The sequence below is a fragment of the Pectinophora gossypiella genome, unplaced genomic scaffold (genome assembly GCF_024362695.1).
Source record: "Pectinophora gossypiella unplaced genomic scaffold, ilPecGoss1.1 Pgos_39, whole genome shotgun sequence".
NCBI lineage: Eukaryota > Metazoa > Arthropoda > Insecta > Lepidoptera > Gelechiidae > Pectinophora > Pectinophora gossypiella.
Window position 1 is genome coordinate 707,899 of NW_026063249.1, and position 62,103 is coordinate 770,001.

At 38.9% G+C, this 62,103-nt stretch overlaps 2 protein-coding genes across 3 annotated transcripts; both read right to left on the reverse strand.

Moving 5' to 3' along the window:
• Positions 1 to 10,843: 10,843 nt before the first annotated feature.
• LOC126381200 (uncharacterized) lies at positions 10,844 to 14,787 on the reverse strand. Of its 2 annotated transcripts, XM_050030717.1 has the most exons (3): positions 13,647 to 14,787; positions 13,481 to 13,512; positions 10,844 to 12,923 (listed from the first exon to the last, which is right to left on the reverse strand). In XM_050030717.1, the coding sequence occupies exon 3, from the start codon at positions 12,836 to 12,838 to the stop codon at positions 11,192 to 11,194; it is 1,647 nt and encodes a 548-aa protein (XP_049886674.1). In that variant the 5' UTR covers positions 12,839 to 12,923; positions 13,481 to 13,512; positions 13,647 to 14,787; the 3' UTR covers positions 10,844 to 11,191. The 2 variants fall into 2 exon arrangements, with proteins under 2 accessions (XP_049886674.1, XP_049886673.1); XM_050030716.1 differs by having other exon boundaries at positions 10,844 to 13,512.
• A 9,405-nt stretch (positions 14,788 to 24,192) lies between these two features.
• Positions 24,193 to 27,930, reverse strand: LOC126381196 (KRAB-A domain-containing protein 2-like). The gene is made up of 2 exons (XM_050030713.1): positions 24,672 to 27,930; positions 24,193 to 24,523 (listed from the first exon to the last, which is right to left on the reverse strand). The coding sequence occupies exon 1, from the start codon at positions 25,999 to 26,001 to the stop codon at positions 24,979 to 24,981; it is 1,023 nt and encodes a 340-aa protein (XP_049886670.1). The 5' UTR covers positions 26,002 to 27,930; the 3' UTR covers positions 24,193 to 24,523; positions 24,672 to 24,978.
• Between the last annotated feature and the right edge of the window lie 34,173 nt (positions 27,931 to 62,103).

Below are 62,103 nucleotides of genomic sequence, written 5' to 3' on the forward strand. Positions count from 1 at the left end.
CAAGATAGATTTCTTATTCATTGACATGTTTTCTTTATCTGATGTCGAGAACATCGGTTTTAACTTTTTTCTTGTTTTTATTTCCGTTTGTTTCTTCTGTTTCCTTATTAATCAATTTGGTTTTTTTTTACGACACTGGTTTTAACTTTTCTTCTTCTGTTAATAATTTTTCTTCTAATATAATTATTTTCTTGTCTTTACTTTCGTTTATTCCTTCTGTCTTCCTTTTTAGATCTTTTAAACAACTACGTGACGGTAAAAGTATATCCATAATCCTTTTGGTGCATAATATAGACAGCGTACCTATTACGCGTTTGTGGAAATCAGTTGGAGACAGAGAAACATTCTGAGAAATGGACTTTACCTTTGCTGGTATTTGGTCACCAGGTTCGTCTCTATATGACTTTGATTGATAGCTGGTTAGTGACAGATTTGTCCTCATCACTGCAACTCTGAAGACTAGGCTTCGACATTATTAGTTGATCATCGATAATGTTCTTATCTTAGGTGCAGTTATTTGCCCTTGAAGTAAACAGAGCCCAAGTCGAGTGAAACTTAACTCCTAATATTTACCTTAACATTAGGTAGGTATATCAGTCTCACAGTATTCAGAGAAGGAACATTTATTTAATATTTTGATATATATAAGACCTGGAATTTAACGCTACAGTTTTACATAAAATAAAGTCACGTAGGTCCTACTCAGAACTTATTCTATTGTGAACTTTTTTAAAGGTTTCTTAAATTCAAGTACAATTACACGTCTGCTATTAGACTGGATAACAGGTGGGTTAACTTTTTTCACAATTTGGTATCTAGCTACTTCATTTTTAATTGGCCACTTAAAGGAGGACCGGCAAAATTACATGGACCCTGGCCTATGGACCAATAACGTTAAGCGATATGTTGTTGGAAAGGTTTTTTTATTTTCTACAACTTTTACTATGGCGGCAAGTCTCGAATCGCTGTGGGAAAAACGTTATGAGCAAATAAAATGAAACTTCATCTCAATATCTTTACAGCTTTTATTGATTATAATAAGTTTTAACGTGTTATTTATAATTATATTAATGCATAGTATTGTCCATAATGATATCCATTAAGTGTGCAGCTGGAGGATTGAACGGTTCATGCCTTCCTATACCAAGGTACCAAACTATAGAAGATATATGAGCACAGCTTCCCACTGTGCGCCTTCCTGTTAGGCAGGTGCAATAGTATTGCGATATTGTATTAAGTCCGACTTCATCCAGGTTAATTAAATATAACAGAAATAACAAACGTTTGGAGGCATATTATTATGTTTGCATTTCTCCGAGTACGTTATCTCTGGCTACTTCAATAGTGTACAGACCATTTTGTAAATGTTCTGCACAGTATGATTTTGCTAATTTTAATTGATACGATCCTAATGAAAATGTCACCAAATCATTTTCTGTAATACGCGGAAAAAAAATCGAGTTCTTGAACATTTGCATTTATAGGCAGGAATGCAATTCTTTGTCTATTTAGATTATTATCATTATCATTAGGCACATTTATCCGTTGGTCAATAGTGTTTAAAATGACGTCAGAGTTAACGTTATCAGCTATCGGTTCACTAAGGGCCAGGCCACACGGCGCGGCACCGCACCGCACCGCATTACTCCGCACCGCACTACCGGCCACACGAGCAGTGCGGCGTCGCATTATTCTTACGTCGCCGCTGCGGCACCGCAACAGGCTTGGCTTGGCTTGCCCAGTTGACGACAGTCTACAATAAACAATGTATCGAAAAAGACGTGTGTTGCTGCTATTATTACTTCGCCATCGACGAAATCGACGTAGAAGCACACGAAGATACTGGATCAGTCCATTTATTACCTTAAGAAATAGTGACGGCCTTTTTTTTCTTAAAGAATATCGAGAGTTGGTCTTAGACGAAAAGAGGTTTTATATTTTTTTTCGAATGAGTGTGCCCACTTTCGAAAGTTTATTGGTAGCCTTAGAGCCACATATACGGAAACAGTATACTAATATGAGAAATCCTGTGGAGCCAATAGAAATGCTAGGAATCACTTTAAGGTAAGTAATAAAAAAAACTTTTATTATTTGCACTTCTTTATTATTAATTTTCAAATCAATGCCAGGGAAACATTATTACTTATAAACTTGTAAAATCAAACTCCGTCTGATCGCTTTCTTGAGACACTTGACTTGGAGATGGAATATAGTTAGAGTTTGATTGTACTGTATTAAACGAACTTGTACTTTGATAATTTTTGGTTTGATACCCATGCGACGATGCTTCTTCATGCTGATAGGACGAAGATTGTGGATAAATTTGTCCATAACGCATATCTGTGATTATTTGCAATACTTTACTCTGAAACGTGAGAGTCTGAAGATCGGTAAAATCCTCTATAGATGGCAAAATACCTTTAAAAAGTTCATATGGCGATTCTCTGGCTCTTTGAGAGCTTTTAGTGTTTCTTTTTCAAAATCATCCAATTGTTCTGCTTTTCGCTTCCGGTTGACAGGAACATAGAGAGACGATTCAGGTATTATATCATCATTAGTAGAAGTCATGCTCGCGATAGATTCTTCGTGTACGTCTAAACTACCGTCCGTGGCGTTCTGTGACACTTTGGTTAGAAATAATAGTTGATCATAGTAATGATATTTTGAAAGGTTTAAAAATGCAGAGCCGGATCTGGAAGCATCTTTCTTTTTTTTTTAAATATTTATAAAAGGAGTCTTTCACATTTCTCCACTTTTTCACTACTGAATTACCTGAAAATACAAATATTTTATCTTAATACATAAGTATAGTTTATTTTATTGTGTTATTTTTAAGGGGTTAACGCCGAAGGAAATTAAAGAAGAGATGGACTCAACACTGGGGACATCCTCCCCGTCATATTCAACCGTTAAGCAGTGGGTTTCCGAGTTTAAAAAGGGTCGTGTGAGCACCTCTGATGAGCCTCGCTCAGGACGCCCCATTGAGGTCACAACTCCAGATATGATCGAAAAAATCCATCAAATAGTGCTGAAAGACCGCAGATTAAAAAAGCGTGAGATAGCTGAGACCTGTAAGATGTCATATGAACGTGTACAAAATATTTTGCACCACCATTTGTATATGGAAAAGCTCTGTGCAAGATGGGTGCCGCGTTTGCTAACAGTCGACCAAAAATTGATTCGAAAGAACATTTCTACCGCCAATTTGGCGTTGTATAAGCGTAATCCAAGAGAATTTTTGCGTCGATTCGTAACCGTTGACGAAACTTGGGTCCACCATTACACTCCTGAAACCAAAGAACAGTCTAAACAAATTCAAATTCAAATTCAAAAATATCTTTATTCAGTAGGTAACATAGTTACACTTTGAATCGTCAATTTTACATAACGAACGTCTCATCCGCCTAAAACTACTGCAGCTTCTCACAACCTGTATAGCCGGGGAAAAGAAGCTGCAAGAAAAACCTCGGCACAGGGCCCTAGACGTTCTTTAAAAAAATAAAAATAAACATAAAATATTGGTATACAATTGAGTAATTTAGCTGCCTAATATCAGTTCTCAGACAGTTAATCCCATGCATTCATATCTTCTAAATAATCACTAACTTTATAATAACCTTTTTTGTAAAGTTTTTGTTTAACTACTGTCTTAAAACAGTTGAAAGGCAAATTCTGAATGTCAATGGGAATCTTATTGTAAAAACGTATACATTGCCCCTTAAAAGATTTAGTAATCTTATGTAATCGACTGACTTGTAAAGCAAGTTTATTTTTATTCCTGGTATTAACAATGTGCCGATCGCTATTTTTTGCAAATAATCCTATATGTTTTTTTACATATATTAGGTTTTCAAAGATATATTGTGATGCCAAAGTTAAAATATTAATTTCTTTAAATTTATTTCTAAGTGACATCTTGGGTCCCAATTTGTAAATCGCCCGAATGGCTCGCTTTTGCAGAACAAAAATGCTGTTCATATCTGCAGCATGACCCCACAGCAAGATGCCGTACGACATTAGACTGTGGAAGTAGGCAAAATAAACTAATCGCGCGGTTTCTACATCGGTTATTAAACGAATTTTTTTGACCGCGAATGCTGCTGAGCTGAGCCTTTTGGACAACTTATCAATATGAGGACTCCATTGCAACTTAGCGTCCAAAGTAATTCCCAAAAATACAGCAGTATCCGTGAGGTCCAATTCCTTATTTTTTACAATAATAGAATCGAGGGGCCTACTAACATTCGATAACGTAAAATAAACATATTTTGTTTTATTTTCATTAAGTAGCAGGTTGTTTACAGTAAACCAATCCACTACCTCTGAAATGGCGTTGTTTACATCGTCAAAGGAATCTTGTCGTCTCTTTACTTTAAAAAGTAAGGAGGTATCATCTGCAAACAGCACCACCTCATGTTTTACAAGACTAGGTAGGTCGTTTATGTAAACTAGGAATAGAAATGGACCTAGAATTGAGCCCTGCGGGACGCCTATAGTGACGTTAGATCCACACGATCTGCAGCCATGCACATCAACCCTCTGAACGCGGCCACTAAGGTATGACTCCAAAAGAGCGATGGCATTATCAGTTATTCCATAGTGACGAAGTTTCGCGATCAAGATATCATGACAAACGCAATCGAAGGCTTTGGAAAGGTCGCAAAAGACACCAATAGCATCTTTGGACTCCTCCCAAGCCTGAAAAACATGATTTATTAACTCAACACCAGCATCGGTTGTTGAGCGACCCTTTGTGAAACCAAATTGTTTATTAGACATTAAATTGTTTAAATTGAAATGTTGAAGTAATTGCAGTAATAAAATTTTTTCAAATATTTTACTAAGCGTGGGTAGTATAGATATTGGTCTAAAATTAGTAGGGTCAGAAGTACTACCAGCTTTAAACAATGGAATGACTTTACTGTGCTTCATTAAATCTGGAAACACACCATTGTCTACACATTTATTAAATATACATGATAGATAGGGAGCTATGTGGTAACAGTGGATTGGATCAGGGGAACCAACTCCAAAGAAGGCAAAAACAATTTTTTCGGCGAACAAGGTTATGGCTACTGTTTTTTTGGGATGCAAGAGGTATTATATACATTGATTACCTTGAAAAGGGTAAAACTATCACTGGTCAATACTACGCAGACTTATTGCAACGTTTGAGCCACGAAGTGAAAATTAAACGATCTCATCTGGCGAAGAAAAAAATCTTGTTTCATCACGATAACGCACCAGCGCACACATCAATCGTTGCGATGGCTAAAATCAACGATCTGAAGTTTGAATTGATGCCGCACCCTCCCTACTCTCCAGACCTAGCCCCAAGTGATTATTTTCTGTTTCCTAACCTCAAAAAATGGCTTGGCGGTAAGAGATTTGCGGACAATGAAGAAGTAATCGAAGCTGTAAATGGGTATTTTGAGGAGCTTGACAAATCAGTCTATAGAGATGGCATTACTAGACTAGAACACCGCTATGAGAAATGTATCAGCCTTGGAGGAGATTATGTTGAGAAATAAATAAAAAAAAATCTTAAAAACGTTGTTTTTCTTGGTCAGGCCGGAAACTTATCAATCCACCCTCGTATGGTTAGAGCTCGCACCGAACTACATGAAAATGCCTTCTGAAGAAGAGTGGCTTCAAATAGCTCAAGATTTTGAAAATGACGCTAATTTCCCGCACTGCCTTGGCGCTGTAGACGGAAAACATATCAGACTCATAAAGCCACATAAAAGTGGATCAATGTATCTAAATTACAAGCACTTCTTTTCTATCGTCCTTATGGCTGTAGTTGACACAAATTATAATTTTATATTCATTGACGTCGGAGCTTATGGCAAAGACTGTGATTCAAGGATTTTTAAAGAAACAGCATTTTGGCGAGGTCTAATAAATAACACACTTAATTTACCACGACCTCAGACTTTGCCCAATACTAATTTGGATTTACCCTATATATTTGTGGGCGATGAAGCATTCGCCTTACATTGCAATTTACTACGACCATTTAGTGGTCAACAACTTGATGCAACTAAATCAGTTCTTAATTACCGGTTAACCAGAGCTCGAAGATATGTACGTAGAATGTGCATTTGGAATAATGTCCAAAAAGTGGCAAATTTTTAATCGCCCTTTAGATGTGTCACTCAATTTGGCCATAGTATAGTAAAATCATGTTGCGTATTACAAAATTTTATTCATAAATACGAGAATATCAACGACATAATAGATACGACTAAATCGCTGTCCATTTTGCGGTAAGGGAGTAATGAAGCTGTATATTTGGAACGAATTTCTCGGTATTCATGCTCAGGAATGAAGAAATCCTTATTATTTCGTTAAATACGTATTACAGACGGCGTCATAGAGGGCCGAACCTTCCCAGAGCCGACTTATTGTGGAACTCGTAAGGAGTTCATACAGGATTTACCGACCCAAGATATGACTAGTGATAAGTATTTCACACGTAAACTACGTTAAATGAAAGGTAACCTATGTACATTATCTGCGCAAAATGAGGCTTATTGTTATAGAAGTCAAATCTCTGAAATTTTCCTGCTTTTTTTCGTCTTATTCCAGAAGACTGGATAAGTTAATGAAGGAGCGCCTCTCGTTACGGGACGAGCAACTCAAACAACTTTGTGCTGCAGCGACCGACATCACGAACCGTGCGCAGACAGAAGGCGTGTCCTTAGAAGAACTTACAACAGTAAAGGTTAAACTTATAACAGCAACCAAAAAGTTTGAAGAAGATTTCTTCAAGTTGATAAAATGCTCCACGACATATGTCATCCAGGGAAGTGAACTTAGCTGCGTTTTGATCGCAAAAGTATTGCCAGGAATAAATATTTTTTTTGTAATTGGTAGTTTTTCGTTTAGGTTAGTGTTACAAATTTTCGGTAAAATTTGATTTTCTTTAAAATAGGCGATGTTATGGTTCAGAGGCGAAATTAGGCAAATTGACGGTAAGCATTTAGAATGCTGGTATTGAGGAGCTGTCTAAAGAATTTTATGTACCACTTTATTCCCCGTTTTAGCTCTAATAAATACATGGACAGCTTCTGATCTTTGAGATATTTATTATAGTCGACAACGGAGATCGGCTTGTCTCGTTCTTGCCCCGCTCTAATTCCCGCCCCCATTTCGTCTGAATGGTAAGTTGATATTACAGTCACCAGCTTCACATCCTTCCAGGTTGTAATTGCTATGACACCTGAATGACAACTCACTCTCTGCCCAACACGCATTTGACGATCATTGACATCTTTTATGATAGCAGGTACATATTGTCTCCGCCTGTTTAGTGTACCAATGACGTCAGTGTGTCGTTGTTTGAGGTATCTAGTTAGGAGTATCTGGTTATACCAGTTATCCATCACTAACAGATGGCCAACATCCAGAAAACCAGCCATGAGCTTTAGCACAACTTTGGCAGTAGCCGACGAAAACCCATGGATGGGCACGAAAACACATGCATGGTTGAGTCAGAAATCAGAATCATTTATTCATCTTAATTATCATGGATAAACTTGTTGAAGGTAAATGTAACATTTTTGAATTTACGTCATTTCGCAAGGTGTTATGGCTGAGGAGAAGAAATGACAAGAATCTGCAACAGAAACACATCTTTCAAAAACCAATGAGGGTATACATTACAATTATTTAATAACTAGAGGAACACATTCAATACCAGACATTTATATCATTTAGGTAGTCATTAGTCTTATAATAAGCTATTTTACATAAAGTAAGCTTCACATGAGCTTTAAATTTATTTTCTGATAAATTCAAAATATTATCTGGTATTTTATTGTAAAAACGTATACATAACCCCAAAAAAGATGAATTTAATTTACTTAATCTAGAATTTTGTGTGTGATGGGACGTCGTGTGTAACGTATTTATTGTTCACAAAATGTAGAAACCGGGATATCATCTGGAACCTATTTCTGGACTTGAGGGATCGAAATTCGGGCATCCCTAAAATTCCCGTCGCCCAATATTCGTTTAAGGAACTCCGAGGATTTATAGCCATAAACATCAAAATAGCAAAGTATCGGTACATCTCCGCTACCGTAGTCTCATACCAGCTATCAAGAGTTTTCGAAATGCGCCCATGCTCGGATAATGCAGCAATAGTCTGCCACGCGCAGTAATTCGTTTCTCTCACTATCAAATCCATTATATTTTCGTCCCAGATTGACATGAAAATATCAACACCGTTTTGTTCAGTGTTTGATGGACCCGGATCTCGTATATACACTTCTGGAAAAGCTCTAAAATTCTCAAAATCAGTGGACCACTCGAAGTTGGTATTTACATCATCGCCTCTGTCTCTACGGTCCTCGCCTGCGACCTCTTGACCTTCTAAGTCTACGTGTTCCTGCAGACTGTGAGCTACTGCTCTTAGTCGCTCAGCGTCGTCATATAAGTCCTTTAGCCTAACATCGTCGTCGTCGTTATCGTCTTCGTCTTCATTTACGTAACCTTCTAGCTCACTCCCCGAATCGGGTTCGTTATAAGTTATAACATACAAGGACATAGAAGGTTGTCTGGAATAGATCGCTCTTAGCGATAAGGCCGCCTTTGCCCACCTTAGAATAAGTTTATCCTGTAAATGTTTTGTGAATTTGTGTGCAATAAAGTGTTTTTATTATTATTATTATTATTAGAACATATTCCGCAATACGGCGACGTGGGTCAATGTGAGTGAAAAGCCGTCCCAAAGGGGTGACCTAGGCAGCCAACCCTAGCTTTCCTATCCACCAAGGATTTTTTAGAATGCTTTGAAGATTTCGGTTTGCTATCGTATCCCACATGATGTCTAGAAATTCTATGCAATTGATTGCCTTTGTTATAGACTTTTCCAGGTTTACAGCCCATCCAAGATGTTGTAGAAACCTTATCGCTGATTGTACGTGATTCTCGAGCACAAGAGGATCCTGATGAGCGAACAAAAAGTCGTCCAGGTAAACTAATACATGGATGCCTCTCGATCTTAAGACTCTCGCAACCCAATTTGTGAGACGAGAGAAGGCCAGAGGTGCGCTCGATAGGCCGAACGGAAGACTTGTCAACTGGAACAGCTGCCCTGCGTACGAGAAGCATAGGTATCTTTTGTGGCTTTCTTTTATCGGGACGTGAAAATACGCCTGAGATAGATCTAATTTCGCTTGGTAATCAGAGTGAAAGAGAAATTTGGGAATATAATTTTGGTTTATCAATCGAAACTTCCGGGGATTTAAATAAGCGTTTAAACGTCTTAAATCTGGGTTCTACCCACGTAACACACACCATAACAAAAAAATCAAGCAAAATAAAACCCACGACGGTAAAAATCTCATCGAAAAAGAATAAAATAACTCAAAACCCCCGACTGCACCCAATTATTATGTAACGAAATATTATAATAGACTTAAAAATACTTTCTAATAAAGAGTTGATATCTCGAGAAATCGGTAATAGATATACTTAAGTACCTGAACAATGAATATGGATGTTTACAGTTTTTTCCTAACGTGTCTGTTTCTCGAAGATATACTTAAATGTAGCGATAATAAGATAATAATTTTACCATAATACATAACCGAGGAATATCCATCGGGGGCTGCATTTTCTATATGAAATTTCAACAAAAATTTAATCATACTCATAAGTGTATGTTATGTCGTCGTTAAACATCTACAATTCTTCAATAATTGTATTCACATCACTAGAAAAACTTTAGCTGGGTTAATAGCAGCCCCCGACGGATATTCCTATTAGTATCATTTTTGGCCTTAAAGATCTTATGCCGATTTTCAATTGTCTCAGCTCTGTGGGCACAAACATACTGCAGCAAGTCATCTGATAATGATTTGAAATTGGACTCCTCCAAAATCCTTTTAACCTCTCCTTCTGTTGCCAGATACGCCTTGGCCATCACTCTAAGTTCTTCCGCAATGGCTTTTCTTTGAAGTAGCAACCCATGACATATAGTTCCTAGCAAACTGTCGTGTTTGCCGAGCCAGCTAAAATCACGAGCTACACTGCTGAGTTCGGTGTTGATCTTAAGAGCGTCGATTACCGGGGATGCGTGTAGCTTCTTTTTCACTTCTTCATATCGGATTCTAGTCCATCCTGCGCTCCCCAATCTTTGGCATCCTATGCCTTCTTCTCTTAGCTCCAAAGAGGGCTCCGGAATAACCGGGTCGGCCTCCTCTAAATCTAGACGAAAATTGAACTCATCTAAGTCATCTAAGAGATGGAGCGTGCCATTCTGATTCCGGTGAATACTCACGTGGAGGACTTAGCTTACTCTCAAATTCAGAATCTTTGTCCGACTCATCCCACTGTTGAGGTGGCTGCCGAGACTCACGGAGAGATTCTTCAATCTTTTCGGCCATTAGCTCGAACATCCTCTGCATCTTTTCCTCCAGCACAAACAACCTTGCTTTTTTTTGTTGGAACAGATTGATCTGAAGCCATTGAGACACTTCTCTTCCTTCCGCAGTCTGTTCCGAGAGCATTATTTATAATGAAGTGGGAGCAAAATAAATCAATATTTGTATGGAATGTACAATCATGTCTGGAAAAAGGTACCTTTTCTAAATCAGTCATAAAAAAATACGATTAATTATGATGCATTGTAATTTTACAGACTATCTTAATAAAAAAAAAAAATATACCTAAAATATACAGTACAAGTGTGGCAGTCCACGCTAAAAGGGTCCAGTTGTGCGGTATTGAGTTAAGACTAGATTTGTGTAGTTAAATATCAAAGTCCGTTAAGTCCACTCTAAGTGAAATGTGGGAAATGGACGAATATGTTTTTAGCTAAAAGATTAAACATTTTTAGTGTTTTCTAGATAATATATTATTCAGTTTGGTGATACATTTGCTATTTCATTTTAAAAACTAACATATTTATAATAAAAAAGGTGGAAAATCGGGTAAAAGTTTGGACATACCGGATATTGATATGTATTAGCGAAACGTACCGGTGTTTGAAAAAAATTGTCGTGGACTTAACGGTTTTTGATAAATAGTTACTAAACTTACCTGGGTTTGATAAACACCAATGTAAACTGGACGTACTCAGGGCATGCTAATTATATTTTATGAATAAATGAGTTTATAATAAAAAATGACAGTTATTGTGACCAAAATATTTATTTTTAAGAAATAAAATCAAAAACACTTATACAAAATCTAAAACTTCTTGCATCTCATATTCTTCCGAATTGTTTATAATTTCCTCTTCTCTCTCTCCAATCATTGGTACAACATTACTTTGCAAAATATTTTTATAAAATTGTAGTTCAGATATTTGATCCCATTGAGGCCCAAAATGTTTTTGCAACAACTTTTCTACGTCCACCAATTTATCAGGGTTTACCGAGGGAGCACTTTCAAGAATACTGGGATCAATATCGTACATTCTTTTACCTCTCTTCAATAGTGAAGCACTTCCACCAAGGTTGTTCCGGTATGATATTTCTCCAGTGACCTCTATTTTGTCCCTGCTCGTACGGGTAATAATGATACGCTTACACTTGCTGACTTGGAAGTGAAATGTAGATTTTAAATTATTTTGTCGTTCGGTCTTCCAATCTAGAATTGGGACATCTATTTTAACCTTGTGAATTGTTGCGTGATTGGCAATCAAATCCATGTATTCTTGAGGCTGAATAATATTCTCTCTACGTCTTATTTGTTTTTCTGTCAACGCGAACACTCTATCTGGGGGTATGAAAGAGTGTCCTGTGACAGGAAAAACTAGTTGTAGTTCAGTAAGATTTGGAAAACGAATTCTAGAATCGTAAAGCCATTTCATAGCCATTGTTATAAGCATGGAATTTTTATTTTGCCCACCACAGCCATCAGCCACCAATCTTACTTTTTCTTTTCCGGTAAAGTCGAGAGAATTCAGACAATCGTACACGCAAGAACATATTTCGTTGGACCCTTTTGCGGCTTGTTCTTCTGTCCAAACATATGCATGCACATTTTCGGGTGTTAAGGATGCCTTGGAAGTACCAACGACTACGGTTAAGTTATAAAGATATAGCTGTCGTGAATAATATACGGACTGATCAGGCACTTTAGGTAACGGCAAATTTTTTTGGCAGTCAAAACTCAGTATTTGTAGATTCGGTGATTCCTCTCTTAAATTTTCAAAATAGCATTTGGCTCTGAGTTTGTGCACTCTATACTGTGTTCGTAACCCTTGCTTTTCTTGTTCATTGCGGGATAATTTTATGCGCTCAAGTAATTGAAGACAATCCGAACAAACATCTTGCCTAGGAGATCCGAATCCAATATTAAAGCTCGTGTTAAATACTTTTCTGAAATATCCAATTTTAACTTCGTAACCGGGCAAAGCTTCGTCATTGTACATTTGCCACATTTTTTTTACATTGAGATCTGGAGACAAATACATACGTATTTTAATTTGACCTCGAGAATGGTGTGTCTCCAGTGGCTTAAACTTTTTAATAAAGTTTTGAATCGCTTCTTTTCTTGACGCAAATTGGAATAATTTTCGGTCCCCCCCTCTATTTTCTTTTGCCATAGTTCCAGATTCAGCGTGTCTTTTCATAACACCTTCTATACGTGATTTATTTATCCGTAAAATACTCATGAAAGCCATTTTGCAAACTTGGACGTATTTATTTTGTTTCTTGCTATATATTTTATAAACCATAGTAAACTGCCTCTGATTTTCTTTAGTCTTACTCCTAGGACGTCGGCGTTTGACTGGAGTGGCAGTCACGTGTTTTATAATGAAATTGTCTTGATAAATTTTATCTAAAACGGAGTAGTAATTTCGATGAAAATGAAACATATCATTTGAGGTAACAGTTGCACACTTTAAATTTTTAGTGTCATGTCCACATGCTGGTCTTTTAGGTAAACCGGGCGCTGAATACCTATAAAAGACAAGCAAACTGTTAGCTCATAGGTTTTTAATAAATAGATGAAAAAAATAGAATTAGGTGCAGCTGTAAAGTAGACATAAAAGCTAAATTTTATTAATAGTCACAGGCAAGTAATAAATCAGGCAAATGTTAGTAGTAATTCTTGCAAGAATTGGCCCCTGAAAATATTAGTAGGTAGGTAGGTACTTAAAAGGCATACCTACACTAATAGGACAGTAAAGAATTTTTAATCTAATCCAGAGACATTAATACAAATTATTCTTAACATCAGAAAACTTAAATGTATAAGCTTATAACGTTTACAAGTCTGCGTATAAGTAGGTAAAGCTTAATTTAAAATAAACAAAAAAATCAAATCTTGTGGTAAATTTTTATGTGCGTTCAACACAGAGCAGTATCTTATTTAACTTCAAGCAAAAGAAAAATAACACACCAAAGCAGTTTAGGTAAGTAAAACACATGAAGCACATTCCTGATTAATATTTTTAGCTTGTGCACTTATTACTATTATACACTCATTATTAACTCCTTTAAACCCTAAAACTCACGTTTTTACTGTAGAATCCTGTCCTCGATTACGCTAAAATAAACGATATTTTATTATAATTTTTAAATTAAATTACCTATGTATGAAACACAAAGTTTGTCCAAGTACGACCCTGTACTTCACAGTTTAAGATGGGAACATAACTACTGTGTTGGTGTTTCACTTACCTTTTCTCTTTTTCCTCAGCTAGTTTAAGCTGAGATTTTGATGTTAGCTTTTTTTTGGCTTTATCAGGATCCAGTACACATAAATTTGGAGTATTTTCACTCATTTTTTACCAAAAAACAACGAATATAAAAGAGGACACGCAGCGTTGCACTCCCGGTAACTCGACGGAATGGCAGCCATCTTTGCGCGACGCTTAACTCTGATTGGCTAATACGGACATGCCTGATATTGATAAACAGTTGTCAGTGGACTTGCCGGGATATGATATAAATCAACAATTTTAACCGTTATTTTCATATAGTTTTAATGCACGTACCGTGTTTTGATAAAAACTAACTTATGAAGATTTTAATTTCAAATTTGGCGGCATTCATAGTTTAGTTTTGAGTAGGGGTGTGACTTACCGGAGTTTGATATTTAACTACACATTTGTTATCTAGAATAGTCAATTGATAGGTAGGGTTAATTTTTTTTTCAAAAACTTGCAATTTTTTTACAGTCATTTGAAGACGAAACGTCGAAAAAAATTATTAATAATAAATATTATATCTCGGAAACTAGATGCCGACATCTGGACCTTTTTAACGTGGACTGCCACATATAAAAAACGTGAAATATACAAAAAAAAAAATTACTACCCGGAGCCATATCGTCGTTGTGGTAAGTCGAGACTGTTGTCACCAGTTTGACATCCTTCCAGGCGACGACGGAAACGTCACCACAGTGTCGACTTACCACATCGCCTCTACCCATTCGTTTCTCGTTGAGATTTTTTATATCCCCAGGACAGTCGACACACCGTCGGTTTAAAGTACCAACTACGTCCGTCTTTTGCGACTTTAAAAATCTGGTCAAGGCAATTGAATTATAAAAATTGTCCATAAAAAAACTATATCCTTTTCCAAGATAATCCTTGAAAAGCTCAAGAACTATCTTGGCCGTTGCTGACGTAAATCCGTATGTAGCTCTACCGACTGACTTTCCCATTCCGTTGTATATAATGATTTTCAAAACGTAGCCGGTTACCGACTCGCAGAATACATAGTTTTTTATGCCGAATCGTGCTGCTTTGGTACGAATGCATTGTATCCAACTTTGGTGATCCTTGACAAGCAGCAACGATTCGTCAATGCTTACTTCTCTGCGAGGCGTGTAAGCGGCTTTGAATTTTCTGTTTAAATAATCAAGTAGGGGCTTTATTTTTGCCAGTTTTCTCTCGGGGCCATAATATAGTTATTATCTACAAAGTGTAGGAATCGTATTAATAAAATAAATCGGTCTTTTCTCATAATTTCCCAGAATCCTGGCATTCCCAGTCGGCGCGAGAAGAGGTATATTTACCCGATAATTACGACTATGCCCGAAAACGATTGGCTGGGATAGAGAGAAAAATAAGTAGAGACTCTTCTTATGCGGAAGCTTACAGACACAAATCCAGCGACTGCTAGATGAAGGGTACGCGAAACCAGTTGATGGCCCGATGGGTGTGAACCCGGTATGGTGGCTGCCACATTTTGGTTGCCAATATTAATAAGCCTGGCAAATTAAGATTGGTATATGATGCGGCCACCACATACCAAGGTACTTGCCTGAACGACAACCTGTTATCAGGCCCAGATATGTTAAACTGGTTATTAGGTATTTTATTCAAGTTTAGATGCGGCCCTGTGGCCTTCACAGCGGACATTGCCGACATGTTTCTGCGAATAAAAATACGGCAGGAAGATCAGGGCGCGCAACTTTTCTTGAGGACAGGGGGTGAGGAGAAGCAGCGCGACCCTGACACGTACGTCATGACTTCAATGATTTTCGGAGCCAAATCGTTCGCAACTACAGCTATATATATTAGGGTGGTCCTTATTCCTACGAAAAAAAATTTTTTTTCTTTGTGCGGGGCACTACATAATTTGATTATATACCATAAGAAAATCTTTCATTATTTTTTTTATTTTTTTTTAAAGACATTTAGGGGTCGCCACCAAGGTTTGAATTTTAAGTAAAATCACAAAATCTGTATTGGTTAGATTCATTTATTTTTATAGCCAAGAAATAAAAATATTACAAAATGATTGTTGTTGCTATGAACTAAGATATTATGTACATATTTGAATCAATTATTTTTAAGATATAAGAGTTGACTTGTTAGTATTAGGGTACTTTTTCCTATACTCTTTTACCAACAAAAGCAAATATTGCTTTTGTTCTTCATTGGATGTAATTAATTTATTATATTCCTCCATTAATGCAACACCGCGCTCGGCTATGTCGTTCACTACTCGCAAAGAATGAACGATATTTTTGGCAGCAATATAATCAGTGTCCTCGTTCCAAGATTCGACATCTATTTTCAAAGAACTTGATGAGATACCTAGGATCTGAAAGAATCTTAAAGAATTACCACTCACGAAGTTTTCTATATTTTTATCGGGGATATGTGAGATATCAAGGTTTATTCTTTTTAAGCAATCTTCTGTGCCTTCAATTTTCAGTGCTTCTACCATTTTTTTCTTCTCTTGAACTGAAAGTTCGTCATCGAAAAATGCAAGCGAAACTAGCTCTTCTGACAAATACCACAGATGATTTACAATCTTTTTCAGCGCAACAGTAGCTATATTTTTGTTAAATTTTCAAAAGCTTTAAGATCTTTTAATAACTGTAAGTCGTTTCTTGGTGCTGACCATGCGGTAGAGGCTTGAAACCAATATTTAACATAAATCATCACTGTGAAAATGCATATTTCTATCACAGCCTTTTCGTCCTTCTTCGTTAGCTTAAACTGATTCTTAAATATATACATTTTCAGACAGTACAAGGCTCTTGCCATTCATCTAGCTCGATGTAGACCAGCAGGTCTTCTAAATAAAATGCCTTTTTCAGGAACACCTCCTAAGAAAATAATAGTGAGATTCAACAGTTCTCTGTAGTCATCTCGAGGTTGATGTACTTGTAGTTGCTTTATGGCAAAAGAAATTCTGTCTGCGGCCACTTCTGCAAGAATTCTTGCCTCAGGGTCATCTGTTATTGTTTTGAATTCGCTTTGGTCAATGCAGTTCCAATTGTTCGTAAATCTTTTAAATAATTGTATATCAGGGCCACTAGATGGGGCAAGCAATTGATCCACTATTACAGCTGACAACAAATTTTCCATTATGTGGTGACGACAAGCAAACCAAAGCATATTTTTATCCATTTTTCGCTCCAAAAGAACGCATACTCCACTTCTTAAGCCGGTATTTACAGCAGTAGTGTCAAAACACAAACATTTTACTTTATCGCTCAAATTCCATGAAATTATAGCTTCGTAAACAGCTGACGCACATGCTTCGCTCGTTCCACGTTCACATTTTGGAACATTTTGATCAACTCCATGTCCTGACACCAAGTTAGGTTAGGTTAGGTAGTTAGGTACAGTTTGGATTGTTAATGACGAATTGGGTTTTTGGGGATGAGCAGCGGTTCGAGCCCGCTGAATCCCTCTTTGCTTTGCAGATTTTTTTTTGCTTTTTTTTCTTGTCACGTTCAGTAGGGTACGTTCCAATACACAACACAAATTTTACGTCCAAAACGTTTAATTATATCTCCCACAGTTCACCATTAATTTTAACTACTAAACTAACCAACCATTCATCCACCATAAATAGCGCACACATTTAGCCAGTTCCTTTTTCCACTTCTTATATCGTACTGTCTAACTTTTCTCCCGTGTGTGTGCGGGAGCGCGGGCGGGGATCGACCGCTGATTGACCGACGGTTTTCACGATTGTCAAGCCGCCACACCACCCCCCTACGGAGTAAAGAAAACCCGGAAAGAAGAAGGTCAGAGATCGAATGGCTTAGGAAAGCGGACTATCCGACCTGTCCTAGTGGTGTAGGGTTTGCGTGAGTCTGAAAAAGAAGTAAGAGTAGTGGCAGAAGGAAGAACAGTGATAGTAGACGGAGCAGAAGGAGCAGCAGGCGGAGTCGCAGGAACAGCTGAAGGTGAGGCTACCGGTACTGGTGGAGCCGGAACAGCTGGTGTAGTAGCGGTGAGGTCAGCATCGATGTGTGCAGGCTTGAGTCAAGTCAACTCGGCCCGAGCCGCCATCTTCACTCACTCGCCGATCGACCATTGCGCGCGATGCGTTACATCGCGTCCACGCGCCACATAAATGTTGTACTATTTCAACTGACGTAATAAACCAGTTAAATTCAGTAATCGTGAAGCATTTTATTCTTGGATCCCTGCACATCAAGAACTAGCTCCAACACAAGAAATGAGAGGATCTAATTTACGTGGTTGTACATTCATTTTTTATTAATTAATTGGGAAACGGGAATTTAATAATTTAACCAAAAATATCACAAACAGACGCTGAATGATGACTTTAATGACAATGATATATCCCCACAGACTATACCAAGCAGCTATTATTTTAAATACGCATGCAAAAGTACCTACATTACATTATACTGCCTTCATTCTATCAATGGCAGAATCTACTTTTCAAAAAATATTTTTTGTAACTTCTGCTGGAAAAATCTTGACAAGCAAAAATACGTGTTTCCTATTTAAATAAGTACTTTTAAAATAGTAAAAAACCACGGCTTAAAGATTTGAAATGTTGTCAATTGTAGACGTTTCCGATATAATTTCATATATCGTTAGGATGTAAAATAACTTCTAACTTAAGTTTTTTTTCTATGATTCCAAATGTTTTATCAGCTGGCATATACGAGTGACCCGTCACTGGAAAGACAATTTCAATCGTTTTGATGGTTGGATTTTTTAATAGCTACTTAGCGCAAGCACCAACCACAATACTGTTTTTATTTGGGCCGCTACAGCCGTCGGCGACCAAACGAATTGTATGTATTCCACTTTTGGCAGTTGCTGTAAGACAATGACATACAGATGATGCTACTAGATTCGAGTCTTCTAGCAAATTGGTTTACTGTGCAAATATAAACAAAAATTATTTCGTTTGCAAGTGGAGGCTGGGAAGAACCCTCCACTAGCACGTAGCTTTGGTAAGGGTAAGTTTCTTGGCAGTCAAATGTAATAATTTTAAGTCCGTCAGATATGTCTCTTAACTTCTCAAAAAAGGCTTTTGCCCTTAACGAGTGAACTCTCTTTTCAGTAATTAATGTAGTTTTCTTTTCAGGGTCTTCTTCATTCTTAATCTTTTCAATCAGTTCTAAGTAGTTATGTGCCGAATAGTAATCGATCAATAATAGACTATTGATCAATTATGGTCGATTACACAGGATTTTTTTTAAATTGTGGTCAAAAAATTAGTCGGTTTAAAATTGATTACAGTTTATAGATACCATAGTTGATAATGAAAATAAAAGTAATAATAACTATTAGACAGTACTTTAATAAATCAACGAATTTAAATATGAGCATAATATAATAATATAGAAGTAATAAGAAAGATAATAAGCGTCGAGAATCTATGTTTATTTATTTACATTTCCAAGCAGTTTCCAATTTGCATTCAAAAATATTATCTGATTCAGATGGCAGAAGCCGGTTTCTTCTCAAATTAGTCATCATACCAGTTTTGGAAAAGATTCTCTCAGAGGGAACCAAGGTAGTTGGTATACACGCGTATTTCAAGTGTAACTGGTATAATTCCGGGTTATTTGTTCTCATGCTTTTTCAATATAATAAAGGATTGCTGGTTCGTTAAGCAGCGGCAATTCTAGGAATTGTCTTAAAGTTATAATATTTTCCGTTGTGCTGGAAGATGTCGCAATATAGCTGGCCTTATTATTTTCAAAGTGATCCCAGATCGATTTTGCTTTTGCTATGTATTGAGCAGGTGCCGGTGTTACTTCTTGTCGACTTGTCGTCGGACTGTCGTGCTTAATTAATGTTAGTTCTTCTAAGCAACGCTGTTGTGCTGTTGTCGCATTAGATTCTGTCCCAAATCCTAAATAATCCAAACCCAAATCCTAATCATATTATATGTTGCTCCTGAATCAGTTACAAATACTATATTTTTATTATTCTGATGTGAGTGCTGTTTCTTCTGTAGCTATAAAACTCAATGAATTCTTATCTCTTGATCCTGTATTTGAATTGACATTCTGACTTTGTCCTGTATTCTGTCCTCGTCCTCTATATTGACCTCTTCCTCTACTTTGACCTCGTCCTTTATCCTTTATTTTTGGCACCGATAATAGTAGAATATGGACCGTATCTTGTTCATCCATTTTTGTATTTCGCTCATACTCTCTAACCAAATTGACAAAATTATTGATATGATCCTGTAAATTGTCATTTTCACTGCACTTTAAATTCAACAGTTTTTTTCTTGTGTATAAAGCTGATAGCGTACTTTTACGTTCAAATACCTTTCTGAGGTTGTTTATCATTTGTGCGGCTGTAGTGGCGTCCCGCACATATTCTAAATATTTGACACTTAGAGTGCACACAATAAGACTCTTGGCCTTCGCATCCTTCTTTTTGAAATTTTCTGTTACATCTTTTTTAGTTAAATCTTCTGTGATTGCTTCGTAACATTCCTTTTCCTGTAGAAATAGATATAACTTGAAATGCCATGTGCTAAAATTGGTCCCTGTAAATTCGGGTAGTATTCTCGGAATTCCTTCCGTCATTTTTTACTAATTTTATTTCTGTATAAAACTTGACTATTTTAGCTAATCTGTGCCGATCTGGCTGAAAAGAGCTTCTGAGCCCATAACCTAACGGAATGTGCGGAATAATACTATCTGTTTTAGTATTAAATATTTATTTTATTCAAATAAGTAAAATATATCAATACGGCATGTCGGCTGTCAGTAGAGGAGAGGGAAGTGTTTTTTTTATACCATAGACAACGTTTTACATCCAACACAAAATACTCGTATCAATTATGTATCCGTCACTACTTCACTTCACTTATCACTATCACTTAATTTGGCTACATCGAGACTTACAGCTAAACGCTCATCTATTAGATTATTCCTTTCTTGTGAAACGACACAAGTCTCATCCTCGCTGCTGCACATTAAAGACGGTGACGTGGATGAGGATGCTAGAAGACATTTTTCCGTTAATCTTTTCAGTCCTTCCTCTTCTCACTCTTGTAAGCTTTTTAATCGGTCTGTTCTGCATTGTTTTTTGAGCACCTTCTTCGTATGGTTTTTATTTAATTTCCCAATCTTTCCAGATCGATTCTGTCTTTGAGCTAGCAAAAACTTTTTATCTTCCTCGATTTTCATTGTTTTCATAGTGTCAAAAAGTTCTTCAAGTGTAATCTGCCATGTTTTTTCTTTATCTTGCATTGATTCGGATCGCTTTTTCTTATTTTCCTTATTTTTTTTGAGAGATTGCCATTGATTAAAGTGTTTCAGTATTTTTTCTTTCACGTGCTGTTTTTTCCGAGTAGGTATGCTTGCTTTTTCCCATACAGACAAGACTTCGAGAGCAGTAAACTCCGCAGAAGCACTGACAGTTTGCTTTCTTCGATTTTATGGTAGAAAAACAATTGTAATACTTCTTTGGTCGAAGGAAGTTTTGTCTCTAACAAAGCAGGCAAAGTTTGTCCTACTAACCACACGTCCGTTTTACTTCTTGTACATATAGAACCACTACTAGTCTATGCCATGATGTAATAGCGAGAAACTCGTAAACAAGGTGCGCACGGTAACAAGCGCCTCCGTCCCCTCTAGAAGTGATTTCGGCACTGTTTGGCGCCGCCAAAGCGGCGAGGCGCCGAGGCGAAGAAAAAATGGACACACATGAGAGACTATTTTCGAAGAGACTTCCAAAAAAATAAAAATGCTCCCACAGACGCATGCCGCTAAAAGGGTTAAAAAATACCAGTCTTTGATAAAAAAAATACCGAAGGAAATTATCAATTTACGAAACGATTTACACGATAATATTTCACACGAATCTGGAACCCAGGAAGAACACAGCGTAGAACAAGTGGATACAAATATATTACAACCTCCATCACCTATATCAACTACACCTGTAAATAGTTTAAAACGAAACAAAAAAAAAGATATTATATCCTCTCCCAAATACTCGGTATCCTACATCAAAACCAACAGATATTGGATCAATAGATGGAAAACATTGCAAAATAAAGTGTCCATCAAATACAGGATCTAGTTTCTACAATTATAAAAAATATTTTTCTGTTATTTTACAAGCGGTCGTCGATGCTCATAAGATATTCATCGCAGTGGAGATAGGTGGCAGGGGTGGACAAAGGGACATTTTATTACTCAGTAATAAATGATTTGATAGAAAGTGGCAGATACAACATACCATCGGACACATATATACCAGAAACATCTTATTGTTTACCCATACTCATTTATTTATATTTTTTTTTAAATTTTGCACGTCAAATGTTAACTTATAAATATCAAAGACTTATAGTTAGTACATACTCATATTAATGATGTCAACATATTATTTATATATTATAGAATTCGTTTATGTCATAAAAAGCACATTCAACAAGCCTTTCTCTTAGTTTATTATAACATCATCTTCATTACATTCAACATACCCACACTGTGAGATACACACTGTTTCCGTATTTTTCTCTTGTACCTTCTTTGGTGTATTTATTTTACTTGAATACTCATTTTCTTTATCGTCTAGCTTTGGTTTTTTTTATGTTTTTTGGGTGTAATGTTTTGCTGCTGTCTTGTCGGGGGCCATCAGTCTTCATCTTCTTCACATTCATCTTCAGAATCTTTGTCTGGAATATAGTCTTCATCTCTGTCATCATCATCATCAGCAAACGGATCTTCTTGAAAATTGGATGCGACGGAAGGAGGGAGGTCTACATAACAATATAAATTGTCAACAAACCCCACATTCACTAATTGTCACCCTGGTTTTCGTTTTTCTACAGGGATATCCGTTGGCGCACAAGCTTTTTTTCTCGTTATTTATCCAGGTGTGTATATTTTGAAAATTGTACATTTGGGTGAACCCACTGAGACATGAGCCGATCTATTGCAGATGTATTCATCGCAAATTCTAGAGCAATATAATTTATAGAAGGTTTGACTACTTTTAAAAGTTTCTTCTACGGAAAATAAAGATACTTTCTCAAGTATCTTAAAATTGATTGGTAATATGGATTGCAACTCATTTACAAGTTTCAGTGTAAATGTCAGGCAACGATGTCGTAAATTATTTTCCAGTTCATGAAGAAGGTTGTATTACCGTAATTTTGTTTCAAAAGCATATCCCAAGTACGGTTTAGGGTCCATATAACTTTCTATATTTTGACTATAAACATCGACTCTCGCAGTCGGATTTAAAATACGCCTACTAGTAGATTGAACTAAGGCATTCAAATCCTTATAAAGTTTTGTTGGATCAACGTTGTTACGTTCAAACAGCTTGTTAACAGCTTGAACTTCTCCCAAGACAGGTTTTAAATATAATAAATACAAATGGTTTACAGGGTCATTGTACATGTTATATAGTGTTTCTGCCATATAGCAATGGTTATCGCGTCTGGCAACTTCAAACAAAGTTTCAACTCTACCCATTGCTCTAAAATACGGTTGACTGCGGGTTCAATTGAAATCCATCTGGTGTTGGACATCTGTGAAATTGATAATGGTCGAGAGCCACAGTTTATTGTTTCATAGATTTTTTTGTAATATAATCGACGGTTCGTAGAATGACTAAATCAATTGTAAGTTTCTCTGATAAGAAATTCAACATTACGTGGTAGAGTTTCTTCTGAGGCATGATATAAAGCCAATTGTAAAGAATGGCACACGCAGCGAACTAAAACCAAATTGTCATTATCAGTTGTATTTTGTAACAAGGCATGTACTCCGTGTTAGTGCCTGTCATCACCGTAGCGTTATCTGTGCCAATACCGATCATTTTTTTGATGTCAATCTTCAAATCTGACAATAATCCTCTAATGCCATTGACTATGCTGTTTGCAGTTCCATCTTCAATCTCGACCAATCCCAAGAAGGTGGATATTATTGCTTTCGTCTGAAATATCTGATTGATATTCCTAACATTTTGACTCATAGAGTAAGATCATTTATAAAATGTGGCGACATTTTTTATTATATTTGTGCATTTTGTACGATGGACTCTCTCAACTCTCCACTTTTGCTATCACCGAATCGGTGTTTACATAGTTCTGACAGATGATTCTGCTCCCTGTGTATTCATATCTTTTTTTTACTTTACCGAGTGATTGCATGTTTTTTTTTTGTCAAGTTTTTTAAGCGTTTAATAAATATATGGCATGCATATGTTACCGGCCAAACCCGATTTTAGGCCAAACTAGTTTTGCCTAGGCTAAACTAGTTCATTCTATATGCGATCGGATAAACCGGTACAGACTAGGCCAAACTGGTCTGTCCTAAGGGTGATAGGAGGAACTAGTTTATCCTAGGAGGAACTAGTTGAGCCTAATAAAAATAAGTTCACTTCAGGATAAACTAGTCTGGCCTAGGAGAAACTGGTTGGGCCTTCTATGAATGGGTACACGTCAAGAAAGCTAGTTAGCTTAGCCTATTTTATGCTAACAGGGAATAATAAAATACCAGAAATACTAGTTATAAAATCAAGATGTATTTATCATTTGTAATTTGTAAATTATTAATTAGATAAGATTGTATTATTAATGTTTATCATTTAGAACAAAATAAATTTCACTTATTTTTGCATGCTGTACTCTGATGGCATTTGGAATTGCAGAGCACCTTCTTTTTCTTGCATTTGCACCTGTTTGTCAAGCAGTTCCTTATGCAGCTGCACCTTACGAATCCTTGCCCTGAACCAATTGAATGTTTAGTGGCTGCAGTCCTCAGAGATATTTCAGTATCTTTGTCAACCTCGCCTACGCTCAAAAATTTCTGACTGCAAATATCGAATTCAGTTCTGAAATAAAAAAAAAAACAAATTAAAACTAATGTTTTTCAATCACCAGAAAAATATCGTAATATCGATATTAAATTATAAGTACACATATTTATATTAAGTATTATTAAAACGGGCTTTAAAAATACAGTGAGCAAAAAATCTGTACCTGCAGTATATTTTTTGCAATACACCATGTTTGGTGCCAATTTTGTAAAAGCCCTCATCGTTTCTCTGAAGAATAACCCCAATTATATTTCTGAGATCACCTCTGCCTTTGTCTACGTCTGGAATGGTATAGTTACATTGTCTCCTATGTTGGCAGGTGGATGGGATTTGTCAGAAGAAGCTTTTCAAGATTTTCTGCCGCACTTTTTCTAGCATCTTTAATGTTTTGTGTGTCAATTTCCACAACGCAGCCATCGCCATCTTCACTCTGGTTACATTCCGAATCATCTTCGATAACTTGTCTAAGGTCATTCTCGTCCTGAATATCTTTTAGTATATCTTGCGGTAACGACGATGTCGAAAGGCGTAGGCTCTATCCCGAATAAGGCCTTGTAAGGTGATTGCTTTATTCCCGAGTGAAAGGCACGGTTTTTCATAAATTGGACATATCTTAAACCCTCCGACCATTTCGTTGAATTTTTGTCCTTCAGCCAGGAACTTATCATGTTCTCTATATCTTGATTAGCGCGTTCAACGGAACCCTGACTTTGACTGTGCCTTGGTTTTCCATGCACAATTTTAAGTTCTGGCCAAAGAGTTGCGAGCTCACTAATCACGTTATTGACAAATTCTCTACCATTGTCGGATTGGAGAATACATGGTGCTCCTATGGTCAGAAATATATCATTCAGGTGGTAGGCCACTTCTGCCGCTCTCTTAGATGTTAACGCACGCAGAAGAACAAATTTTGTTAAATGGTCTTGGTAAACCATAATAAATTTGAATTGTTCGTCTGGTTGTGTCTGAAAATCGATCAAATCCACTTGACATCTGCTATTCATTTCAGTGTGAAGAATCGGCTTAGAAACTAGTCCTCTCTTCTTTTTTGTCTTTTTTTGTTGACATACATCACACATTGATAAATAGAGGCTTATTATTTCTTTTGTGATATTAGCATACTTTTTTGATGTCTCGGCTAACATTCTGTCACGTCCGCCGTGTCCAACCGCCACATGAGCTGCGTCAATCACATCATAAAGCTCATCAGCCTGTAGGTAGTATTTTATATTCCCATCCCTCCGTGCTATTAGTTTTTTTACGTCTCCTATTTTTAGCACACCAAATCGTTTTAGTCGTCTTTGTTGTAAGGGTGTCCTTATTTCCGACTTCTCAGCATCTTCCACTTGTTCAACCAGTTCCGAATATTTATCTGATAATAACACATTATAATGAGAAGACTTTCTTGTTTCACTTTCCAAAATTTCTGCTAAAAACTTTTCTCTCCACATTTTCTGATCTGCTTGTCTACTAGATGTAGAAGGCTCATCCATGATAACATAAAACAAAACCGAAAAAATATACAAAACACGAGTATCACCTAACGCTTCCTCAATTCAAAGCAGAATGAGCGTAACTGGGCAAGCGACGACGGTGGGGGACGCGCGGGGCGTGAGAAATACGATCGGGGGATTCCCCGAATATACAAAACTCGACACGTACCGGGGAATCCTACTCGCTTAAAGTCGGCGCAGTAATTACCTGGACTAGAATGACAGTTATGTTTTAAGCAAAAAACGACTTTACTGCCGAACAATCAAAGCTTATTTTGCCATAAGTATGGCTCGACAATGAACACAACGCATAATACACTTTGTGTCTCGTTCGTAAAGACTACTTTAGCTTAAAACATAACTGTCATTCTAGTCCAGGTAAATACGGCGCCGACTTTAAACATTTCTGACTAGGAAATATTAGTATAGACTAGGCCAGACTAGTTTATCCTGAAGTGAACTTATTTTTATTAGGCTCAACTAGTTCCTCCTAGGATAAACTAGTTTCTCCTATCACCCTTAGGACAGACCAGTTTGGCCTAGTCTGTACCGGTTTATCCGATCGCACATAGGATGAACTAGTTTAGCCTAGGCAAAACTAGTTTGGCCTAAAATAGGGTTTGGCCGGTAACACATACATACATACATAATCTCACGCCCGTATTCCCCGAAGTGGTGGGCAGAACTACAAATCATCAAGAAACTATTTGCAGCCACTTTTGATACATAAATCAATAAATAAATATAAAATAATAATAAATACATAAATGATAATAAAATATGTTTTTCTTTGTAAAACACTGGTTCACTTTAAGTTTGAAGCCCCATAAATATTGCGGCAGCTTTTACACAGGAACCGTATTTGATATAGGCTTCGAAGCAAACTTTCGATGTAGGATACTTTCGATATAAGGTGCTTTCTTCATCAAATACTTCCATGTGAAATATTTGACGAGGAAACTTTCGATGCAGAATGTTTTATGAGGCATACCTTCGATACTAAGCACCTTCGCTGTAGCGACCTTTCGATGCAAATTGTTCGATGTTACGACCATCGATATAGAGTGCTTTATATGAGGTATAACTTCGATATTAAGCACGTTCGCTGTAGTGACCTTTCGATGCAAAGTGTTCGATGTTACGACCATCGATGTTTTTACTTACGATTTTATAATCCGGTCCCCACGCCAGGTTATGAGCAGAAATAGATTCGAGTTGTTGCTCAGGTGTTGGCACTTCGAAGACAACATTTTCCTTGGACCTAATCATCGAGCCAACTATTCCGTGAATCGAATACAATTGCTTGAATAATATTGGACAACACTGAAATGTGCCGTCCATTATCCAAATCAGGGTTTTTTTTATTAGATTACATTTATATTATTTTTGGTACAAAATATTAACGCACGTCGATTATCATCAAAACTAGTATCTGAAACTAAAAACTACTCTCCGTCTATTGTTTTTAAATCATCAGGAACATTGATATCACTTAAAGATTGTGGTTTTTTAGGTTTGTATTTACCTCGAGCTCTTTTAATAATTTACGTATGTCAAAGCATTCTTATTTGGTAATACACATGTGGTAAATGTTGGTATTGATTCTAGATTTCGGTTTATAATTTGACAAGGCTTTTCCATCGCTTTTGCGTCACGTTTCAAATTTTCTCTTAGTTTTAGGACGTCAATCTCACCTGCAATGAAAATATAGCATTAAGTAAATATTAATGTGATTGTTTTTTAATTTGATTTATTTTGAGCAATTTGTAATTAAATTATTTACCCTTTTAACACTAAACGATAAACAAGTATTATTCATAATGAAAACTAATCGACTTTCAGGAGAGAAGAAAGTGACACTCCTGATGAAGATCTTCGTACAGGATCGAAACGTAGAGGGCTAACCCTCTTTTCAATACAAACGAGTAAGCCGATCAGTTTTCATTACAAATTATTTATAAATAAAAATGAGTAATTATTAAAAAATATCAATGTAATAGCCACAATAAATAATATCGTACCTACAACTTCAACTGTGCACAGGTGAACAGCTGCACGGGTAAATGGCAACGCGCGCCAATAAAGCCTTTTGACGCAAAATGACCAATAATACAATGGTTTTTTTCGCAATATGACACATTCGCATATTGACCTATTAGCATTTCTACTAAAACGCAAAATGACGCGTACGTGAAAAGACGTATACGTATAATGACTAACGGAAAATTCGAATTTAGACATACACGCAAATCGTCCAAAACGCATAATGACGCATTAGCAAAACTAACAATACGCATAATGACTAATACCAAATCATTTATTGTCATTAAACACGAAACAACAAAAACGCTGTTAGGTTAGCCAATACATCATAAGAAACAATAAATATTGAATTTAGGGTCAGACTGGCACAAGTGATCACTCGATCTCACTATATTATTCATATTGTCTAATGTTACTGTAGCAGAACATATCTGGCGTTTTACACATCTCCAGATAGTCGTATCATTGAAATCTTTTCTCGTGTTCTTGTTGTAGCGATAGCCATTATGCAATAGAGATGGGAATCCTTTTTGGTTATTCACGAATTTCATATTGAATTAGTATAGTAAACGTCGTTATTCTCTTCAATACAATAATAATTAATAGGGAAAATATTAATGACAAATGCTATTTTATTTCCTTTTATGCGTCATGTAATGAAATGATACTTATGTCATCATAATACTTTTTTTTTCTAACAATACCTATGGCTATTGGCCAGTACCTAAATTGTATCAAAACCTTGTTGATTGAAAACTTTTTTTACAGACAAGCTTAAAAAATGTAAACTTGTTGCGCGTTAGTCAAAATGCTAATAGGTCAATATGCGAGTGTGTCGAATTGTGAGTTGGTCATTATGCGAGTTTAATTGGTATTGGTCATTATGCATATTGGTCGTTTTGCTTAGGCGTCATTATACGTGTTGGTCGTTATGCTTGTGTGTCAATATTCGTATTACCTGTTGGTCATTGTGCGTATTGGTCATTGTGCGTCAAAAGGCAATAAAGTAGGTATAACGAACAGATATCACAAGTCAAGGTCACAAGATCACAAGGTCACAAAACCTTACCGCTTCAAGAGAAAATGTAAATGAAAAACAAATAAATTAGTGGTTTTCGGAAGTTGAAAAGTATTAACAGGACAATCAGCTATCAGAGGTTGTAAAGGATCCATCAAGAGTTTTCAACATTGTGCAGATGAGACAGCATTTTTCCTCAATCCGAAGCCAGGTTGCGTTTTGGTTAAAAAAGGAAACAAAAACATATACTTAACTTCGGGTAATGAAAAAGAAAATCTTACCGTCCTTTTCACAGCCAGTGCAGCGGGCCATATAGCACCACCTATGCACATTGGGTCGAAAGTGCTATTGCAGGGACTTACGATTCAACTTTCGTTTATCACATATTTGATTATGCCAATAGATAGAGCTAATCAAACACAATAAATGTTATGCCATGTAATTTTTTCCTAAACTTTACACTTTGGTCAGAAAAAAACGTTTTCTGTTTTTTTTTTATATGAAATGTATCAAAGACAGTTAAATTTCTGCCAAGTCCATACCGATCCAGCCGCGAGACCTTATTTTCTGTAATCTTTGTCTAGTTGACTACTCAAATGCAAAATCAGCATCTGCCTAAAGTTGCACTTCTTTGAATTTATGGCTTTTGTCTCGGGTACTTTGTAGTCACCAAGAATTGATTTGACTAGTCCACCTGATGGTATATTTAGTGCTGCAAAGAACTTTAGGCTTTTAGCCCTTATTTTAAGACTAGACTGTTAAATAAAAAGCTTAGTAGGCTAAAAACCTATAAAGCCATTTAGTACTTGCGGCTAGGCTAGGGTTAAGCCTATTCAAGCCTATTGGTTATAAGCCTAAAGGCCTTAAAAAGGCCTAACCTTGTTTAAGACTAATTTAATAAAATAAGACGCTCAAAAAGCCTATGAAGCTCTTAGACCTTAAGGTTATTTAGGCTATACATACAGTCCCTTTCTCAAGTAAAAAAAAGTAAAAGTGTGGGTGGGTACAACAAACTTTAAAAACATATATACCTACACAAACACTGTGAAAAATTGATTTATTGTTAGATGCACAACTAGCTAACTAACTATGAATATTGAAAATAACTTCTTACTATCAATTAGTATGGAAATAGTCTAATAATTATAGTAATACGTAACAGCACGTCCCGTCAGCCCCATACAAATTACTTACGCCAGAAGAACCGATTTTTAAGGCCAATATCATGTGTGAATTTTATGTAGCTCCAATAATATTATATACATACGTATCGAATTGATAACTCCCTTTTTTGAAATCGGTAAAAAGGCTTTTACTAAAAAATGATAATAAAGACTCCAGTCCCAAAAAGCCTACTACTTTAAAAAAAGCTATAGGCTTTTTAAAAGCCTACTACATTAAAAAGGCTATAGGCTTTTTTAAAGCCTACTACTTTAAAAATGGCTAAAAGTTTTTTAAAATGACGAAGCTTTTAAAGCCCTATTTTACTGGTCTAGTCCCAAAAAGGACTCGGTAGGCTGAAATTTAGGGCTAAAAGCCTAAAGTCCTTTGCAGCACTAGGTATATTGCACCTAGTTGCCTCATATATTCTTGAAGCAGTTACTGGACCTTGTCTCCATGTATGCCATAACTGGCTATCAGCTTGACCACGAGTTCTTTCTTCAATTTCATCTTTAATGTTCAAAAAAAAAAAAAAATATCTTTATTCAGTAGGTAACATAGTTACACTTTGAATCGTCAATTTTACATAACGAACGTCTTGTCCGCCTAAAACTACTGCAGCTTCTCACAACCTGTATAGCCGGGGAAAAGAAGCTGCAAGAAAAACCTCGGCACAGGGCCCTAGACGTTCTTTAAAAAAATAAAAATAAACATAAAATATTGGTATACAATTGAGTAATTTAGCTGCCTAATATCAGTTCTCAGACAGTTAATCCCATGCATTCATATCTTCTAAATAATCACTAACTTTATAATAACCTTTTTTGTAAAGTTTTAATGTCTGTGGGTAATTCGCTTTCTGCAAACTCTTTCCACTGTAGAAAGATAATCCTTCTGAGTACGATTGATTGTATAGTCCAATAAAAGCTTGAATATTCGGCAATTATCGAATGGTTGACTTTGCATGTTATTATTATAGTAGAGATTCTTTAATTGGATGATTTTTACATGCTTCGAGAAATGATGACAGACGTAAGGAATTGGTTAATAATACTGCAGGTTGTACCCTTCTTCCCATCTCTTTTGCCAAAATAAACTTGTCCCTAGTAACAACAGCTTCAGAGAGTTTTGGCTGACTCCAGTAACAATGTACTGACGTCATTGACGGCTCATCAGTGCGCTTGATAAGCTACATAATTAAACATATGGAACGTTTGCATCCACACTCACTGGCTGCACAATCTTCGCACTTCACCTCCAATATAGATTCCTCTATCTCGTTGATGGATGCGATAACAGTATACATTTTTGAACGTATTCTTTGGGTGTCACCCTGTCCTAGATGAAACATGTTGAATATTCGCGTTTCACCTCCACGTACCCTACGTTTGTTTCTGCATAAGCGTCCCTCGGTGAAAACAACACTTTTGCTCCCCTGATTTCGGCAATGTTAAAGGTGTCTTTTTCACGCATGTATTGCAACAACATCATATAATCTACTCTAGGAAGATTTCGGCTGTCCGCCATCGTAAAACCTAGTTAAGCGTCTAGACTCCCCAGAGAATGCACCACGTTGCACATTCACTAAGATAAGCCCATGATGAGATCAAACGCTTTGTACCTTTCCATTAGTTTCTAAGTTAGTCTTAAGCTAAAAATAATCAGACATCACCAGAAGCTAAAGTATCCCGCGCTCTTGAAGAACGTCCGTGTTTCTGAAATCGTGAAGAAGAAGCTTCTTCTATCAGAAGTTATTAGTAAACAGTTGTGATAAACACAACAATTGTTTCAGACTGTTTCACCTACGTTAAGTTACCCTTTTGATGCAGTGATTTCAAATAAATAAGAAAATTAAGATTTTTCCAGAAACACGTGTATTTTTATTTGTTTTGATTAACATTTGTCAATGCTTATTTGAAAATTTTGGTATCGTGCACTACAGAGGGTTAAGGCACCTTAGTAAAAATGAAATGTTGTCAATCATAAAATGGCGACGAGTGCCCAGTAATGGATATCGAAGCAGTGTAAAAAGTATTCTGAAAACAACAACTAGCTGGCCATTAAAATTTAAGGAGTGCAAAATATTTTAAGAAGAACAAAGGGATCAGGCAATGTGGTTAGTAGAGGTGAACTACATTATAAAAGCGATCTTGCTACGCCGGCAAACGTGTGTCAGCGTGGAAAAACAATATCAATGATTGAGATCCATTACCAAACGTTGTGTCTGTAAACAAAAACAAATTACGAGATGTAAAGACTTTGCTGTCTAAGCATTTTGGTGAATGGGAGAATTTACCTTTTTTACTTTTTACAAAGATATTTTGCAATCCCAAGAGACATTGGCTTCGCCAAATGAAGAAATTCAAAAAGGTTACTGCGACAAATTAATGGAAGATGTTGATGACCTACGAGTTTAAGTTACCTTTTTAATTAGTTAACTATTAAGTATATTGTAAGTGGAAACAAATAAAAGCTGACTAATTATATTTTTTTTATATTAAACTTATGCCTACTTTTTTCACAGAATTTCATCAAATTAATTGAATATCAATAAGGCATTTCAACTTCTCCAAGACTCGGATACTTCGATTTTGACCTTTTTTATTTCAGAGACAGATATTGTCAAGTACTCAATACCAGATACTCTGACGCCAGTCCCTCAAACCATGGCTCTACATTAAATTGCTAACACGGAGGCAGCGAATGTCATTAAATACAGATGTTTGATCTGTTTCTGTGATAATATGCTGTCCTTCAAAGGTTATTGTGAATGTTTGGATGTTAAGACCCACCTACTTGTTCAAAATAAAGATGTCGAAAAAGAAAATGAGAACAAAAATAACACAGATCAGAAAAATAAAGCAAAAAGAGTTATTAAGCGAACAAAAAAAAATACAGATTTAAGTGAAATGAGTGACTCGGAGGAGGAACAGAAAGAAAACAGAAATAACGAAAAGAAGATTTGTAAAGATGTTGAAAAAAAAAATGAGACCGAAAATAATCCAGATCGGAAATATAAAGCAAAACGAGTTATTAAGCAAAAATAAAAATTACAGAATCAAGCGAAATTACTGACTCGGAGGAAGAACAGAAAGAAAAAAAAATAAGGAAAATATAGTGTGTGCTACACAACCAGCTCCCGTGACATCCCCATATTTTCAAGAAAACACTGTAATGGGTGACTTTATCGACTATTTATTAATTTCCATCGTAATTCTTTCCACAACCAACGTCTCCTAGAAAAGTCGGGGAACCAATCCAACCCCGTTCTTCATTTGTTTTTCTCGCCGCGTAATTCTCACTTCCGTTCCCGCCTTTTCTGTTTACTTACTTTTTAAATTAATTAATTAGTTGTTTAACATTTACAATTATAAATAATTTATATTAATTCTATTTAATAATATTTTAAATCATTAAATACTTTTAAATTATATGCCCATTTGCTTGAACGATAACAGTGCAGGTAAATTAATAGTCCATATAAATTCCATCGTTTCGCAACTTTTAACTTTAATCTAGTTAATATTCATGTTAGATAATTCAACTTCTTTTAAAATATGAGTGATCATGACACTCGGCCATCCGACTTCGTGCTCTCTCCGGAGCACGCTAGGTATCTACTCCAAATACTAACAACAAAAAGTTTATGAATTAGTCAGTATAAACATAAAATCTTAAAAACATTACTTTAATGAGTATTACGACTCTTATACCCCAATGGGTATTAACTCAAACAATAATCATGACACTCGACACGAGTTTAGGTAATTATTACGGCAAATACACCAGTTATAATATATCCAAATAATCGGAATTCAAATCCTCAATCAATCAAATATTTTCATATTATTTATATCAAGTATTTACTTAATTATTTTTCAAATCATTATTTTCTTTCAGATAGGTACTTACTTATCCAATACGTATCTACTTATTTAACTACCTGGCTAGATATTTTATAGCACTAATTAAAAGAAACCCATAATTTTGTAGTATTTCTTTTCTTTTTCGTCATTTGCAACTTATCTTGCGATTTCATCAAATTACAATACCTACATTATAACAACCGCTTCATTGTCCACAAACATGGATTTAAGAGTCATCGATAGGCTTATTGCTAAATAGTAACTTCCTCCTGGCAGTCTTTGGCAATTCGTCTTCTTTATATTATAGCTATTCTTGAGCCCTTACTTATTCGTTTAAATGTTTTAACTATAATATGTAACTTCTCTGCGCATCATTTTCACTTTTAATCACTATATAAAATATAATATTCCTAACTATTCTTCTTTACAAATGCATTAATTCTGTCTAAATCGTTAGGGCTGACATCTGTATGCAATTTTGTCCCATTCAAAGCTAAATGTTTAGTATACAACATGTATTTTTCTTCAAACTGCTAAATACTACTCCTTGTAACTAACCAAACTTGATTATTCCGTTGCATTACGATTTACATTCAAGTGGGAGGTCTCTACCCAACAGTGAAAACCTTTAACTATGAACAAATCTCTTTCAACAGCAAAAGCAATCTTAGCTCGTTTGTGACATATTATAAATCATAATTTGCCCATTTATGTAATAAGTAATAAACGAATAAATGGTTTGTTCCCTTAAAGCAAGTCTGTATTACTCTCGATAAAAATGATACTTCTGATCCGAAATAAGTCCGGTATATAATAATACCTCTGACATACTATGCACTTCAAAATCCCTCTTATGCCAGCTTTTATTTTTAGCTTCTTTGAGAATAAAATGATAAACTTAATTACGCTACCATTTTTGATAGAAGAATTACTCAGATGTATACCAAAGATTATCTTTGTCTTTTAAAACAGTTAATTAAAGGCATAATGGACCACATTTTCGGTCAAATTTAAACAGAAGCAATCAATAATCCTTGTAGCTGCAGTTGTCTTGGAACAACTATCGAACCATCTTGATGATTGATTAGCACAGTACATTTGGGTTTCTAACATCAATAACTGAAGCACGTAGTACCGCTTAAAGGAAGACCGCAATCACTAAAAAATTCACATATAAATATTTCAAACTTTTATAACTTCCGTCTCATATCGAATGGAATGACTCTCATCATAAGGATTCCTTTTCATCATTTTATTACGGAACCGCTAAAAAAAATTATAATGAATCTTTCTTATCAATACCAAAGCCTTTTTATTTTTATTAGATAGTTTATTTTGTAACGTTATAAACTTTCCTGTTGGTTTCAGAAACATTTTGTAGATCATTTTCTTGGCTGTATTATTTTGATTACTATTGTTTCTCTGTAATATACTTGCTATATAAGTAATGTGAGTATCTATTAGCAATTTCGGCGCTATCTTCTGTGGATTAAGCCCATCCCAAATCGTTACGTACAAAAGGAGCAATGACGTGCGCTCATCTTGGAATTTTGTCTAAGTAAATGTACAAAATTGTCAAACGTGTAAACTTCTATCTCAGCATTGCCATATGCCAATGCATGAGAAAATCACACTCCAGTTTTAGTTCAATCCACAGTAAAAGTATGTAATAAAAGGTTTGCACACACGATTTATACATATTATGTCGTTTTCTCCGCATCAAAAATACATTAATTCGGAACATTGAAGCTGGTATAGCCATTCACAAAATGAGTACCTATATGGATCATACTAATCTCTCCTTTTCATTTAACACTCAGGCTATTTGTGACAATATTTCTTTTGTCTTCTGTGAAACGATTTATGACAGCAAATCCTCTTTAGATCATAACGCCTATACTACATCTAGTTACATGTTTGAGTAAACAATACTACTTCTCTTCGATGCCTTTATAATTTCATTAGAACAACACAACGTGCCGATGTCCCCTGTAATAACTTGGTATAGTTTTCATCGATTGATCAATCCACCACATCTACCAAGTGATTGTTACTAAGTAGGTATACAGTAATGTGCCTCGTACTTCTAATATATTGTAAATCCTGACTATTTTTAGGTACAGAAACTGATCGTGGTTTCAAGCTATTATCTTTTTTTTCTTCAGAGTCAAGATTATACCATCATCAGTCTTCGTCAAATAAAACTTTACGTATCGCACCAAACAAAATCAGGGCCTTTTTAGCCTAAAACTTAAAACAAAAAGAAAAATAGTTGCATTTTAAGACTAATATCGTTTCTTTGTACGTACTTCATTAACTAATTCATTATTTAGGTATGCCAAAATCTCTTAAAGAACTCATTCCATGATAATTACATATTATTATATGCAGGGGTTATTTGTATTCTTACTGGCAAAAGTTCCTTTTACGGTCCTATCTATTCATAGTATTTCCACAAAAACTCTACTTGTCGCTTGATCCCTTTTCAAAAATTAACACTATATTAGGATCATAACAAGTATTAATTAAAATCATTACTTATATTATTCACTCAAATTCTAATGTCTCATATGCATGTACTAAACATATTATGAATACAACTATTCTAAACACAATGCAATTCATAATACAGTTTCTACAAACTGTATTACTTAATCGCTTATATAATTGCATCAAACACAATTTGATAACAATAAGAAATACAAAACACACCACTTATTCTGAAACAAGAAACCGGTTTTGGATTAAGGTATAATTTATCACATCATCATCAATTCAAGAGCCACGCTCTTGTCGGTGCAGCATTTTCTATTCCAGTCTATCAAAGGCTAATTCCTTGACTTCCCTATAAGACACGACGTTAACCTTTTCTTTAATCTGTTCCATGTAAGCTCCTCCTGGTCCTCCCCTTCCTCTCTTTCCTTCTATGATGTTTTTAATAATAATAATTTATCACACTGGTAAATAATGTTTACACATCAGAAACCCATACAAGGTTTTATGTTTGTCCCATTTAACTTGCTATAAACTCTATTTTATATTATCATGTTGAAATACATCTGTTTAGGAAAACAAAATATGAAAACTTCACTAAATAGGTAAGTATGAGAAGTTACTATTCATACAAACAAAATATCTGGAATATCAAAATAATATGTATTAAGTCTTCTTTATTTTTGGGTCTTTCATACTTTAGGTGGGGTCAGCTCTCCTAATATTTTTGCGCCACTTCAGTTTGTCTTGGGTTGTCGGGTCGGGAAAATTTTCGCTTTCATAAAGTTCAGTCATACTACTGGTCTATCATGTCACAGTGCGCCTTGTGCGTCTTTTCGTTTGTGGGAAGCACAGCGTCTTTTGACTACATGGTTTCCTGTTCCGAGCATCACATTACCGTACCACCATGGACGGCTTTCAGTTACCTTGTCGCTTACATTCGTTTCTGATTCTGTTTTTTTACCTTAGCATCTTCATTGGGTAATTTTATTTAAGTATGTATAAGAGTTCTCACAAACTCAATTTATCTTGCACGAGCTCATTGTTATTGAATAACTCCATACAAAGGTAACATGCATACTTACTTAGTTCATCTTGCGATGGATGTACCTCTGACTACCCCAATTCGAACATAGTCCTAATCTCGTGTTGTTACAATGCAAAGTTATATTTATTTTGTACATATCACTCTATTTCAATCAAAATTTATAAATATTATATTCACTTTAGAGAATCTACAAACTTTCCTCTATTCTATTATTTCATCACGTTATTCTTTATTTAAATAAAATATTTAATAGCCCCATACAACGTTATATTTACTTACATTAGATCTCCTACAAATCTAATTCTGACATAACCTTACTATTCATTTAAATTAGAGTTACTGCAAACTCTACTCTATTCTGTCATATACGTTAAATTGTTATTCGTTTCCATTAGAGTTAATACAGACTCTATTCTGTCACTCATATGTCAGTGCTATGTATTGTCATTAGAGATCCTACAAACTCTACTCTGTTCTATCATTCATATCCTTATTTTTCAATGACATTAGAGTTCTTACGGACTCTACTCTGTCACATACATAAGATTGCTATTTATCTACATTAGAGTTCCAACAAACTATTCTATTTTGTCACCTACATGACATTTCTAACCATTAACATATGAGTTCCTACAAACTCTATTCTCCTCTGTCACCTACATGACATTGCTATCCACTAACATTAGAGTTCCTACAAACTCTATTCTGCTCTGTCACCTACGTGACATTGCTATCTACTAACATTAAAGTTTGTGCAAAGTCTATTCTGTTCTGTCACCTATATGACATTGCTATCTATATTCTATTGGCATTAGAGTTCCTACAAACTCTATTCTGTTCTGTCACCTACATGACATTGCTATCCATTAACATTACAGTTTCTACAAAGTCTATTATCACCTGTCACCTACATGACATTGAAATACATTGATATTGGAGTTCCTTCAAACTCTATTCAATTCTGTCACATATGTCACATTAATATTCATTGACTTTAGAGTTACCACTAACTCTATTCTGTCCTGTCACCTATATGACATTGCTATCCATTGACATTAGAGTTCTTACAAACTCTATTCCATTATGTCACCTAAATGACCTTGCTATCTATTGGCATTGGAGTTCCTACAAACTCTACTCTAATCTGTCACCTACATGACACTATTATCTGTAGGCATTAGAGTTCCTACAAACTCTATTCCATTATGTCACCTACATGACATTTAATCGAAACATTATAATTTAATTGCATAAACAATCAATGCTATAATCGTATGAGAGTTCCTACAAACTCTGTCCTACTGTGTCACATACATTTCAGATACGTTCGTTCATCGTACGACTTTCGTTTGAGTGCTTACAAACTCTATTATATCATATCTAAAAACGGTGGTAAGTTTCTTAAAACCACATAATATTTCATAAAACATCACCACAACACATTGTACTTAATTGGTGTCATTGTTAAATCAAATACCCATAAGTAAGTAGGTACTATACCTACTTATTACCCGTCATTGAACAGTTCAATCACTAATATGGTAATAAACAGTGTAAATCCATGTAATTCGAAATAAACAACTCATTATTATAAATGACCAACAAATTCAAAATGTCTCTCTTCATCCGACATCTACACGGCACTAAGAAAATTAAAACAAATATTCTTCATCTTTAGGTAAAAATAACTCGAAATTAATACACTTTATAAAATATTATAAAGTATCATTCACTCGCCATAGGTATGTTCTTTCCGATGAAAATTGCTTTAAAAATCGTAAAATTCCATTCCCTTGTTAAAAATAATATTAAATCAAATACTTAAAAAAATATAGACATTATAAAACATCATACATTCATTATAAATATTTAAAAGTAGATTGAGAATATTTAAGAAAGGATTGTAAGTGGCATTCACTCACATAAATATCGCTCAGCTGAAAATTATCTATATTTATTTTAAAAATAAATCGGAAATTTTGTAAAATTCCACTCACTCCTTAAAAATATTCATTTTCGAAATCACGACAAAATTGCAAAATAGTATTCACTCGCCATAAAAAATATCTTCTTTATTGTAAAATCCATACACTACCAAAAAATATTTTTGGCCAAATATTCTTCCGAAACATTCCAAAATTATGATAACGAGAATGTGAAAATCACGACACCCAAACTACTTTGAGTACTGTTAACATTTTATTGTCAATCTGATCAAAAACATAATTCGTTCAGTTATAATTCCACTTCATTAAACAAACACTTCGCAGTCGTATTTCTTTATCTTTGATTTCACTATCATCATCATCATCATAACCAGCACATTGATTTCACTATCATTAAAGTTTTAATAAGACTTTAAGACTCACGCCCACAATCCCTAACGGAGTAGGCTAAACATTCTTTTACGATAATGAATGCAAATATTTTGCTAAGTAATAATGGCGCCATGCCAACTTTCAATAATACGTCATAATAGTACACACTAGTACTTACATTTAAATCAATCCTTGTCCACTTTTGTGGGTGACGTAGGCTCACTTATTAACACTTCTGAATTTTCAAGAAAACACTGTAATGGGTGACTTTATCGACTATTTATTAATTTCCATCGTAATTCTTTCCACAACCAACGTCTCCTAGAAAAGTCGGGGAACCAATCCAACCCCGTTCTTCATTTGTTTTTCTCGCCGCGTAATTCTCACTTCCGTTCCCGCCTTTTCTGTTTACTTACTTTTTAAATTAATTAATTAGTTGTTTAACATTTACAATTATAAATAATTTATATTAATTCTATTTAATAATATTTTAAATCATTAAATACTTTTAAATTATATGCCCATTTGCTTGAACGATAACAGTGCAGGTAAATTAATAGTCCATATAAATTCCATCGTTTCGCAACTTTTAACTTTAATCTAGTTAATATTCATGTTAGATAATTCAACTTCTTTTAAAATATGAGTGATCATGACAATATAATATAATTAATTCTACACAACCTCCCAATTATGTGAGCACTAATGATATTGTAAACGACAAGAGCACCGCAGAAAGACAGCAAAAAACAATAACGTATCAAAAACATAAAATCAATAAAAATGTCATGTAATGACAGGCCGGAGACCAGCCAGTCGCTGCCTAACCAAATAGTTTGCAACATTCTGGGCCCTCAGTGCGAAGCACTAAGTCCTATGTTGCAGCAACTGACTGATCTACCGGCAGACGAATTAACTTTCGCGTCGGGCGACGCATACTTACAGAGGACCTCGCGTAGAGAGGTCCGCATCCGGTGGAAACCCGGAAACCTGCGTCAGTACAGGCGCTCATCGCTCTTTGTGCAGTACAGCACCAAGCATTCTCAGCCGCACTAAGTTGCCGCTTCAGGACTGACTCTTTGTGTATAAGCACTTGAATTGACTTATTGTACATAAATACTTGACTCGACCTAACAGCTCTGATGTCTACCTCGGACGATACTGCTAAATTTGCGGCGCGCGACCAACAGAAACCGGCCGCTCCCAAGACAATCGCCGCTCTGGCCCACTGGCTGACCAAGCCGCTTCACGTCGTTTCTGATAATGGCGCTCCACTCAACGCTGCACCACGTAGCCGAGATACTATCTCACTTACTACAACAAAATCTGTCCCCTACACCACCTTCAATACAGTCTGTAGATCATATGTCCCTGCTATCCGTTACAGACCAGGACACACGAGTTGGCACGATGCCCCCGACCCCCCGATCACGTCGTCGCGAGGGAGGGGCTCCTCATGGATCCAAAGGACGCAAGAGTCCAGCATCTATCCAGTGTCGACAAACGACGCATGTTTATGCGTACTCACGGCTACAACACCGAGACTCGTGAGCTCCAGCGTGTCCACACTAGAGCCCGAAGATCTCTCGAGGACGAACCAGTTGCGATTGTACGCAACGCAGCAACAGCAACGGACTCAATCGCTGCCACCCCTTCTACGTCGACTACTGATTCGCGCCCGTCCTTGGCTTCGTCTGCCCCATCTGTGGGTCCCTCTTCTAGGACTGACACTGCTAGCTCTGATAGTCCTGGCCCTGCATCTGCTCCACCGCCTGTTCCGCCTGATCCTGCCCCGGGGCCGGCTGGTCGCCGCGAGTCCTACACCTACTGCCGATCTTTGCCTGTCAGATCCGTGCTCGCTACAACATTCACCGACCCGTCCGACCCCATCCACCCTACCTACACCGCACACTTTGAACAACTGTCACAGCGCCTCTCGGATACCAATGCCTCCGCGGCGATGTCATCCATGGTCCGCGGCCCAGCGGTCCGAGATGCGGCCTCCATTGTGAGTCTCGCTAAATACATCAGGCAGCATCAGTCAGGCTACCGCGACGTTGCCCCCCTGGTGCGGGCAATGCTGATGGTCCACTCACTCGACACCGCATGTGCCAGCCTGGACCCTGCCCCCCACTTTCCTATTCGACGGTTCGTCTTCCATGAACACCTTCCTCCACGCATCGTAAACCTTGACAACGCGCAGAGAGTCCCGGTTCAAGAAATGGCCGTCGTGCCTCTGGACATAGCTATACAGATGGGAATTAACAAACTTGAGCCCGGACCAAATTTCCTATACCATCAAATGGACCAAGACTGGACCTTCATCCCTATCAGGCAAGCAGCGCTAAACAACTCGTGGGCACTTGCATACATAGTCAGTCATCTCTCTACTTCTTACACCTCCGGTACGGTAAATCACTACAACCGCGGATCTTACCTGAACGCAGAATGGCAGCCTCATAATGCTGCGTGTCTTACATGCGTCCCTTTTTCAAACTCTGCAAACATCAACGGTCCACTTCGTCCTGTGCTAGTTCTAATCGACAGTACTGCTCAGTCTTGTCCGACCACAATTCGCGTGAATGGAGTCGTGTTTCCTGTGTACCGCGGCCAAGATGACTATGTCCCGGGCGACTTCACCGCCGCTTGGTATGCCTACTACACCCAGGCTAACTTCGCGCGACTTCAGCGCGATTTTTTTGGCGCTTTCACTGAAATATCTTCAACTCGTGCCTGCGCGGACGCAGTTGGCCGGGCCTTGTCTCTAACATCTGAATTAAGCGTTGGCTACCCGATAGGCCTTTACACCAACGTTGACCAGGAGGGCGACTGGGACGCCGAACAGGCGCTGGCTGGTGCGTGGTCCTTTGGCGCTGGCACACTTGACTCGGCGAACGGCTCTATACGATCACAGCCATGGCCAGAGAACGCGGCTGATGAGGCAGCATACGAACAGCTTGAGGGCCAGAACTTTTCTCAACTTAGCCCACTCCACAGACTGTGTTCGGGCCGGGTCTCTGCTCTGGTTCGTCAGGTTGAGGACAACGGTTGGATGCGCACCGAGGTTGTGTGGGGTACGCGTCAGCCCACAGTCGAGCACCACGCCTATCGCGCCGAGACAGCTACATCTCTGGCTCGCCTTGCAATCTCAGTCGAACAGGTTGGATGCGCACCGAGGTTGTGTGGGGTACGCGTCAGCCCACAGTCGAGCACCACGCCTATCGCGCCGAGACAGCTACATCTCTGGCTCGCCTTGCAATCTCAGTCGAACTACTGCATGTTGGAGGTGTCCAGTAGTTCTTGATTGGCATGACCGGCAGGATGGCGTCCGTCCAAAACGATTGGCGACCTGGAATCGGCGCTGATTCCTGGAGCACGAAGAATGCGGGAACTCAGGCGCAACAGACCATCATCGCTGACACTTAAAGCGATCTTCCGAAGACGACTATCTCTTGAAAAGGGTGCGGACGTCTTTAGGCACCCGATTTCTTCGGGAAAACTATCGAGCTGTGAAGCGAGTAACAAGCTCTTTTCTGCCAAAGATATATCAAAGGACGTTACATCTGAAAGAGAGTCAGTATTAGAATATAATTTAGAATTTAGAGAATCGGTAGGTTGAACAAAGGATCGAAACTTTCGACAGGCAAAAATCACGCGCGCGGTGGCTCTTAAAAGACGTAGCCATTTAGAAAAACGCGACGCGACGGGCACAGGTGGTGATACAAGGAGTCGATCACGATGAAAACCTATCATCTCACGAGGTGACGATTTTAACTCTTGTAAGGACGAGTCTGATAGGTTTTCAATGTTTGAAGGCTCTAAAGGCCACTCCTCTGGGGAACAGAGAAGAAAGGGTGGACCGGTGAACCACCTATGGGAGGAGTCTACGGAAGTCCTCTTTGCTCTTGTCGCATCATCAGCGACATTAAGATTGCTTGGAAGCCAACGCCATTGAGTGACGTCCGTAGTCTCCGAAATTTCACCAACTCTATGAGCCACATATGGCTTAAAAATTCGGGCATCAGTACGAAGCCACTTTAGGACAGTCATGGAGTCCGACCAAAAATAAGTACGCGTGGGTTTCAGTCGATGGCTAGCTTTAATCGTGTTAGCAAGACGGGCTGAAAGAAGAGCTGCTTGAAGCTCCAGACGCGGAATCGAAACGGGCTTTAAAGGTGCTACTCGGGCTTTACTGCCGATCAAAGCTAACCTGACTGTACCGTCGGTGAATAAAAAACGCCAATAGGCGACGCATGAAAAAGCTTGTTCACTAGCGTCTGAAAACATATGAAGGTGGATCTCAAAAATGGATGAGTTAATACCCACATACCATCGAGGTATTCGTATTGTGCTAACGGATGCAAGCTCCGCTAGCCAGTCGTTAAAAATAATAGTGTAATTAGAAGGAAGCTCATCATCCCAACCTAAACGTTCCCTCCACAGAGACTGGACGAGAATTCGTCCTTTGACAGTGACTAACGTCAGCAAACCTAACGGGTCGTACACCTGCATAACACTTGATAAAATAGAACGCTTTGTGAGCTTGTTATTTTTAAACTCTCCAATGCGAAAACCTAAAGAGTCTTCATAGGGATTCCATTTGACACCAAGAGCGCTAACATCATTATTGGAAGGTAAGCTTACATCAAAACTAGAGTTTGCCCACAATTCCTTGGGTAACAAAGATAGAGCCTCGGGTTTATTAGAGATCCACGCCCTCATATCAAAACAACACTTTTTATGCAGTGCTACCAGCTCGGCTGCCAAATGAGCAGCAGAATCCACGTCGGAGTCGCTACCTATAAAATCATCCATGTAATGATCTTGTAGAACAGATTGAGCGGCACGCGGGTAAATTAACTCGTTCTCCGAAGCATTCTTGTTCATAATGTAGATTGCAGTGCAAGGACTGGACACTGCACCAAAAATCATAGAACTCATTCTAAATTCCTTCACAGGCGCCGACGAGTCACCATTTTCACGCCACAAAAAACGTTGTGCATCTCTATCCCTTTCCCGAATTTTTATTTGAGGAAACATCTCCCTAATGTCAGCTGTGAGAGCTACCTCGCCTTCTCGAAAACGAAATAAAATTCCTAATAGGGACTGAAGCATATCTGGGCCAGTAAGAAGCAAACTATTTAAACTAAGACCTTTAGTGACCGCGGCAGCGTCGTGAACGACTCTAAGCTTCTTCTTTTGCGGATGATAAACACCGAAATGCGGTAAGTACCACCTCGGGCCGCTTTCGGACGAATTAGATTGTTTGGAATGATTGTAATACGTTTCAGGACGACATTCCTCTGCGTAGCCCTTTTGAATAATGCCACATATGAAGTTCTTGTACGCCAAAGCAAAATCTGAATTTCTAGCCATTTGCCTTTCTAAAGATCGAAGACGGGAGAGAGCTTGAGGATAGCTATCGGGTAAACGAGTCGTACAAGAATCACTACGCCATGGCAGACCTACTTCAAACCGTCCATTTTCAACTCTACGCGCGGTCGACCCCAAAATATTTAGAGCACGTTGATCGTCGACGCTGTGGCGAGTAGGAAGCACGGAAACACCAAGCGAATCTAAATGATACTGGTTTTTAACGAGAGCTTCTAAAGAATCGTGAGATAAGTCGTTGTTAGGTTCATAGCAGGTGACTCGATGAACAGAAATATTACTATTTGACGTTGATAATGATGACCCACTCGCAATAGGACCAAAAAGCACCCATCCTAGTAAAGTTTTAGTAGCGACGGGCTCGTCGACTTTGCCTTCCTTTATATCACGACCTAGTGTAAGGAACCAATCCGCCGCCCCTATGAGAATAGTAGGTGTAGCGTCTTGGTAGCACAACTCGTCAGCTACGCCAGCCAAATACTTGAAACGTAGAACATCGTTTTCGTCGATTGTTTGTGCGCTTAACGCTAAAGACGAAATAGATCGCGCGTTCCGAATTAAGTAAGAATGATCCATGTTACGTCCCCGCACATAAAAGTTCACAAAACTTACGTCAGTGTGGCGTGACATACCACCAACACCATCGATTCGCATACGCTCTATTGGGCCGGCGGCGCCGATACGCGACGCGATCTCACTGTCTATGAGAGTGGCAGTGCTACCGTCGTCAAGCAGCGCGTATGTGTCAAAATCGCCAGCGGGACCGCTCACCACCACCGGGATGACTTTCAGAAGAACTTGAGGACGAACGGTGCCTGAGAGTTGCGGTGAATGAGCTGTTGCCACTTTTATAGTGTCTGGATCAACCGGAGGCGAGACCGCGTGCAATGACGTGCTCGCGCAGGGCTCGCCCTCGCGCGTATTTGGAGGCGAGACTGCTGCCGCAGAGGGAAGTGACGCAGAGCCGTGCAGTAACTTGTGATGGCGACGTGGACATCCGTCCAAACCACAAGGCTTAGTTTTACACATGTTCCACTTATGTGGGCTCCCCTTAAGACACCTGAAACAAATTTTATTTTGACGTATGAAGTTCCATTTTTCGTCTACAGAAAGCGTTTTAAAAGTTGAGCATTCTTTAATGCTGTGAGCCTTCTTACAGAATAAACACGAAGCAGTAAGATGTTCATTAGATACGTGCACTCTGTCACGCTGGGCCGTAGAGGCTTTCAAGCCGAGCGAGGTTCGTGGAGCGGACGCAAGATGTTCACTATGCGAATGTACGTCCAAAAGAGAGCCAAATTTCAACTGTTTGTCAGCCTCAGTTAACAAAAAGGAACTTAATAACTGCAACTTGGAGGTAGATGAGCCTTCCTGAGAGTGTTGGCTAGCATAGTCTAGCCACCTAACCTTAGTACACTGACTAAGCTTACTCATCACGCTTTGAAATAATTCAGGTGAGTGTAAGTATTGCTCCTGATTGAGTGTCTTTATAGTCGCTACGCAATTACGTACCTTACACGCAAAAACATTAATGTCTCTACAGTCAGAACTCAGCTTGGGCAGGCTGCGAATGTTGGCGACTTCCTGGTGCACGATGAGTTCCGGCCGGCCGAAGTGCAGTTCTAGCGCGTCCAAAACTACGGCTGGATCGGCGGCGGAGAATAACAGCGGCGCCACGGCGTTGCGCGCGGGGCCGCGCACGGCATGTCGCAAGCGAACCAAGTTTTCTACTGCAGAGAATGCATGCTTAGAACACTCATACGTATGTTTAAATAATAGCCACTCCTGAGCGGAACCATCAAAAGTAAGAAGCTCCACATTCCTAGGCTTTTGTGTCGGAATCAGATTAGAGAGTACGTGAGCTAAATGAGCTATGTCTGATTGGGGTACAGGATATGAAGACGGCGCTGCAGGTGGCACAGGGCAGGTGGTCGGACCACACTGCGGTATGTGCGTTACTGAATTGTGTGGCTCGGCACGTTCGAGCACCTCAGTGACGTTAGCGTCCACCCACTGCCTTGTCCTTATACTCGATAAAATAGATTCAGACTTAACTGACGTGGCGGAGGCGGCGACGTCGAGAGCTGCGAGCTCCGCGCGCAGCTCACTCTCCTCGGCCCTCTGCTCCTGCTCGTGAAACGCTTTTAAACGTTCGAGCTGGCGCCGTTCGAACTGCGCTTCAACTGCGAGCTTACGGGCGGCGATGGAAGCCGCAGAGCAGCGTGAAGCGGTCGAGCGCGGTGCTCCTTCTGAAACTTGAGTAGGCTCAACTAGGGGTTCGGAGGCGGGGTTACCTGTGGCGGATGCAGGGGGTGCGCTGCCCGAAGGCTGCGAAGCACCCGCCGGGCCCCGACGGACGGTGTCCGAACCCTTCATACTTCGAGTTATGACCATAATCACTACGCCGATAAAAAAATCAAAGGAATCGAAGGACCAAAAATGTAAACGACAAGAGCACCGCAGAAAGACAGCAAAAAACAATAACGTATCAAAAACATAAAATCAATAAAAATGTCATGTAATGACAGGCCGGAGACCAGCCAGTCGCTGCCTAACCAAATAGTTTGCAACATTCTGGGCCCTCAGTGCGAAGCACTAAGTCCTATGTTGCAGCAACTGACTGATCTACCGGCAGACGAATTAACTTTCGCGTCGGGCGACGCATACTTACAGAGGACCTCGCGTAGAGAGGTCCGCATCCGGTGGAAACCCGGAAACCTGCGTCAGTACAGGCGCTCATCGCTCTTTGTGCAGTACAGCACCAAGCATTCTCAGCCGCACTAAGTTGCCGCTTCAGGACTGACTCTTTGTGTATAAGCACTTGAATTGACTTATTGTACATAAATACTTGACTCGACCTAACAGCTCTGATGTCTACCTCGGACGATACTGCTAAATTTGCGGCGCGCGACCAACAGAAACCGGCCGCTCCCAAGACAATCGCCGCTCTGGCCCACTGGCTGACCAAGCCGCTTCACGTCGTTTCTGATAATGGCGCTCCACTCAACGCTGCACCACGTAGCCGAGATACTATCTCACTTACTACAACAAAATCTGTCCCCTACACCACCTTCAATACAGTCTGTAGATCATATGTCCCTGCTATCCGTTACAGACCAGGACACACGAGTTGGCACGATGCCCCCGACCCCCCGATCACGTCGTCGCGAGGGAGGGGCTCCTCATGGATCCAAAGGACGCAAGAGTCCAGCATCTATCCAGTGTCGACAAACGACGCATGTTTATGCGTACTCACGGCTACAACACCGAGACTCGTGAGCTCCAGCGTGTCCACACTAGAGCCCGAAGATCTCTCGAGGACGAACCAGTTGCGATTGTACGCAACGCAGCAACAGCAACGGACTCAATCGCTGCCACCCCTTCTACGTCGACTACTGATTCGCGCCCGTCCTTGGCTTCGTCTGCCCCATCTGTGGGTCCCTCTTCTAGGACTGACACTGCTAGCTCTGATAGTCCTGGCCCTGCATCTGCTCCACCGCCTGTTCCGCCTGATCCTGCCCCGGGGCCGGCTGGTCGCCGCGAGTCCTACACCTACTGCCGATCTTTGCCTGTCAGATCCGTGCTCGCTACAACATTCACCGACCCGTCCGACCCCATCCACCCTACCTACACCGCACACTTTGAACAACTGTCACAGCGCCTCTCGGATACCAATGCCTCCGCGGCGATGTCATCCATGGTCCGCGGCCCAGCGGTCCGAGATGCGGCCTCCATTGTGAGTCTCGCTAAATACATCAGGCAGCATCAGTCAGGCTACCGCGACGTTGCCCCCCTGGTGCGGGCAATGCTGATGGTCCACTCACTCGACACCGCATGTGCCAGCCTGGACCCTGCCCCCCACTTTCCTATTCGACGGTTCGTCTTCCATGAACACCTTCCTCCACGCATCGTAAACCTTGACAACGCGCAGAGAGTCCCGGTTCAAGAAATGGCCGTCGTGCCTCTGGACATAGCTATACAGATGGGAATTAACAAACTTGAGCCCGGACCAAATTTCCTATACCATCAAATGGACCAAGACTGGACCTTCATCCCTATCAGGCAAGCAGCGCTAAACAACTCGTGGGCACTTGCATACATAGTCAGTCATCTCTCTACTTCTTACACCTCCGGTACGGTAAATCACTACAACCGCGGATCTTACCTGAACGCAGAATGGCAGCCTCATAATGCTGCGTGTCTTACACGCGTCCCTTTTTCAAACTCTGCAAACATCAACGGTCCACTTCGTCCTGTGCTAGTTCTAATCGACAGTACTGCTCAGTCTTGTCCGACCACAATTCGCGTGAATGGAGTCGTGTTTCCTGTGTACCGCGGCCAAGATGACTATGTCCCGGGCGACTTCACCGCCGCTTGGTATGCCTACTACACCCAGGCTAACTTCGCGCGACTTCAGCGCGATTTTTTTGGCGCTTTCACTGAAATATCTTCAACGCGTGCCTGCGCGGACGCAGTTGGCCGGGCCTTGTCTCTAACATCTGAATTAAGCGTTGGCTACCCGATAGGCCTTTACACCAACGTTGATCAGGAGGGCGACTGGGACGCCGAACAGGCGCTGGCTGGTGCGTGGTCCTTTGGCGCTGGCACACTTGACTCGGCGAACGGCTCTATACGATCACAGCCATGGCCAGAGAACGCGGCTGATGAGGCAGCATACGAACAGCTTGAGGGCCAGAACTTTTCTCAACTTAGCCCACTCCACAGACTGTGTTCGGGCCGGGTCTCTGCTCTGGTTCGTCAGGTTGAGGACAACGGTTGGATGCGCACCGAGGTTGTGTGGGGTACGCGTCAGCCCACAGTCGAGCACCACGCCTATCGCGCCGAGACAGCTACATCTCTGGCTCGCCTTGCAATCTCAGTCGAACAGGTTGGATGCGCACTGAGGTTGTGTGGGGTACGCGTCAGCCCACAGTCGAGCACCACGCCTATCGCGCCGAGACAGCTACATCTCTGGCTCGCCAAAACACAGCGCTTGAAAAGATAAGCCGAAAGAGTTTTTCGCTTCCAAATTTGCAAATTTGAAGCGCATGAAATTGGATAGTACTGGAACCTTTGCTCAGTCATCTGAGAAAGTACTCGAAGCTTCCTGTGAATTGTCGCTACTTATTGGCAAAGCTAAGAAAAGCCATACTACCGGAGAAACACTCGTTAAACCCTGCTATTGAAAGCAGCTGATATCGTTCTTGGAACAGAAAATAAACAAAAATTTTCACAAATACCTCTTTCTGATAATACTGTGATAAGCCGTATTGATGATATCGCTGAAGATATAAAAAATCAATCAGTGGAGGCCGTGAAGGAATTATGTTTTTTTGCAATACAGTTGGATGAGAGTACGGATGTTGCGCAATGTTGTCAACTGCTAGTTTTCGTTCAGTACTTACAAAAAAAAACGAAACAATCAAAGACGAGTTGGTGTTTTCAACAGAGTTAACGACAACTCCGAAGGCAATTGATATTATAACAGCGCTCTCTGGATTCTTTGATAAACATGAACTACAATGGACAAAGTTGATAGGTGTGTGCACAGGCGGCGCTACGGCGATGCTTGGATCTCGTTCAGGATTCGTGCAGCACTGTTTTATACACCGTCAAGCCTTGGCAGCTAAAACACTTTCAAACGAACTGTATGACGTCTTAAAATTATGCATTAAAATTGTAAATTATGTTAAGAAGAGTGCATTAAACACGCAGCTGTTTACAGCTCTCTGTGAAGATTTGGGCACAGAACACAAGACGTTGTTATTTCATACAGAGGTGCGCTGGATCTGAATTCACACCTTCCAATTATAAATTTGCGTGGGAATTATTAAAAAATAGGTATCATAATGAGCGACTCTTGGTATACAACTATGTCAAAGCATTAAGCCTAATGCTTCTCTTGCGGAAATAGCGTCAAAGTACAACATACATAAATCTGTTTTGAATAGACATAGCAAAAGAGGTATGAAACCTCAAGGAGTCCAAACGGCGCTGTCAGAGGAGGCTGAGTTGCAGCTCATAAAAAATATCAATAAATGTGCTGAGTGGGGCTATCCAATCGATACTATGGATTTGCGTTTCATAGTTAAAATGTACCTAGATACATTAGGAGTAATCAACAAAATATTTAAAAACAATTTTCCTGGTGTTGACTTCGTGCAAAGTTTTTTAAAAAGGTACAGTGACTAAATATCTCAACGGATATGTGAGAAAATAAAAAGAGTGAGGGTGGCTGCATCCCTGATGCAATTCGGCAATACTTGCAGTGAACTGCAGAAAACTTTAGAAGGAGTGGAATTATCTAATATTATTAACTACGGCGAGACCAACCTCTCCGACGATCCGGGACGCAAAAAAGTGCTGATGAGAAGGGGCTGCAAGTATCCTGAGAGAGTGGTTGGTTAACCATTCAAAAAGTTCTGTCTCAATAATGATGGCTGGTACTGCCGATGGTAAAATGTGGCCACTGATAGAACTGGACACTACTGACTTAGATACTTCCATCGAAGAAAACGATGTGATAAAACGCAAAACCTATAAGAAAAAAATACTGTTACAAAACCAAATGGAATCTGATAAACGTGATGAGGTTGGAAGTAAATATCCAAGATTCAGAGGACGAAATAGACCAACTAACAAATACCCAACAAATAAGAATTGAAACTGAGACAAACAAGCTATTACTGAAATAGAAATCGTTCTAGAGAAAGACAAGAATATAACAAATAACGAAGAAAGTCAAGCTCCAACAATAATTCAAAATAATGATAACTTAGCGAATGAAACTGTCAAGAGTACCTTGACTAAGACAAGTACTATTGATGAGAGGAAAATAATACATGCTGAGAGTGAAGTAAATACTAAAGATTCTGAAGATAAAATAGACTACCAAACAAATATACAAGAAATTAGAGTTGAAACAGAGGCAGGTACAAGTAGTTCACAACAAGCTATTTCTGAAAAGAAATGGTTCAAGAAACAGAAAATATAAGAAACATTGAAGAAAGGCAAGCTACATTAACAATTCAAAGGAATGATGCAGTAAATAAGGGTACAAATATAACTTTGACTAAGAAAGGTACGATACGTAAAAGGAAAATAATAGAAATATCGACTGCGGAAAGACAAGCAAAGAAAAAAAAAGATATGATAGAAAAACTTTACCTGAAAGAACCCTGTAAACCTACCTGTAAGAAGCTCTGTACTAAAAATATTGGTATGGAACAACGCCAGGTGATTAATTCAAGTTACACGGCCTTAGACACAGCAGGAAAAGGTATGTTCATCAAAAACAATGTAAGCGTTGCGAATGTCCAGTCTCGAAAGAATATAAATAAAGAGCCAAAAAGAAACCCTGACCTTTAATTACTTTTTTACAATACGTGGTCATGAACGCCCAGTGCAAGTATGCAAGATATTTTTTTTTTTTGCAACATTAGGCTACAATCCTAAGAATGACACAATAGTTTTTCGAATTCTTCACACTAATGAAGACGATAATCTTAAAGAAAAACGCGGACACTATGACAGATCATCGCTTTCAATGGATAAAACCTTGATAACTTCACACATCATGACTTATAACCCTGCAATATCGCATTACCGCCGTGAACACGCCCCGCAACGTTTATATTTACCCAGCGATATCACTGTCACAATGATACATGGCGATTTCAACAAAAATACCCTGAATCTTCATGTTCTTACGAAGTTTACCGAAGAGTCGTAAAGAGCCACAACATTTCCTTCGCTGTACTGGGCAATGAAGAATGTGAACTTTGTGCTGTATACGACATTCATACGTGCGAATTTAATTAAGCTCCTAATACATCTTGTGCTACATGTAACAATCATGTCGAACATCGCCAACGTTATAGAGACAGTAGGAAAGAATACAAATCGGACAAGAAAAACATAGAAGACAATAAAGACAATGACACCATTTACGTGTGTGTAGATCTCCAAAAGGTGGTAATGCTGCCTCGCATGGACAGCTACAAAGTAGCAATATTCTGTCCTCGAATAATTGCATTTAATGAGACTTTTGCTCCTTTAGGTAAATCTACTAAAGAGAATAAACCCTACGCTGTCTTATGGCACGAAGCCATTTCAGGTCGAAATGTCCATGACATTGTGTCAACATTCCGAGCTTTTTTGTTACACCACCGGAACAAAAGTGAAATAGTAATTTGGGCAGATAATTGTTCGTCACAAAACAAGAACTGGACACTCTTTTCGTTTTTAGTCAATATTGTTAACAGTGATTTAATTGAAGCGCGCTCAATTACTATAAAATATTTAGAGCCAGGACATACATTCTATTTAGTTGTCAGTTTCCACCACCAAGTGGAACAGTCTCTTCAAAAAATGAAAAATGTTTGCGACTTTAATGACTATGTAGAAGCCGTTCGAAACTCTAACTCAGGTTTAAATATCCCAACTAATGGATTGCCGTGATTTTTACAAATATTGTGACTTTCATTCTGAACAGAAAATGCGTGCAATGAAAGAGCGCGTATATGTTAAAAATTTTACTGTGATCAAATTTGTCCGTGGTGAATATTATTTGTTTTATAAAAAATCTCACACTGATGAGGATTTCACGACCTTAACTTTTTTACAAGCAAAAATTTTCAAAAACAAGCTTTTCCCTTGTCCTGAACAGAGAACTTCACCAAGAGGTATTTCTTCACGAAAAGAGAAAATTGTTAAAGATCTCGTTCCCTTGATGTTACCCAGCCGAAGAAAATTCTGGTTTAAATTGCCAGTAGACGATAGATCCTCGGATCTTTCCAAGGACCTTGACGACTAGTTCTTGCTTCTTTTTTTCATAGAAGTTCGGAGTGCTTAATTATTTGTTTTAGAGAATTTTACTCTCTTGTTACTTTAGATTATTAATTTATTTTTAAATCTTAGTTTCTGGCAGACCTTGGTGGCAAGTGTGAACACCCATGCCATTCAAGTTTTGCTTGAAGCAAATTCCGAAAATGCGAGGATTAATCGCTGGAAGGACACCAATGTTGCAGAAATGCAAATCTTTATGGGTTTGTTATTTCACATGGGTCACATTAGATTACCGAGAATAAATGATTACTGGCGCCGCGATATTTTATTTAACTTTTCATTTAGACGTTTTATGAGCCGGGATATATTTTTATTAATACTTAGGAATTTGTGTTTTTCATCTCCTGATAATAGTAGTCAAAATTCTATAATTCGTTACACTAAACCTATCATTGATCATGCAGCTTCCATCTTTTTTAGAAGCTATAGAAAGTGTCATTAAAGCGTTCAAGAAATGATTATTACGAAATAATTAAGTAATTAAGTAATATTAATAAACCACTATTTTTCTAAATGTGTTTTTTTTTATATTTTTCATTTAAGTATATCTCCAGGGTGTCACTAAGACACCGTAACAAAAACTTTGAAGCATAATTCAAACTATGATTCCGAGATGATATCAAGTGGAATTTTCCATTACTAAAATATGAAACTAAAAATAATAATAAAAAAACTAAAACGTTCATGATTTTTCCGACAGGAAATTCTTGGAGGTTAGCATATCAATTTAAGCAATCTCTACTCTGTTACGACTGATAATGGCTCGAATTACTTAAAGGTGACAGATCTTTTTTATGAAGAAACGAGGAACATAAAATCAAGCGAAGAAACTACAGATAGTGAAGAAGAAATAGACGATGAACGTAACAACCATTTGAATTCAGGTGTCGATCCATTTGATGCCTCTGGTAGTACCAGCTGACAGTGGTAAAACCTAGCATATATTGAATTCGAATGGGAATGGTGATATGAGTACATCGATATGAGTATAATATACATATATACTCATATCGGTAAATCCTAAGACTTACACTTAAATCTTAAGATTTACCGTAGTTCGAACTTTTACAGTAACAGATACATTTTATTTTTTTAAGATTCCAATAATTTGGGTAGATCATCTAAAATAAGAAGCTTGGTGAAGCGTAGGCACCAAGTTCATCATGCTATGAACTTCTGTCTGACTACCCTACTTGGGAATATAGTCGTGAGGTTAGGTTATGTGTTATGACAAGATCTGTAATAGACTTGAAATGCAAAAAACCGATCTTTTAAAATATATTGAACTAGTTGAGGTCATTTAGGTCCTAAATGACCAAATTTTAGGAGGTACCTAGTCTATGTTTAGTAAAATTACAGAATTCAAGCATCTCTCTAATGCTACCCATAATGGAAATCAGTGAACTTTTTTTTGACACGACGAGATTTTATTGCCATATTGTTCATTTTTCTACAACTATTGTCTTCTTCCGCCTCAAACTAAACAAAAGAGTACTGAGAAACATGTACAACTTTGTGACGGTGGCCTTTGTAAATTATAACGCCGTGCCTGACACGAGCACACCTGCCACCACATCAATAACACCGCCCAACAAAAGGTTCAACTGGCCCTAGTGTATTTGTAAGTGAAAAAAAAAAACAATAAATACCATTTAATATTTCTTTACGAAACCACTTAATTGAGTATGTCATCTAATGGTCTCTGGTAAGGTAACACGTCTAACATCATGAAATCCACTTTTGAACTCCAATGGACCAAATATTGCAGCGAGTTGTATTTTGATAATTGGTGTCTGTAACCACTGATCAGTAATAGTATGTGAAGTGCAGTGCACCTATATTTCAGAGCTTAATTATTTTACAGGGCATTGGATAAAACTCCAATGTCCCGTCCCAAAACTTGCCGGCCCAAGACAAGCACTCAGTCGATTAATTTCATTGTGGTGCTGGTACCCAGACCGACGCCTAACCAAATAGTTTGCAACATTCTGGGCCCTCAGTGCGAAGCACTAAGTCCTATGTTGCAGCAACTGACTGATCTACCGGCAGACGAATTAACTTTCGCGTCGGGCGACGCATACTTACAGAGGACCTCGCGTAGAGAGGTCCGCATCCGGTGGAAACCCGGAAACCTGCGTCAGTACAGGCGCTCATCGCTCTTTGTGCAGTACAGCACCAAGCATTCTCAGCCGCACTAAGTTGCCGCTTCAGGACTGACTCTTTGTGTATAAGCACTTGAATTGACTTATTGTACATAAATACTTGACTCGACCTAACAGCTCTGATGTCTACCTCGGACGATACTGCTAAATTTGCGGCGCGCGACCAACAGAAACCGGCCGCTCCCAAGACAATCGCCGCTCTGGCCCACTGGCTGACCAAGCCGCTTCACGTCGTTTCTGATAATGGCGCTCCACTCAACGCTGCACCACGTAGCCGAGATACTATCTCACTTACTACAACAAAATCTGTCCCCTACACCACCTTCAATACAGTCTGTAGATCATATGTCCCTGCTATCCGTTACAGACCAGGACACACGAGTTGGCACGATGCCCCCGACCCCCCGATCACGTCGTCGCGAGGGAGGGGCTCCTCATGGATCCAAAGGACGCAAGAGTCCAGCATCTATCCAGTGTCGACAAACGACGCATGTTTATGCGTACTCACGGCTACAACACCGAGACTCGTGAGCTCCAGCGTGTCCACACTAGAGCCCGAAGATCTCTCGAGGACGAACCAGTTGCGATTGTACGCAACGCAGCAACAGCAACGGACTCAATCGCTGCCACCCCTTCTACGTCGACTACTGATTCGCGCCCGTCCTTGGCTTCGTCTGCCCCATCTGTGGGTCCCTCTTCTAGGACTGACACTGCTAGCTCTGATAGTCCTGGCCCTGCATCTGCTCCACCGCCTGTTCCGCCTGATCCTGCCCCGGGGCCGGCTGGTCGCCGCGAGTCCTACACCTACTGCCGATCTTTGCCTGTCAGATCCGTGCTCGCTACAACATTCACCGACCCGTCCGACCCCATCCACCCTACCTACACCGCACACTTTGAACAACTGTCACAGCGCCTCTCGGATACCAATGCCTCCGCGGCGATGTCATCCATGGTCCGCGGCCCAGCGGTCCGAGATGCGGCCTCCATTGTGAGTCTCGCTAAATACATCAGGCAGCATCAGTCAGGCTACCGCGACGTTGCCCCCCTGGTGCGGGCAATGCTGATGGTCCACTCACTCGACACCGCATGTGCCAGCCTGGACCCTGCCCCCCACTTTCCTATTCGACGGTTCGTCTTCCATGAACACCTTCCTCCACGCATCGTAAACCTTGACAACGCGCAGAGAGTCCCGGTTCAAGAAATGGCCGTCGTGCCTCTGGACATAGCTATACAGATGGGAATTAACAAACTTGAGCCCGGACCAAATTTCCTATACCATCAAATGGACCAAGACTGGACCTTCATCCCTATCAGGCAAGCAGCGCTAAACAACTCGTGGGCACTTGCATACATAGTCAGTCATCTCTCTACTTCTTACACCTCCGGTACGGTAAATCACTACAACCGCGGATCTTACCTGAACGCAGAATGGCAGCCTCATAATGCTGCGTGTCTTACATGCGTCCCTTTTTCAAACTCTGCAAACATCAACGGTCCACTTCGTCCTGTGCTAGTTCTAATCGACAGTACTGCTCAGTCTTGTCCGACCACAATTCGCGTGAATGGAGTCGTGTTTCCTGTGTACCGCGGCCAAGATGACTATGTCCCGGGCGACTTCACCGCCGCTTGGTATGCCTACTACACCCAGGCTAACTTCGCGCGACTTCAGCGCGATTTTTTTGGCGCTTTCACTGAAATATCTTCAACGCGTGCCTGCGCGGACGCAGTTGGCCGGGCCTTGTCTCTAACATCTGAATTAAGCGTTGGCTACCCGATAGGCCTTTACACCAACGTTGATCAGGAGGGCGACTGGGACGCCGAACAGGCGCTGGCTGGTGCGTGGTCCTTTGGCGCTGGCACACTTGACTCGGCGAACGGCTCTATACGATCACAGCCATGGCCAGAGAACGCGGCTGATGAGGCAGCATACGAACAGCTTGAGGGCCAGAACTTTTCTCAACTTAGCCCACTCCACAGACTGTGTTCGGGCCGGGTCTCTGCTCTGGTTCGTCAGGTTGAGGACAACGGTTGGATGCGCACCGAGGTTGTGTGGGGTACGCGTCAGCCCACAGTCGAGCACCACGCCTATCGCGCCGAGACAGCTACATCTCTGGCTCGCCTTGCAATCTCAGTCGAACAGGTTGGATGCGCACTGAGGTTGTGTGGGGTACGCGTCAGCCCACAGTCGAGCACCACGCCTATCGCGCCGAGACAGCTACATCTCTGGCTCGCCAAAACACAGCGCTTGAAAAGATAAGCCGAAAGAGTTTTTCGCTTCCAAATCTGCAAATTTGAAGCGCATGAAATTGGATAGTACTGGAACCTTTGCTCAGTCATCTGAGAAAGTACTCGAAGCTTCCTGTGAATTGTCGCTACTTATTGGCAAAGCTAAGAAAAGCCATACTACCGGAGAAACACTCGTTAAACCCTGCTATTGAAAGCAGCTGATATCGTTCTTGGAACAGAAAATAAACAAAAATTTTCACAAATACCTCTTTCTGATAATACTGTGATAAGCCGTATTGATGATATCGCTGAAGATATAAAAAATCAATCAGTGGAGGCCGTGAAGGAATTATGTTTTTTTGCAATACAGTTGGATGAGAGTACGGATGTTGCGCAATGTTGTCAACTGCTAGTTTTCGTTCAGTACTTACAAAAAAAAACGAAACAATCAAAGACGAGTTGGTGTTTTCAACAGAGTTAACGACAACTCCGAAGGCAATTGATATTATAACAGCGCTCTCTGGATTCTTTGATAAACATGAACTACAATGGACAAAGTTGATAGGTGTGTGCACAGGCGGCGCTACGGCGATGCTTGGATCTCGTTCAGGATTCGTGCAGCACTGTTTATACACCGTCAAGCCTTGGCAGCTAAAACACTTTCAAACGAACTGTATGACGTCTTAAAATTATGCATTAAAATTGTAAATTATGTTAAGAAGAGTGCATTAAACACGCAGCTGTTTACAGCTCTCTGTGAAGATTTGGGCACAGAACACAAGACGTTGTTATTTCATACAGAGGTGCGCTGGATCTGAATTCACACCTTCCAATTATAAATTTGCGTGGGAATTATTAAAAAATAGGTATCATAATGAGCGACTCTTGGTATACAACTATGTCAAAGCATTAAGCCTAATGCTTCTCTTGCGGAAATAGCGTCAAAGTACAACATACATAAATCTGTTTTGAATAGACATAGCAAAAGAGGTATGAAACCTCAAGGAGTCCAAACGGCGCTGTCAGAGGAGGCTGAGTTGCAGCTCATAAAAAATATCAATAAATGTGCTGAGTGGGGCTATCCAATCGATACTATGGATTTGCGTTTCATAGTTAAAATGTACCTAGATACATTAGGAGTAATCAACAAAATATTTAAAAACAATTTTCCTGGTGTTGACTTCGTGCAAAGTTTTTTAAAAAGGTACAGTGACTAAATATCTCAACGGATATGTGAGAAAATAAAAAGAGTGAGGGTGGCTGCATCCCTGATGCAATTCGGCAATACTTGCAGTGAACTGCAGAAAACTTTAGAAGGAGTGGAATTATCTAATATTATTAACTACGGCGAGACCAACCTCTCTGACGATCCGGGACGCAAAAAAGTGCTGATGAGAAGGGGCTGCAAGTATCCTGAGAGAGTGGTTGGTTAACCATTCAAAAAGTTCTGTCTCAATAATGATGGCTGGTACTGCCGATGGTAAAATGTGGCCACTGATAGAACTGGACACTACTGACTTAGATACTTCCATCGAAGAAAACGATGTGATAAAACGCAAAACCTATAAGAAAAAAATACTGTTACAAAACCAAATGGAATCTGATAAACGTGATGAGGTTGGAAGTAAATATCCAAGATTCAGAGGACGAAATAGACCAACTAACAAATACCCAACAAATAAGAATTGAAACTGAGACAAACAAGCTATTACTGAAATAGAAATCGTTCTAGAGAAAGACAAGAATATAACAAATAACGAAGAAAGTCAAGCTCCAACAATAATTCAAAATAATGATAACTTAGCGAATGAAACTGTCAAGAGTACCTTGACTAAGACAAGTACTATTGATGAGAGGAAAATAATACATGCTGAGAGTGAAGTAAATACTAAAGATTCTGAAGATAAAATAGACTACCAAACAAATATACAAGAAATTAGAGTTGAAACAGAGGCAGGTACAAGTAGTTCACAACAAGCTATTTCTGAAAAGAAATGGTTCAAGAAACAGAAAATATAAGAAACATTGAAGAAAGGCAAGCTACATTAACAATTCAAAGGAATGATGCAGTAAATAAGGGTACAAATATAACTTTGACTAAGAAAGGTACGATACGTAAAAGGAAAATAATAGAAATATCGACTGCGGAAAGACAAGCAAAGAAAAAAAAAGATATGATAGAAAAACTTTACCTGAAAGAACCCTGTAAACCTACCTGTAAGAAGCTCTGTACTAAAAATATTGGTATGGAACAACGCCAGGTGATTAATTCAAGTTACACGGCCTTAGACACAGCAGGAAAAGGTATGTTCATCAAAAACAATGTAAGCGTTGCGAATGTCCAGTCTCGAAAGAATATAAATAAAGAGCCAAAAAGAAACCCTGACCTTTAATTACTTTTTTACAATACGTGGTCATGAACGCCCAGTGCAAGTATGCAAGATATTTTTTTTTTTTGCAACATTAGGCTACAATCCTAAGAATGACACAATAGTTTTTCGAATTCTTCACACTAATGAAGACGATAATCTTAAAGAAAAACGCGGACACTATGACAGATCATCGCTTTCAATGGATAAAACCTTGATAACTTCACACATCATGACTTATAACCCTGCAATATCGCATTACCGCCGTGAACACGCCCCGCAACGTTTATATTTACCCAGCGATATCACTGTCACAATGATACATGGCGATTTCAACAAAAATACCCTGAATCTTCATGTTCTTACGAAGTTTACCGAAGAGTCGTAAAGAGCCACAACATTTCCTTCGCTGTACTGGGCAATGAAGAATGTGAACTTTGTGCTGTATACGACATTCATACGTGCGAATTTAATTAAGCTCCTAATACATCTTGTGCTACATGTAACAATCATGTCGAACATCGCCAACGTTATAGAGACAGTAGGAAAGAATACAAATCGGACAAGAAAAACATAGAAGACAATAAAGACAATGACACCATTTACGTGTGTGTAGATCTCCAAAAGGTGGTAATGCTGCCTCGCATGGACAGCTACAAAGTAGCAATATTCTGTCCTCGAATAATTGCATTTAATGAGACTTTTGCTCCTTTAGGTAAATCTACTAAAGAGAATAAACCCTACGCTGTCTTATGGCACGAAGCCATTTCAGGTCGAAATGTCCATGACATTGTGTCAACATTCCGAGCTTTTTTGTTACACCACCGGAACAAAAGTGAAATAGTAATTTGGGCAGATAATTGTTCGTCACAAAACAAGAACTGGACACTCTTTTCGTTTTTAGTCAATATTGTTAACAGTGATTTAATTGAAGCGCGCTCAATTACTATAAAATATTTAGAGCCAGGACATACATTCTATTTAGTTGTCAGTTTCCACCACCAAGTGGAACAGTCTCTTCAAAAAATGAAAAATGTTTGCGACTTTAATGACTATGTAGAAGCCGTTCGAAACTCTAACTCAGGTTTAAATATCCCAACTAATGGATTGCCGTGATTTTTACAAATATTGTGACTTTCATTCTGAACAGAAAATGCGTG

What these genes read in the sequence shown, in the direction of transcription:
- LOC126381200 (XM_050030717.1), bottom strand. Translation starts at nt 12,838, where the DNA reads ATGTTTCATTTTCATCGAAATTACTACTCCGTTTTAGATAAAATTTAT.
- LOC126381196 (XM_050030713.1), bottom strand. Translation starts at nt 26,001, where the DNA reads ATGGATGAGCCTTCTACATCTAGTAGACAAGCAGATCAGAAAATGTGG.